Source organism: Acomys minous (assembly GCF_964271855.1).
Source record: "Acomys minous genome assembly, chromosome: 9".
NCBI lineage: Eukaryota > Metazoa > Chordata > Mammalia > Rodentia > Muridae > Acomys > Acomys minous.
The window spans coordinates 80734172-80789067 of NC_140490.1; the positions used below are offsets into that span (position 1 = coordinate 80734172).

Genomic DNA, 54896 nt, shown 5'->3' on the forward strand with positions numbered 1-54896 from the left:
AAAGCCCTCCAAAAGGAAACAAAGGCATGCTGAGCCACCTGTCCACAGGTAACAGGTAACTGCACGGGAACACACCTTAGACACAGGTAACCGTCGACGCTAAAGATGCACACTAGAGAGGTCTCCGCGGGTCTCACGTTTGCACACTTTTCTGGGGACTCGAAGCGGCCGTGGGTACCAGTGGGGCCCAGCCCAAAGGAGCTGATTGGTAGTAACCTAAATAAGTGGGCGCTGGATGAATGAATGAATGAATCAGTGAATGAATACGGTAGTTCCCAAAACCAGGAACTGGAAGGTCTCCGAGTGGGAGCCAGACTAGGGGCCCAGCATGATTCTGGGAGCTGAGATTACAGGGATCCAGTTTCCCCTCCTTGGGGTACACACGGGGACCGCCTTGCTTCTGGCTCAGCTGGTCTGTGGTCCAGCGGTCCCTGAGATGCATGTCCACCCCACCCCCCACACCCCCGATTGCGCACATTGAGGGAGGAAAGGCATGTTGGTTTCTCGGCTCTTTTTAATAACCTCCTTGCGTGAGTGGCTGACGCAGCAGGCTGTTCTGACGGGGATAGGAGGGCTGCGTGCAGGGAGCGAGGTGCAGAGGGGGTGGCCATGAGTCACCAGCTGCTGTCTAGGGGGAGGGGAGCGTTGAGTCTCTGAGGGGTCCTGGCATCCTTCTGCTCCAGACAGCTGGGTCACCCCGACCAACCTCATCTAAGGGCCAGTGAGTCTGGGGCTTGCAGCAGGTCCGGTTGTCTCAAACCTTAAAATCGCCAGACTGTACTCTTTCCAAGGGGCAGTGCCGAAGTGCGGGGGTTTCCATCACTGACTTCTGAGGAGATGTCTGCACGGTCTCGCTCCTCAGGAAGAAGATGCTGCAGTCAGGTCACTCCCATCTGACCCCTCAACACCAGAGTGAAAAGAGATGAGAGCTGTGGCCTGGTGGTGTCAGCTTCCATTATCTCTGCTACTTGGGAGGTGGGGCTACAGTTTCAAGGACAGATTGGAAAACTTAGGTTTGTCTCAAAAGAAAAGGATGGTTTAGTGGTTTAAAAAAAAAAAAAAAGCCCAAGCTGTTCTTGCAGAGCGACTGGGTTCAATTTCCAGTGTCCATATGGAGGTTCCTGGAGGCTCAATTTTCTTTCTTTTCTTTTTTTCTTTCTTTTTTTTTTTTTTTTTTTTTTTTTTTTTTTTTTTTTTTTTGGTTTTTTTGAGACAGGGTTTCTCTGTGTAGCCTTGGCTGTCCTGGACTCTCTTTGTAGACCAGGCTGGCTTTGAACTCACAGCGATCCGCCTGCCTCTGCCTCCCGAGTGCTGGGATTAAAGGCGTGCGCCACCACGCCCGGCTCAGGCTCAATTTTCTTAGCAAATATATTTTATTATGAACTTATTAACCCAGAGGACCTCACTTATAACCCAACTAACATAAAAGAAAGGAAAACTAAAGAATACAACAATGAAACTGTAAGGATATCACTTCTGAGGAACGATTCTGCTGGCGTAATCAGCAGGATTTCTTCGCCTGGAGCCTGGAGCCCCGAAGCCTTCCCTCAAGCGGTTCTCTCTAGGCGCTGTCTCGAAGTGGAGCGATGAACACGCAAAACTACCTGAAGTCTCCAAAGGCTCCATCTCCTGTTTTTGGCTCATTTTTATGCCTCCTCTTAGAATATGTTCAAAGATGTTTTTCAGCTGGTTAATAACCAATCACCCCCACACAGTGTTTCGACTGCTAAGGGGATAAACATCACAAGTCTTTTCTCATTCCCCTACTTGTGATCTAAACAAAAAACATGTTTATCTCTCCTTCAGGTTCCCAACTCTGTCTTCCGGCCTCCCTCTGCACAAGGTAGACACCGGGTTCACAGACATCCAGGCAAAACAACAGTACACATGAAATTAGTATGTGGGGGTTTTGTCTCACATATATGATTTTTCTATCTTTTTTTTTTTTTTAGATTTATTTTATTATTATGTATACATCGTCGTCTGCTTGTTTACCTGCAGGTCAGAAGAGGGCACCAGGTTACATTATAGATGGTTGTGAGCCACCATGTGGGTGCTGGGAATTGAACTCAGGACCTTTGGAAGAGCAGGTGCTGCTCTTAACGACTGAGCCATCTCTCCAGCCCCCATATATGATTTTTCAAGACAGGGTTTCTCTGTGTAGCCCTGGCTGCCCTGGAACTCCCTCTGTCGACCAGGCTGGCCTCGAACTCACAGAGATCCACCTGCTTCTGACTCTTGAGTGCTCAGATTAAAGAAGTGCCACCACTGACCGCCCGGCTAGTCCGTCACTAGAGTCCCTCAGCAAGGGGCTAGAGGGCATGGCTAAGAGACAGAACCCCTCCTAGGCATGCTTGGGACCCTGGGTGCTATCCTAGTCTGTGTAGAAGACGCAGGTGCATGTTCTGCCAGCTGTGTGCTGTGGCGATGCTCACCTGGATGGAGGTGAGTGGAAATCAGGATCCAAATGGCAGTTAATTTACAGAGCAGGCTGAGATTTGTAGGCAGGCTGAGTTGGGTGCAGGTGATGTGCTGCAGCAAATCTGGAGGAGGAGGAGGAGGAGGGAACACTAGCACTGTGGCTGAAATACTAATGCTGAACTTATGGAGTGCCCAGGAGTCTTGGGGTCCAGAGACTTGTTAGGCCTCAGTTGTACTGGGAGGTTCCTTTTTTGTTTGTTTGGGGGTATTTTTTGTTGTTCTTGTTTTGTTTGTTTTTCGAGACAGGGTTTCTCTGTGTAGCCCTGACTGTCCTGGACTCACTCTGTAGACCAGGCTGGCCTCGAACTCACAGAGTTCCACCTGCCTCTGCCTCCCGAGTGCTGAAATTAAAAGTGCGCGCCACCACCTACTGGGAGGTTCTTTTGGACTAGGGCAGTTCGGGTAGATTTGGGTTCGTGGGCCCAGCAAGATGACTCAGTGGATAAAGGTGCTTGCCGCTTGCAGCTACTCCCCCTCAGGACCTAGAATGATGGAAGAAGAGATTCCAGAAAACTGTCTTCTGGCTTCCACACACGCGCCTCAGCTAAATAAACGTAAAATAAATAAATAAAAAGACTGGAGAAGTGTGAAGTCGATCAGTTAAGGTTCGAGCCTTATTTGGGAGCCCCACTGAGGTAGCGAGAGCTCTTTAAAAGCAGAAGCCTGAAGCTCTTTGTTCCCCCGTCGCAGGCCAGCCGGGCGGGGGAAGCGCAGAAGTGGGTCAGCTCCGCGCCCCCCCCCACACTCCCCAGCCCCCCCCCCCAGGGCGGGAGCATGCGGCCTGGGCACGTCGCATCAGCCAATCACAACGCCCAGCGCCTCCGCGCGGGCCGGGACGAAGCTAGCAGAGCCCCGCCCCTCCGCCGAGGCGCCGCTGCCGAGTCTGAGGCGCCGGATTGGCCATCGCGGCGTGGTGGGCGGGTCCGGGGGCGTGGCCCCGGGAGCGGGGTATATCAGGCGGGACTCCGGCGCGCCCCCTCGCACTCGCGCGTTAGGAGGCTTGGGTGTGTGTGGCGCGCTGTCTTCCCGCCCGCGTCAGGGACCTGCCCGGCTCAGCGGTGAGGGCCCTGGCGGCACCGGCTCTGAGGGGCCCGGGGCGGCGGGCGGCCTGTGGCTCCCGGGCGAGGCGGAGCCGCAGCGGCACGCCCCTGGGGCTTGGGGGCGGGCCCGGGTTGGAGTCCGCCCCGCCGGCGGCGAGGCGGGCGGCGGGACAGCGGGACCTCACACTTCCCGGTGGGTGTCCTCCACCGCGCGTCACCCCCGGGCCGGTGCCGACTTTAGTGGTGGGCTTTTTTTTTTTTTTTTTTTTTTTTTGTAAAATGGCGGCCGCGAGACTCTGAACAGCCTCGCCGGCGAAATGGCGGGACTGCCGAGTGCCCGGATGGAATGGCGCAGGGTGCGTGCGTGGCGCATGCGCTGCTCCGGGGGCGGGGCGCGCCTAGCTCCGGAGTCCTGTTGTCCGCAGCTGTGGAGCTGTGTCCCGTGTGACCCTTAACTACAGCTGCCAGTACCTCGGTTTTCTCTTCCCTTGTGATTCCAGTGGGAAGAAAGCACATGTAGTTTTGAGTATTGCGCTTTTTGCCCCCCAAGTTTGTTTGTGTGTCCCACCCTCACCCCCACCCCAGGTATAAAGGTCCAGTAATAGTATAGTGCACTTGTTTTCCAAGTGGTTGGGTCCTGGTTGTCCTCAGCCAATAATGACTTTGTTTAAGTGCCACGCCCCTTTCGATAGCCACGCCTCCTGGGCCAACCTCCTAGTCCACCATGCGGAAAGCATTTCTCTAGCCCTTAGTGGTTGAATGAACTGTGGCCCCAGGTTGCATCCCGGAAGTGTCACACCTCCCTGACAGCACCCTAAAGGTGTATTTTAGTGATGACGCTTCTCTGGTCCAACAACTTCTAGCTAGTAAGGGTAGGGAGTTTGTGTCCACAACCACACACACACCCTCTTGCAAAGTGAAGAAGCTTCCAGCATGCCATTCTGGCTGGGTGATCACACCTTGGCATCCTTTTGGTCAGCTATAATGAAGGGCCACTGTAGGAGAGGGACTGGAGTTCATTTGTATTAAGGCCTAGAACCGTCCTTAAGGTTAGCTTCATCTATAGGACACAGTCTTACATGTGGGTTTGCGATGATAAAGCAGAAAAGACTTGGCTGTGTTTATTTTTGAGACACTATGTAGCCCAGGATGGTATGGAACTTTCTGGGAGGTTGTTGATGGTTTTGGACTTAGGGTCCTTGTTCCTCCAGATCCCAAAGGCCACAGTGTTTGTTTTGAAACACTGCTCCACAGTGTCCTTTGTCTCCATCTTCCTGCCTCAGTGTGAAACACCGCTTGTGGCTCAGGTTTCCCAGGAAGGCAGGCAGTGGGTCACTTTTATACAAAAGTAGGGAGGGAGGAGAAGAGGCAGGAAACTCCTTAAAGCTTTCAGTGGCCTGCCTCACCCCAGCACTTCCAAGGCCACCGTGGGCTATAAAGGGAGGCCATCCTCAACGTTTGTAAAGGCTAAGAGTGTGCTCTCTGGTTTCCATTTCCAGAGTGGGGAGGCTGTGAAGGCAAGGCAAACATCTGTGGTGTGCACGGGCTGCCATGGCGTCAGATGAAGGCAAGCTTTTTGTGGGAGGGCTGAGCTTCGACACCAACGAGCAGGCACTGGAGCAGGTCTTCTCCAAGTACGGGCAGATCTCTGAAGGTGAGGCCTGGGCAGGGAGCACCATTCTCGCTTTCTGCTCTGGGGGCACACTGGCACAACTAATGCCTCTCTCCTGCAGTGGTGGTGGTAAAGGACAGAGAGACCCAGCGCTCCCGAGGCTTTGGGTTTGTCACCTTTGAGAACATTGATGACGCTAAGGACGCCATGATGGCTATGAATGGGAAGGTGAGAATCAGGTCAGCCAGTTTGGGTCGCACAGGTCTACGGTAGAACGCGGCACTACTGACCCTCTCTGTGCCCCACAGTCTGTGGATGGGCGGCAGATCCGAGTTGACCAGGCGGGCAAGTCTTCTGACAACCGGTCCCGAGGATACCGGGGTGCCTCTGCTGGAGGCCGGGGCTTCTTCCGTGGGGGACGCAGTCGGGGCCGTGGGTTCTCCAGAGGTGAGTGCTGGGAGGAGGGCTTGGGCTGCTGGGGCGCGACTGCTGCAGGGGTGGGGGACTCACTGACTCTGTTCTCTGTGCTGTCTACAGGAGGCGGGGACCGAGGCTATGGAGGTGGCCGCTTTGAGTCCCGGAGCGGGGGTTACGGGGGCTCCAGAGACTACTACGCCAGGTGAGCCAGATGGGAACCCTGGGGAAGTTGGGCCTCGGCGGGACCAGCTGGGCCCAGGCTGTGAGAAGAGGGAGGGCGCAGCAGCAGAAAGGGTGAGCTGGCGCAGGTGGGGTTGTTTGCTCTGTGCTGAGCACCCAGCTGGCACTAGGACGTCATGTACAGGGCGGGCAGCCCCCACACTGCACCCACTCTTGCCAGCGGCACCTGGCGTAGTGCTGAGCCCGGGCGCCACTACACCTGGGGCCTTCAGTGTCGATGTGTGTCCTTCCACAGTCGGAGTCAGGGCGGCAGCTATGGCTATCGGAGCTCCGGCGGGTCCTACAGAGACAGCTATGACAGTTACGGTAAGTCAGGCTCCGAGGATGCGCCCAGCGGCGTGCGGCTGGGCTGGTGAACCCTGTGTCCTCAGAGCATCTCAGGCCGCTCAGCCTGCGGCACAGCTCCCCGGCCTGCCCCACGAACAGGGCAGTGCATGGAGCCCTGCGCGGCAGAGCGCACGCCCCAGGCCTTCACACTGTCCCGCTTCTGTCCTCAGCTACACACAACGAGTAAAAGCCCTCCGCGTCCAGATCGTCCTTCCATGGCTGTAATTAAGATGGGGGAGCTTCGCTGAACGTTGTGTAGTGAGCACCTTGTTCCCACTTTTGTAGTCCTTGCAGTTCTGACCCATTGCAGCCTGCTTCTGACCCGAGATGGCCTCGTGACTAGACTTCTTTTTATGAAGCGCTGTCTGTTTTTAAGCGTTCTAAAAACGTTTTGGAAAGCACTTCAGATTTTACTGTTTACCATGAGCCATGGGGTTTTTGTTTTTTTTTCTAAATTGTCGGGTTGTGTGGGTTTTGGTTACTTGTTTTTGTTTTTTGTTTTTGTTTTTTCTGTGGCCGCCGTGAAGTGTGGCGCCCACCCCTCCTGAGATGAAATGGACTTGATTGGAGCGAGCCATGGCTCCCCAGCTCCCAGCGCCACTGTGGGGCGCAGCAGGGCCCACCCACGGAGCAGGCAGAGGCCGTGGGGACGCGCAGCAGTCCGGGAGGCTGTGGAAGTGTTTATTTATATTGTCCTTTTTTACTGAAGACATGCATACTCCATCGATGTTGTATTCACAGTGGCTGAGGAATTCTTGTACGCAGTTTCTTTGGCTTCACGAAGCCGATTAAAAGACCGTGTGAAATGAACCTCGCTCTGACCATTTCCCTTTCATTGCCGACACACTGAGCTGCGGCTCCGTGGCCAGCAGAGCAGCTAGGAAGGCAGGGCAGTGCGGGAGGCAGGGCATGGGCAGTGCCGAGGGGCAGCGGGCGGCTGCGCCCCCTCCCCCGGCCCCAGGCATTCTCTGCTAGCCTCCGAAGCCGCAGCCCTCGGGGACAGACGCGAGCCAGACCCTGCGCGACTCCCGCTGCTCCCCGCTAGCTCTGTGCAGCTGGCTGTGCCTCGAGGTAACACTTCGCTCGTGTTGCATCCCTCCGGTTTATAGCTCACTTGGACGGACGCGTAGGCCTGGGTTGACCTCGGCGCCCTGAAGCCAGGCTGGCCCCTCCGTCCAGCCTTCCCGCGGCCAGCGGGCGCCCTGCCTTGTTTTTGTTCCCTGCTCGCAGGCTGGTCCTCCAGCTGCGCCGGCCGCGTCTCTAGTTTTTACCCAGAGCCTGGGCAGCTGCAGAAGGGCGCTGACACCCTAGGCCGCGGCCGCCTCGGGACGATCCACGTGGGCGCCGCGAGGGTGGGCGCGGGGAGGCGGGAGGGCGCCGCAGGCCCACGGGGATGCTAGGGTCACGCTCCTCTGTTTGGCAGGATGAAGGGGAGCCAGCCTGAGGCATGGACAGATGGCTGTGGCCGCAACTCCGCTTCTGGGTTCCGCAGGCGGAGGACCAGGCACTGCACACAGTTGCCGGTGAGTGCGTGGGGTCCGGGGATGCCCCAGGAGCTGGACTGTGCTTTCCCTGACCCCTCATCTCCTTCCTCTTCCTTCCAGACAACTCCTGAGCTGCCACCCGCTCCCCCACCCGGACGGCTTCCCGCAGGAGCAGAAAACGAAGCTGGGCGGGCGCGGCCGCTGGGGCGGGACGTTGAGGGGATGGGGGCGGGTCGTGAATAAAGGCTGTGACCCCAACCTCGGCTGTGTGGCTTGGGTCTGAGATGCGGCTCGGGCGCCGCGGGGAGGAGCCTTAGCACCCACCTACCTCCACACTCAGGCACTAGGATGAGCAACCCGGGCGTGGCGCAGGGCATTGTGGGCGGGGCGGGGCCGGGCCGTGTGCACTTCCGCCTCGGCTCGGGCATGGCGCCGCGTGTGATGCTGCTCCCGCCGCCGCCGCTGCTGCTGCTGCTGCTGCTCCCGTGCGCCACCCCGGGATCCGCTGAGAACTCCAGCCGGCCGGCCGCGCCTTATAACTACACAAGCGAGGGGCTCCCGCACACGGGCTCCCCGCTGCTCCGCTTGTTCTACGTAGTCACCGGGCTCTGCGGCCTGATCTCGCTTTACTTCCTCATCCGGGCTTTTAGGTGCGTTGGCGGGTCCAATCGGCATCCTGTGAGTCACTGTGGGAGGGAGCGGGAGGGCACGTGACCGGGGCGTCAGGCCCAGCTCTTGCTTCTGACTGGCGGGGAGTGGGCAGCAGCCTCGGTGTGGCCGTCCTCATACCTCGGCCTCCCGGCGCTGTGCTGACAGCTGTGCGGAAAATCGGTCTGGATCGCAAGAACCGCAAAGCTGCTTCCTTGGCTGAGGCTCGTGTATAAACATGCACACAGCGCGGCGTGCGTGGCCAGACACGCCTGTTACCTCAACACTTGAGGAGTGGAGGCAGGAGGATCCCTTAACATCTGAAGACACCGACTCAAAACAAAAAGTCTTCCGCCTTCCATTTTATTCCTACCCGCTGTGCTTAAACACAAAGTGGCGATCCAACAGCGTCCGCGCACCTGCCTCCATGGCTTTCACCGTGCTCAGAGTTGCTCTTGTAGCTCTTTGGGCTCTTTTGGTTTGGGCTTTGGAGACAGGGTCTCTGTGTAGCCCTGGCTGTCCAGGACTCGCTTTGTAGACCAGGCTGGCCTCGAACTCACAGCGATCCTCCTACCTCTGCCTCCTGAGTGCTGGGATTAAAGGTGTGCACCACCACCACCTGGCGCATTCATATTGGGCTCTGTCAGCTGCGGGGGCGAGGGGCAGGGGGAGGTGCGCAGGGAAGGAGAGGAGCCTGGGCCTCATGGGCTGGATGTCACACCGGTGCCCAAGTCGCCTCTGAGGGTGTTTGTGCCCTGCAGGCTCAAGAAGCCACAGCGAAAGAGGTATGGACTGCTGGCCAACACCGAGGAGCACGAGGACATGGACTCTCTGGACAGTGAGGAAGAGACTGTCTTTGAAACCAGGAATCTGAGATGGTAGGCAGGACTTCATCATTGAGGGATGAGCGAGAGGCCGTGTTCTAAATGGGGTTAGGGTCTAGCTCAGAGGCAGCGCCCTCGCCCGGGAGCGTGCTGAGGACAGTAAGGCTGCACTGAGCATAAACAAGTGATCCCCCACAGGCTTCTGAGCAGGGCTTAGTGTCCTGTTTCGGTAGACTGGTGTAGAGCCAGGACCCCCATGGGCACTACATCTGGCTTTCCAAGGCCCCTGAAGGAGGCAGACACCAGCTTAGGCATTTTCTGTGATCTCTTCCACCCACCCTGATGGGCCTGGAAGGGGACCTTCCGCAGGCTGGGCTGGAAAGGGGCCCCATCCGGCCATCGTCCCTCAGTTCCATGGCTTGTCCTGTTCTTCCCCCATGCAGATGTCGAGGTGGGGATGGCAAGCTACAAGGACAAGAACGGACCCGTAATTCTGCGGGCTCTGATGTCAGCCTTCCTGGAGGGAGCCTGCACTGCCCCCCGGGAGGCTCCATGGACCAGGTCAGCCCACAGACTTGAGGCCCCCACGACTGGGCTGATTTGCGCTGCTCTGTCACCCTGCCTCCCAGAAAGGACAAGGCCGCCCTACGACGAGACTTGCTGGAGCCTATGGACCCTGGGACCTCTGTGTGCACCTTCCTGCTGCTTTGGGGACAATAAATGAAGCTGTGGCTTTGTAGCTTACCTGAAACGTCCCCATCGATGCCACACCCGGGTGTCATCCTGGTTGCCTAGGACAAGGCCCTTCCTGTTGACGTCACCGTCCCTGGAGAGACCTACCTAGTCATTCCTCAGACTTGTCCCAAGGGTCCAGCTGTGACACCCTGGCTCAGGGTATTGGCACCTATGGCAGCCTTTCCCAGGAGCCATAGCATTAGCTAGTCACCTCCCTCTGGCCTTAGACTTGGAGAGGGACAGGGATACCGAAGTCACTTGCAGCCTGAGGTCACAGCCTGGGTTTAAGTCCACTCTGCCTGGTCATAACAAGAAGCTGCCACCAGGTGGCAGCCACATGCCACCTTGCCTACCAGGACCCCACCAGTTACACTGGGAATAGGGCTCCAGCTCTCTCTTGGTCCTCTGCAGAACCCTCGGACCTGAGTGTCCTGTGGCTGGCCTGAGCTTGTCCAGCACCTGCGCCATGGCTACCCAGTCAGTCCTCAGCCTCCTGAAGCCCCACTGACACTGCAGCTGGGCTGAGCTGGGTCCCCGAGGCTATTTCTGCCTTGTAGGAGTGCTGATGCCAGGCTGAGTGTCCACTCTCTCCATCCTGTAGTGTGGATGAGAGCCTGGCCACAGCCCGCCCATCTCCTGTGGCGCCTGGGTCCCTGCTCAGCCTGGGCTGCTCCCCACAGGAAGTCTCTGTGGTTTGCACCCCCAGCTTACACCCAGGGGAACCCAGAGTTCCTGAGTCACAGCTCTGGGCCCTGTCGGTCACTCTCCGTCTTTGTTTTATGCCTACTAGGTGGCCCTGGTTCCTGAACCCCGAAATTCTGTGATCTGCACCCCTGGTCCCACAGCTCAGCCATTGCTGGAGCTTCAAAAGGCATGGTGATTAGTCTAATGAGGTCAGGAGAGACCCCAGCCCCCGCCTCAGCCTCCGCTTGCAGGGAGGGTGGCCCCACCACCATCCGCCTGTCAGCAGTCACTGCACCCCGGCATTAGCACGGATAATTGGCAGTTCCGTCAAGGTTAATGCACTATTAGCCGGTGCTCTGCACAGCTGAAAGCCAGGAGAGCGGCTGTCAGGCAAGATGGAAGGCCTTGGGGCCTGGCCAGCCTGCAAGTGCACGCCTGGGGCGGCTCCCAGCACCACGTACACACACACACACACACACACACACACACACACACACACACACACACACGGGGGGGGGGGGCAGGCAGGGGCTTGAGCTCCAAACCCTGTCGCCACCTGCACCCATCCTAAATCTGAGCCCTGGGCTGGCAGAGAAGCTCAGCAGGTAACGCTGCCAGCTGCCAAAGCCCAAGTTTGATTCTAGGAAACCCACATGGTGGAAAGAGAGAGCTAACTCCTGTAGCTTGTCTCCTGACTGCCACACCATAATATACACAAAATAAAAGACAAAACTGTGTTCTCTCCTCCTGTTCCACCTCCTGGGTGTGGGCAAACCAGGCCTCTCGGTGGGGGACCCCATCCTAGCTAACCCTCAGCTGCTCAACCGGGGACACAGGGACAGGTGCATGTCACGGACCAATACCATCTCCCTGGGAAGTCAGAGTTAACAGCTGTGACCCACTTGCATGGCGCTCCCCCAGGGGACAGTAGGCCAGGGTGTCCTGAGATCCTCTGTAGGGCTCTGGTTGGCACCAGCCTCTGCCATAGGTGCCTGTGCGGGCATTGGAGTTGTAGTGACGCAGGCATGGCTGTGTGCTGGGACTCCCGACGGGTCTCACTGGGGGAAGATGGGCTTGGGGCCACAGCCCGGGCCTGGCCTGCACCTCGTGCGTGAAGGCACGAGATGATGTGGGATGGAGAAGTGACAGGAAGAGAATGAGGGGGGTGGGAGCGAGGACGAGGGGAGGGGAGATGAGAGCAGGAGGGAGGGTGGGTAGGTCTGTGAAGAGGAAGAGGAGAAAGGGATGAAGGAGGGAGGGAGGAGCCCCTCTGAGCTTGTGCTTGCCGTTAACCCAAAGACTATTATTTCTTTGGGCCCTGATGGGTGCCTATTGCTGGGCTTGAGGGCAAGCACCTGCCCTGTCCTTACTCTGCAGTTGGCCAGCTACACAGGCCACCCACCCCCATCTGCCCAACCCTGCCTCAGCTCAGGTGGGCAATTTGGTACAATTTATTCTGTAATGAGAAATTCCTCTCTGCATATTTTTAGCCTCCTGCCTGGCAAAGTGGCCTTTGATGGTTGTGGGGCCGCCAGACACTGAGATCGGGAGCCTGAGGCCTTGCCTTGGGTGCCAGAGGGACAGATAGATGGTGAGCCATCGGTGGCCAGCCAGGGTGGATGGGACTAGGCTGGAGGTAGGGTTGCGTCAGGGCCACTAAACACCCTCGCAGAGTGGACCAGATCATAAGGTGGACCATGGCTTGAGCACACAGCCCCAGGAGACAGATGAGGGACCCCGGTAACCTGGGACAGATCTCAGCCAAGAGGTATCTAAAGCCACCTCTGACCCTGGTAACCCCTGACCTTTCCCGATGCTCCGCCTCATAGTAGGCCCCAGACCTCTGACTGTCTCCAAGGCAGAGAGTCTGGTGTCTCGTGACCACTGACCTCATGGGCTGGGGCAGGCTGCCTGGGGAGGGGACAGGGGCTCCTATGTTCCCTGTCACTGTCGTGGCCAGGCAGAGTTCCCTCACGAGGCCTCTTCTCGTCTGTGCGTCCTCAGGAGCGGCAGGCGGGCTGGGGAGGTAGAGTGGGGGACAGCCGCCTTTGTTCCTGTCCCCGCTCCGGATCTGACCTTGAGACAACAGCCGAGAACAGAAGGCAGAGCTTTCTGCTCAGATCCACTGGCGGCAGGCGGCTCTCAACTCGGTGGCCCCAGCATGCAAATGAGGCCTGGGGATGTGGCCTCCTTGCTAGGTGTCCTTGTGACTGGTCCTGGTGAGTTAGAACCTAACAGATCCAGTCTGCGAGATGGGACTTCCATCTCGGCCACCCTCCCGTTCCAAAGTGAGCACAGGGCGGCCTCCAGCGCTCAGCGTTAGGGCAGGGCAGAATGCTTAGGCACCGTGGGCCCATGTGCTGTGCCCTCCTGGGGGTGCCACCAGGGCCTGCCCACCTGCCCTGGAGATCCCAGAACACCCTCCACAGACAAGCTCAGGTCCCTGAGCAAAGCCTGTCGTGAGTGAGGCATGGAACAACAGGTCTACAGAAACCAAAAGTATTTCAGTGGTCAGATGGAGGGGTTGGAGGGGGTGGGGGGAAGGGAACACTTCCAGATCTGGGTGAAATCTCATCCCTGCCCTGACGTGTGTGTGTGTGTGTGTGTGTGTGTGTGTGTGTGTGTGTGTTATAAGGCTGGGAACTTGTCACCAAAGGCCACATATCTGAGTCCTACACCATTCTGGCCTCATTGGTACCATCTTCAGTTTCTGACAGTCCGTGGGATGACAGAGGGCCACGCTAGAATCCAAATGTTCTGGAGTCCCCACCCTCCCAGCACTAGACCCAGCAAATGAAAAACAGACAAAAAAGAAAAACCCCCTCCAGTGCACACAGCTCCAAGTCGTCGTCCCGTGTCCCGTCCTGTCCCCGCCCCCCCCCCCCCCCCCCCCCCGCCCAGCATCCCTTCACCTGTGGGGGATGTGGTGAAGGTCCCCAGGGTTCTGGAAGTGACTCACAGGGGCCTCAGGGATCAAAAGGATGGGAAGCTAGGCAAAGGTGACATGGAACTTTAGTGGGCTTTTTTTGTTTCCTGATATAGAGTCTCATGTAGCCCAGGATGGCCTCCAACTCCCTTTGTAGCTGAGGATGACCTTGAGTGTCTGATCCTCCTGCCTCGGCCTCCTGAGTGTTGGGAGGACAGGTGTGTACCACTACAGCTGGCCTATGACTTCTGACTTCTTTGGTTTTGGGGACAAAGTCTCCCTCTGTAGTAGCCTAGGCTGGCCTGGAACTTGCGTCAATCCTCCTGCCTCAGCCTCCTGAGTGCTGAGGTACCAGGCCGGGTACAGACCAGCCCTTAGCTGTAATCCACACAGGGCGGGGCCGCAGAGGGTCCAGCAGTAACGCTCTGGGGGCTTCACGTCCCCGATGCGGGTGGCTGGGGCGGGACCCTGGGGATCCGTGGTAGAGTCTGCGCGAGGCTGGCCGGGGCGGGGCCCAGCTGAGGCTTGGAGGGTCCGGGGCGCGGCGGGAGGGGGCGCCCGCGACCCTCCAAGACGCTCCAGCGGGGACAAAGGCGAGGGAGCCCCCGCGCCCGGGGAACCCGGGAGAGCTCCTTGCGCAGTGCACGGCCCCGGCCTCTGTCCCGCGCCACGGCTACCGCCGCCGCCGCCGCCGCCTGGTTTCTCGGCGCCCGCGGTCTCCGGCGGGGGCCGCGCGCAGAGGCGGGGCGGCGGGATCTCCAAGCGCGCGGCGCTCCGCCCGCTCGGCGGCGGAGGCGGAGGCGGAGACGGCGGGGCCAGGCGGCGGCTGGAGAGACAGCGAGCGAGCGCGGCGGCAGCACCGGGGCCATGGCGCCCGCGCAGCGCCCGCTGCTGCCGCTGCTGCTGCTGCTGCTGCCGCTGCGTGCGCGCAACGAGGACCCGGCCCGCGCCAACGCTGACCGTTACGCAGTCTACTGGAACCGCAGCAACCCCAGGTGAGCTCGGCGGGGGAGGACCCCCGGGGTCCCCAAGAGGCCCCAGCCCTGGGGATTGCAGCGCACGGACCTACCCATGAAGTTCAGGGGTGCCTAGTATTCCCTCCAGGGCTCCTGGACTTTGGGGGAAGCCCTGCGCACCCTCAGACGCTGGAGTTCCTTCGCTGGACTTGCACGGGGACACCCTTGAACCCCTGGCCTCTTGGAAGAGGAAGCACCCTGGAGGGCTGAGGATTTGGCAAAGATCCCTGGGGACCTCCCTTACAACCCGGAGAGTCCCCGGACATGGCTCTTTTGGGGGAAGGTTCGAAGCATCCTGTCTGTGGGTCGCCAGATGAACTTGGGGGAAGTTGCAACGTCCCTTCCGTACCCCAGCGTTCACTCCAAGGGGTGCTCCAATCCCCCAGACACTTTAGAGGGACAGAGGGGATCCCAGGCGCCGGAATAAGTGGAGGTCAGCTTGAGGGGGTGCAACCCAAGCAAATCGTTTTCCACCTTCCTTTTAGCTACTGGGGAAACTGAGGTGCAGGAAGGGAGCGAGGAGGGGCTGCCTCAAGGTCATGGCCAGAGAACTGGAGCTGGGGCTGGAGACCCTGGCGGGGGGCGAGGGCCCAGCCTGCCACACCCAGCAGAGGTACCCTGCCTGTCCCGCGGCACCCTGTGAGTCGGACCCTGCTAGGCTCTGGGTACAGTCGAGGGACACAGCAGAAGCCACTGTTCCAGGCTGAGTGAGAAAAGTTTGAATGCCACTGACCACCTTCCGAGCGGCATGGAACCTTCTGGGTCACTGAAGGGTCTCAGGGGTGGGTGCACGCCGGAGGGTTTCCTGGGAGACTACTTAGGGGTTTCCGAGACTTAGGAGCTGTCTAGGCGGAGAGTCCCCATGTGTCCCAGGCTGGCCAGTGGGGAACCAAGCCGGCAGCACCGGCCAAGCTGCCTTCCTCATCCACCAGAGAAAGTTGCATAAACGCTGGTCTTTGAGGCAAGCTGTGAGACACCGGCCACCAGTGTCTCCGTGGGGTGGGGATGGGGGGGAGCTGTCTGAATGTCCCATGCCATCCAGGCAGAGCTGTGGGGTCAGGTCCCCTTGGGCCGAGGGACCCCAGGGCCTTTCAGCGACCTGGTAGGGGACCCCAGTTCAGTGGGTCTCCCCACACCCCCACCCCCACCCCCGCGCCCACCCGCCCGCCAGCCCGCCGCTCTGCTGGTCACATGTGGGTTTCATTAAGACCCAGTGGCCGAGAAGGGAACCTGGTGAGCTGCGCTTCCACGGCCTAAGTTTTCTGGTTTTTAGCTTGCGGAGTCTCTGTCCCCAGCGTGGCCTGTCCTTTGTCTGGAAGAACACAGGATGGAGAGAAAGTGGGGAAGAAGGGAAGGGGTCATGGCCGCCCGGAGTGTCCTCGCTTGCAGTGGGGACCCAGAACTTCAGGCTGGAACCCTGGGTTGGGAAGGAAGGAGGTATCCCCTGCCACCACCGGGGTCCAGCTCAGCCTGGCCACCTCCTGTTGCTGTGTTGGGACAGGCTGCCTGGGAGGCCGGCTGGCCAGGCGGGTAGCAGAACCATTCCCTATAGGTGTGTGTGTGGGTGTGTGGGTGTGTGGGTGTGTGGGTGTGTGTCTCCTGGGGTCCCTGTCGTTTCCTTGGGTCCCTTTCTGTGGGTGACCCTGCTAGGTACCCCACAATGGGACCTGAGGACAAATGACCACCATGCCCCAGAAGGCCGTCTCCGGGTGGGATTGAGCCTTGTCATTGACAAGAGGTCTCGGCTGCTGTCGTGGGGGAGGGTGCCTTAAGATTTAGTGGGTGCTCATGGGTAGGTGATACAGGGAGGACTTCAGGCTGGTATCCAACAGGACCTAGTATGGGGGTGCAGTGTGGGGTGCTGGGCAGGATCGGCCATCCCAGCCTGGTGTGAAGAAGGGGATGAAATGAAACAGGGGCGATGAGGGGGGAATGCTGGGGCCCACTGAGTGTGGGTCACACACGAGTCGGGGAAGGGTGGACTTGTTCCACACTCACCCATGTCCATGTCAGAGGGGACCCATACACACCTGGCCAGCCACACCTGCTTATGTGAAGGTTTCCCATGGCAGTGGCTCAGCAGAGAAGGGCAGACATCCGCAACGGGCCTTATGGATGGAGCCCTGCAGCCACCTGCCCAGGCACCCCTGAAAGCCTCTATCCAGGTCTGTCTGACCAGCCCACCCTGCCAGGCACCCTGCCCTGTGCTCTAGGGGGGGGGGTCTCTAGACGTATTCCCAGTTCTCTCCTGCTCACCAGGGCCGACCAGGACACCCCCAACCCCGGCATTGACTGCCCAGGCATTCTGTGGTCTAGCTGCGGCTTGTGTGGGTTTGGGCCACAGCTCATGCGCTGTGTTCATGGAGTCTGCAGCGGCCTGCGGCTACATGGTGTCATCCACAACTCTGGGGGACCCAGGCTGTGAGTCTGCATGGAGCTGGCTGCCGCAGAGTGTATGTGACACAGTGGCCCAAGCTGGTGTGTGTGTGTGTGTGTGTGTGTGTGTGTGTGTGTGTGTACGAGTGCTCGTGTGCAAGAGAGCATGTGCACAGATTAGAGAAGGTAGCAGGGTGCACACGCAGATCTGCATGTGACACGCATGTGTGAGTCTATGTCAGGGCGTGAGTCGCATGGTGTGTGTTCATGGCTGTGTGCTGTGTGTGCCAAGGGCTGGATTGGAGACATCTCTGCAGCCCTGGGGCCCACAGTGTGGCCCGGCAGCCACAGGGCCATCTACAGAAGTGGCCTCACCAGTGTCCACTCTCCCCCACAGACAGGTCATGAGCATCCAAAGCAGACATCACATGAGATGCCCGTTGTCTCTGGGTGTCGCTCACCTGGGAGCCATTGCTGAGCCTGGCCAGGCTCTGGGAGTAGGGCATCGTGGTGGTCCCCTGGCAGGTGACCCCCATGGGGGCAGTAATTTCGTCACCCATCAAAACACCCGGCTCCTTCTCTGCCTCTGCCGGTCTCATGCCGGTGCCTGGCCACGTGCTTGTCTTTGTGTTTGGCAAGAGACTGTCTTCAAGATTAGGGGTGCTCGGAGTGCCAGGCAAGGGCCGGAGGATTTGGGTTCTGAGGACTTGGTGGTTGGCAGACCTCAGGGGAGTGGGGAGACTGCTGAGAGCCTGTGTGGACCAGATGAATGAGAGACGATCAACGTGTTCAGAGGGAAACTGAGGCCGCTCCCAGGGACAAGATGATATATGCCTTTGGTAGTGGGCGAGGCAGAAGGGGCCATCTGCCTACTGGGCAGGATGCTGAGGCAGGAGGATTGCTGTAAGTTCCAGGTCAGCCTGAGCTACATGAGACCCTGCTTCAAGAGAAAGACAGACAGACAGATGGATAATAGGTGGATCGTAAGGCCCAGGGCTGGACTCAGTGAGAAGAGCACTCACAGTCTGCAGGAAGCCCTGGGCTCGCTACCCCTAGTCCTGGCACCACATAAAACAGGCAAGGTGAGGAAGACCTGTCATACAGATGCTGGGGAAGAGGAGGCTGGAGGTTCAGGAGTTCAGGGTCATCCTCAGCCATGATGTTAGAGGCTAGCCTGGGCTACGTGAGACCCAAGCCCACCCCTTACTCTTATTTCTTGTCCTCATTTGGACATGACCTGAAGTCTCTCTTACAGGCCACACGTGAGCTGTCACTGGCCTCCAGCACCCAGCACCCTGTCCTTGAGGGTCTGCAGGGTACCTCATGGGTCCTTCTGTCATGTCCCCTATGCGCAAGATACAAGGTCTGGCATCGCCCAATATGGCTAATAAAATCAATCTTTGTTGCTGGGCGTGGTGGCGCACGCCTGCAATCCCAGCACTCGGGAGGCAGAGGCAGGTATATCTCTGTGAGTTCGAGGCCAGCCTGGTCTACAAAGTGAGTCCAGGACAGCCAGGGCCACACAGAGAAACCCTGTCTCGAAAAACCAAAACTAAAACCAACCAACCAAACAAAAGGATCTCCCTCCCTGTGTGGAACACTGGCCGAGCATGCTCCCCCTGGGCCTCGGGACCCTGTGCGACTCTTGTCAGCCCTCCTGGGTCCCAGAGAGAGAAAACGGCAAGATGGTGGGGTAGGATTGCATCAGGAGTGGAGCCCAGAGACCACGGCAAGAATTCTGAAGGCAGTCACTAACCCCTTAAGTGAGAATTTATCTCCATCTTCTGGCTTCTCTGAGGCATCAAGCAAAGGGAGGGCCCAGGCTTTGTCTGGCTTCCACGGAGGTTGTTTTATGGGTGGTTCCCCCGCCTTCTCCAACATCCTTACTGGCAAAGGTGGGGTACTGGCTCCTGGATCACGCACCAACTTAGAAGCAGGAATACCGACACAGCAAGGCTGCTGCGATTTCAGAGCCAAAGAGAAAGAAAAACAAAGTGGCCTACCTAACCCGCCACTGTCGGGTGGAGTCGGGGCGCCTCGGGCTCCTCGCCTCACTTGGAACTATTCCCTGGTAATCCCAAAGGCTCCAACCCTTGGCTTTTTATGAAATTCTCTTGTTCAAACAGCAAGCATGGATTGAGCACCACTGTATACAGGGTCTGGCTTGGCCACAGTTACAGGAAACAACTGTGGATAATGGTGCAATCTGTGTGTGCGTGTGTGTGCATGTGCGCGCACATGTGTGCACAAGTGCCTGTGCGTGTATGTGTATGTGCATGTGTGATATGTGTGTGCACGTGTGCATGTGTGTGTGCGTGTGTGTGCGCATGTGATATGTGTGCGCACGTGTGCATGTGTGTGTGCGTGTGTGTGTGTGTGTGTGTGTGTGCATGTGTGATATGTGCGCGCGCGTGCGTGTGCATGTGTGCGTGCGTGGAGCGTGGCATCCTGAGGTGAAGGCAGCACTGTGGAATTGGCTGGGTAGGAGACACATGGTCCCGAGAAGTCCCGGCCTGGAGATCGTGGGCTCTGGTGAGGCGCCAAGAAAAGATGAACAGCATTGTGCCTCCGGGTTCGGGGGTCTGATGTATATTCAGAAAAGCTGGCTGTGGATTTGGGGATACTGTGAGCCTGGAAGATCTTTGCCATGGTCTATGGAACCCCAGTATCTGTAATTCTGTCTGTCTGGCAGGGGGACAGGTAAGAGGGTAAGAGGGCTTGCTGTGCAAGCATGAAGACCCAAGTTCAAATCCCCAGTGCCCAGTAAGAAGCTGGGTGTGGCTCCGTGTACCTGCATGTGCAGACAGGCAGGCACTCATGCACACACAGCGTAGGACTGAGTCTGGGGAGACAGCTCAGTGGGTAAAGTGAGTACCTGACAAGCATAAGGACCCGAGTTCGATCCCAGTGCCCACACAAGGCATGTGCTGCAGTGTGAACCAGCTGCTCACCGTCAGCCTCCCCGAGCTGAGGTGGGGGGAACAGGTCAGCCTCACATGCCTGCAGTGGTGGCCACGCAGCACACTCGAGGACAGGATGTGGCTGAACTGGCAGGCCAGGGACACATCCTCTTGGAACTGGTCAAGGTGCACTGTGCTGTCCCTTACCCGTAGTCACGGCTGGGGACACACCCACCCCTCCCCCCAGGCCTGAGGGGATCTGACTAGCCCATGGCTGAGCCACAGTCCAGCCAGCACCCTGCTTGCCTGCACTCACACCTTATGGGCTGTGTACCAGGAAGCTCCCGAGCCCTTTGCAGGGCGCCAGGCCTCAGTTTCCCCGGCTGTCCGGGGAGGTAAAGAAGCCTCAGGCAGCCCCCTCCCACTCCCAGCTACCAGGCTTTTATATGCTAATAAAGGTTCTCACAGGCCCCCCCTCTGCCGCCCTCGGCCTGCGTTTACATGACAGGGACCCGGGGGACACTCTGAGAGATCTGAGGGTTCCTGCTGCCGTAGCCTGAGGCGGAGATGGTGAGGGAACTGCAGTCCAACCCCGCAGGCCGACCTCCGTCCTCTAAGAGGAGGCTGGGTCAGGCCTGTCCCCCAAGAGGATAGCAGGCTGGGGGACAGCAGGCTGAGGCTGAAGGGAGGACTGAGGTGCGGGGGTGGGGGTGAGGGGGGTGCTGCAGTGGCCGTAACCCAGGGACACTCCCCCTCCCCTCCGAGCGAGATCCTGCCCTGCTCTTGTGTCATCCCCAAAGGCAGGAGGATGAGGAGTTCAAGGTCAACCTCGGCTACTTATGGAGTTCAAAGCCAGCCTGGGTTTCAAGAGATTCTGTCAAACACACACACACACACACACACACACACACACACACACACACACACACAGCACAGAGAAGGCAAGAAACTCCAGAGTCACACAGCAAGGAAAGTTGCCTTGAACCCTAACTGCCTCCAAGATGCTTGGACCCCCGTGGGAGGCCAAGGGTTAGGGTGCGGTGTCCTCTGAGCTCTGCCTCCTTGCAGGGAAACTGAGGCACGGCGCCCGGCAGGGATGGTGTGGTAGGGAGCCACATCAGGCCTGCCTCACACTGACCGCTCCCCTGCAGGTTTCAGCTGGGCGCTGTGGGTGACGACGGCGGCGGCGGCTACACGGTGGAGGTGAGCATCAACGATTACCTGGACATCTACTGCCCGCACTACGGGGCGCCGCTGCCCCCCGCCGAGCGCATGGAGCGGTACATCCTGTACATGGTGAACGGCGAGGGCCACGCGTCCTGCGACCACCGGCAGCGAGGCTTCAAGCGCTGGGAATGCAACCGGCCCGCAGCGCCTGGGGGGCCCCTCAAGTTCTCAGAGAAATTTCAACTCTTCACCCCCTTTTCCTTGGGCTTTGAGTTCCGGCCCGGCCATGAGTACTACTACATCTGTGAGTAGCCAAGGCTAACCCCCTTATAAAGTGGGGGGGTGGAACTGGAGCAGAATCTCCCTGGCTCTTGTCCACCCCGTGTCCCAGGGTGAGATGGGGGGAATCCACATTTCTGAGTGTCTCTCAGGAAAGCCCAGTGGGGAACGGGGTCTCGGAAGCCCCCTGGGTTGTTAGCAGATCTTGTACCGCCACCCAGCTTTCAAATTAAACCTCCCAAAGTCCGGTTCCTTCCTCCTCTTCCTCCTCTTAATTCAAGGAAGAATCTGGTGGGGAAAGGCAGACGGTGTTTAAAATGAAATCCTGGAATATGAGGGGGGAAAATGAAAAAAAAATTTTTTTTGGCAGGATAGGAATCCCTGAAAGATTGTAACAATTCCTTCCTGCTCCGTGATGATTGTTGTTTTTATTATCCGCTTTTTAATCTTCCAGTCCCAGCATGGGGTAGGGGCAGGTGAGGGTGGCCAACAGGCCGTGAGGTGGTGTCCCCGCACCAGGGGTGTGTCCCCTGGGCTACAGGTCTCCAGTCCCAGCTGCCAAGGAGCCACCATCCTGCGGCCTCGACCTTGAACTCCCAACACTCACCTGGCAGTTGGAATCAGAGGCTGTTGTTTTCTGGGTCTCTCACTGAACCTGGAGTGAACCCCAGTCATCCCCCTGCCTCTGCCTCCTCAGCTCTGTGATCATGATTGCATGGGCTGCCAGCTTCTCAGGTGCCTGCTGGGATCTGAACTTCCGGCCCCAGAGCTGATGGCCGCTTCTGCTGAGCCACCTCCTCAGCTCTTTGTTTTATTTTTATTTTGCTTAAAATTTCACCCTAGGGTGACTGTGGTGGCTTATTCCTTTAATCCCAGTACTTGGGAGGCAGAGGCAGGGGATCTCTCTGAGTTTCTTTCTTTCTTTCTTTCTTTTTCTTTTGAGACAGAGTCTCTCTGTATAGCCCTGGCTGTCCTAGACTCACTCTGTAGACCAGGCTGGCCTCGAACTCACAAACATCCGCCTGCCTCTGCCTCCCGAGTGCTGGGATGAAAGGCGTGCGCCGCCACATAGAGTTCTAGGACAGCCAGGGATGCATAAAGAGATCCTGTCTCAAATCAATAACTAAGTAAGCAAATACATAAATCTCACCCCCGTCCTGCCCTGGCTTGAAGCTGCTTGGGCCGAGAGACCTAACTCAGCCCTTGGAATCAGGCTTGGATGGAGGACGCATCAAAGCGATTCCTGGAGAAACATAGGGCATTGTGTCTGGGGGTTTTGACGTATGCCTAGGAGTTTTATGGGTCTGGGGGTGAGGTCAGCAGTGTGAAGAAGGGAGCATACAGCCCCCCCAGGATGTTGCCTTTTTTTCCCAGCTGCCACACCCCCCAACCTCGTGGACCGGCCCTGCCTGCGGCTGAAAGTTTTCGTGCGTCCAACCAGTAAGTGTCTTTTAGGGGCTTGGTAAGGACCCTTGTCCCCTCACTCAGCCTCTCACCCCATGAGCACTCCACAGATCCGGGGCTTGGGGAATCCCGTCATGCCCCAAGCCTGCTGGCTGACAGCCCTGTCGCCCTGTGTCCCCACAGATGAGACCCTGTATGAGTCCCCTGAGCCCATCTTTACCAGTAACAGCTCCTGCAGCGGCCTGGCAGGCTGCCGCCTCTTCCTCACCACCGTCCCTGTGCTGTGGACCCTCCTGGGCTCCTAGTGTCAGTCAGGCCGGATGACACCAGCCCCACCGGGACCTCTTGACCGTGGCCCTCTGACCCACCATGGCCACCTCCGAGACAAAATCCTTGCTGCTTCTCTTTCATGGTGCTGTCCTGCCGGAGGAGGCTGTCCTCCAACCCGTCCCCGGGAGGTGACGCGGGGGTCCCCGAGGCTGAGCCACTTGCTCCAGGGCTGCCAGGGAAGCCCACCACGGGCCACCCAGTGTTGTCTCCTTTCAGTCAGAAAGACTTATGGTTTTTCTTTTAATTTAATTTATTCCCTGCTACTGCTGGTGACGCTGGGACGGGAACAAGCCAGAGGGGCGAGGTGGAGCCATCTCTGGCCTCCTGTGAGGCGTAGACAGGGGGATCACCAGCCATTTCCTTCTTCTGTGTCCCCGTTGTTTGGGTCCCAGATAGAGCCCACCCTGGACTTGCCTCGGGTTCCTCCGGCCAGGCAAGCCTGAGCCAGAAACGGTGCACGGTGCCAGCCCCTCGCTGGGGCTCAGGGGGCCTCACCCCCCCTTCTAGCCACTGTCGGGCGCCACCCCCCCCATCATCTCAGAAAACCCTTCAGCCCTTGTGATCCACCTGGCACCACCCCCTCCTCTCCCCCCCTCCAACCAGGCACAACCGTCTCCAGGCCTGGAAAGACGTTTTTATTTCTGTATATAGAAACCAGCAAGTGTATACTGTGAGTTATTTTAATGTATTCTTAAGGACAGAATGGAAATTCTTTTTAAAACATTTTTTTTCCAGACCCTTCAATTCAAGGGGACTTTTATTTTGGTGGGGGGAGTTGGGGGTGGACTTTTTAGGATAGAAGCAACACTTTGCAATAAACTCAATTTTTTTTTGTCCGTTGGAGCCCTCCCCCTTGATCATGTGACCTAGTAATGTTTGTAAGAAAAAGAAAAAAGGAAAAAAAAAGGGGGGGGGGACGGGACGGGACTGAAAAGGAAGGGGAGCTACCTACCAAAAATACAGAAAGAGCAAAGGACCGAGTGAAGCTGGCCACACACGTTTATACGGATTTCGGATTTCTACCCACCTTTCCTCACTCTGTGTTTTATAATATTCTAAATAAATATATATTGTGGATGGCCGCCACGGAGACGGGTGGCTGGGGCCTTTTATAGGGGTGGGGGACGGGTGGCCCGGGCCCCCTCATCTCTATCAGCTTTGAAGTCTGTATTTTTTTATAATAAAATGGACAAACTGTAAGGTGTGGGTCTCTCTGTGTGTTAGATTTTGGACAGAGTTGGGAGGTTGTGAGGAGTCCCTTGGTTGGGGGTCAGGCCCGGCTGCTCCCTGGCTGCTCTCAGGGTACCGGGGGAGGGGATGCGGGGGGGGGGGGCTCTGCAGGTAAGGAGATGGCAAAGCCGGGTCTGTCACCGGCACCTTGGTGGCCTCTGAGGGGCGGAGGCGGCTGAGGCAGCCCAGGCCAGCAGTGGTGCTCGCCGGCAAACAAAGGACAGACACCCGAGGTCGCCCCTCTGACCTTTTGCACGCGGACCACCACACGCGAGCACACGGTGAACGAGCCTTTCTGTGACTCAGTTTCCCCCCACCCCCTAACCCCCGCCCACCGGACTCCTGGGGTTCCTCAGCAGAGACCTACTCGGGGGTGACCCGACGGCGGGTCGCTGCTCGCCTGCCTGCGTGTGTCACCCGCAGCGCTCGCGCACAATCAGCGGAGGCGGCGACGCTCCGGGCCCTGCAACGGGGGCCGCCTCCTAATGAGGCCGCGGGGCCGCACAAAGGGCCTTGTGTCCGCCGCCCCGCGCGGCCCAGGAAGGCGGACCGACCGACGGCGGGCTGGCCCGGAGGAGGCCCCGCCGCACCGGGCATGAGCCCGAGCCTCAGAGCGGCTCCCACACCACAAACCCCGCGCCGGCCACACGGGCCAGGGCCAGCCTGGGCTACAGTGTGAGACCCTGGAGATGGCGAGGAGAGACGGGGCTCGGCGGGGAAAGAGCCCAAGTCCAGGCACCGCCAAAGCCCCCTGCGGCCACGCGCGTGTAGGACCGACCCCGCGCGGGGAGCCCGGGGCAGGTGCTGGTGTCTGAGGCCGGGGACTCACGGACTTTGGCCTACCTAGCCCTTCAAGCCGCCCCCCCGCCCAGGGGCCGTCCCCACCATGCACCCCTGCATCCCCCGCACCCCTGCACCCCACCCAGCGGAGCCGCGGCGGCATCGGTATGCTGGTCCTGCGTCTTTGTCTTTTGCACCTGAAGCTTCCACAGAGAAGCAATCTCTCTCCCGCAGCCCTTTACTGCCGCCTCGGTAGCCGCGTGGACAGGGGGTGGCGGCGGGGGACCGCAAGACTCCAGGTCCCCCCGGGACCCTGGTGATGGCTCTGGTCCCTCAGCTATCCCACGTCTCAGCATCAGAAGGCGATGTCCACCCCTCTCCTAGACCCCCGGGCCTCAAGCAGAAGCCACGCCCTCCTTTCTTTCTTTCTTTCTTTCTTTCTTTCTTTCTTTCTTTCTTTCTTTCGTTTCTTCCCTCTTCTTTGTGTGTCTGTGTGAGACAAGGTCTCAGGTACCCCAGGCTGTCCTTGTTATGTAGCCCAGGGTGACCTTGAACTCCAGATCCTGCTTTCATCACCAGAGTGCTAGGGGAGCAGCTGCGTGCCACGCCCCGCGTGGATTCTTTTCTTTTATATAACAATTCTCCTTTGTCTGGGCCTTTCATCCTTAGACCCTCTGCCCTGAAGGTTAGCGTCCAGGGCTGTCTTAATTCCTCCTTGTCTCTGCCGCCAGGAATGCTCTTGGTCCACAGTGGGCACTCAATCAGTGTCCATTGACTGGATGAATGAATAAACGCTGTACATATTTATGTAGATGAAGCTGCATGATCAAAAAGAAAGAAAAAGGAAAGTCAAATACAAGTTGCACTAGGAAGGCTGAGGCAGGGGGATTGTGAGCTTGAGGCCAGCCTTGCCTATATAGCAAGAGCCCATTTAAAAAAAAAATTATCTGGGCCATGGTGGCACACGCCTTTAACCCGAGCCCTTGGGAGGCAGAGGCAGGCGGATCGCTGTGAGTTCGAGGCCAGCCTGGTCTACAAACTGAGTTCAGGACAGCCAAGGCTACACAGAGAGACCCTGTCTTGAAAAACAAAACAATCTAGCCAAGGGACAGCACATCCTCCACAGCTGTGTGGAGAGCCGGGACTGACTGAAGTGAACTCTGGTGCCCCATATTTGACCACATCCCCCTTGGTGGGGAGCCCTGGTGGCACTCAGAGGAAGGGGAAGCAGGCTACCCGGATGAGACTTGATAGGCTGTGACCATATGGTGGGGGAGGAGGTCCCCTTCTGTCACAGGCCTAGGGGAGGGGAATAGGGTAAAAGAGAGAGGGAGTGGGGAACAGGAAGATACAAGTGAGGGGATAACAATTGAGATGTAATTGAACAAATTAATTAAATAAAAAAAGAATAAGAAAACAAAACAACAGCCAAAAACCCTTTACACTAAAAAAAATAAAAAATAAAAATAAAAAAGTTAAATGAATAAATAAAACATTTTATCAAGGTCAGAGGCCTCTCTGTGTGCACCCAATGAGTGCCTGCTATGTACAGACATGGGGGTGGGGGGGCTCCTCCATCTTGGTGTCTGATGGCCTTCCAGGTTCCTGGAATGGAGCTACAGGGGCCACCCAGAAGCAACCTGGAGCCACCAGGAAACCATGAAACAGGACAGATGGGCACAACCATCCCGCGTGGTTGTAGGGACACCCACAGACCTGGGGCCTCAACCCTGCGATCCTCGATCGATCCTCGGTGTCCCCTCGAGGGGGTGCGGGTCTCAGGTTGGGCTGGATCAAAATCATTAAGGGTGGGGGCGTGGCCTAGTGGGCGGGGCCGGGGTGAGAAGGGAGTGACCAGTGAAGGAAGGAACATAAAACAGGTGCGGGTTAGGATGGGCGTGGTCTAGGAAGGGTGGGGTCAGTCACCTCCTGAGCCTTCTGCAAGGTGCAGGAGGGGTGCTGCACCCCCAACCCTGGGTGGATACAGTTTCTGGGGCTCCCCCTCCCAGCCACAGAAGACTTAGGCAGCTGTTTCTGTTCTTTTTGAGGCCAGGACGGCCGGTGGTGGGGTATTGGGAGGACTCAGGTTGGAAACCAAGCTGCTCCAGGGTCCTGCAGGTCTGGGACCCCTCTGGCTGCATAAGGTCGGAGTCTCTGTCCCAGGCTCCCCCACCTCCACCCCAACTCTTTCTGGCACACAGACCAGGTCTGAGAGAGAGAGAGGGAACACACCTGGGTCCCCTAGGGAGTATACTAAGCCCACAGATGACAAATGGGGGCTCAGAAGCCCAGGAGGGGATGTCCAGTCGGCCTTGTATGCAGTGACCAACTGGAGGATGGTGGGGCAGGGGAGATGACGCCCCCCCCGGCCTGGTCAGAGGGAGCAACTGAGGCTTCCCTTGGGCCCCACATAGGATAAGACTAGGGTCATGGGGCTGTATAGAGAGGACTCTGGGGTGGATGAGGCTGGGGTACCCCCATGGGTGGTCCCCACTGTCTTTTCTCCATCTTTGCATTGAGGGAGCTAAGCCTCTACTCCAGTCCTGCTCCCACAGTGGGCTTGACTCCTGGGGATAAGAGAATCTCCCAGCATTCTTTTAGTCCCAGCACTTGGGAGGCAGAGACAGGCCGATTGCTGTGAGTTTGAGGCCAGCCTGGCTTACAAAGCGAGTTCCAAGACAGCCAAGGCTACACAGAGAGCCTTGTCTTGAAAAACCAAACCAAGCTGGAGAGATGGCTCAGCGGTAAAGAGCACTGATTGCTCTTCCAGAGGTCCTGAGTTCAATTCCCAGCAACCACATGGTGGCTCATAACCATCTATAATGTGATCTGATGGTCTTTTCAGCACTGTATACATAATATAATAAATAAATATTTTAAAAAACCAACCAAACCAAAACAGAATAAAACCCAAAACGATGTATACTTCCTCATGCTCCGTGGACTCAGCCTCTTCTCCCGGGGAAAGAGATGGCTGCTTGTCCTGCCAGGCCTCAGTTTCCCCATCTATACCACAGGATAGGCCTACTCTACAGTTGTCTGAGGAGGAAGACCTCATCTGCAGCGAATCCAGACACTCCGGAGCGAGAGCCTCCTGGTGCTCCTAGCAGGGTTGCAGGCTGTGTTTCTCTCTGTGTTGGTCCCACCCCTGGCTCTGTCACCTTGCCCCCAGCCCTGTGTTAGTGATAGTCCCCACACAGTGGGGCCACATTGGTGGCATTTGTCATGCAGGAACAGGACTGTGGCCCAGCAGATGTGTGTGGCTACAAGGGGAAAGTGAGGGACACAGATGTTTGGTGGCACCCAGGCAGGGAAGGTACCTTGAGGGACTACTTAAGCTCGGCTTCCCACACCTTCCTTACCACCCAGTCCCTGCCAGTTGAACACCTCTGTTTTGTTTGTCAGCACGGTGGCTGAGGACATGGCCGGAAGAGGATTCTTTTGGGGGCTGAGTGGCATAGCCAGGCCTCGGCCTGGGAGTCCTGTGCCTCACAGCTGCCCTCCAGGAATACATGCTGGGTGTCTAAAGGAGACTTATGGGTGGACTCCAACTCAAGTGCTCGCCCTCGGTGGGGCATGGCTGGAGGGGCTGGCCATATTTCCCAGTCTTCCGTTCTGTTGGAGGACCAAGGACAGGGCTGCTAGCCGGCAAGGCCTCTCTCTCTCTCTCTCTCTCTCTCTCTCTCTCTCTCTCGGAAGAGGCAGGCAGCGGGAGACTCCACGGGAGCCACTGGTGCTGGCTGGCAAATCTTTAAATTAAAATACATATATACACCGGATAAATAACCCAGGCCCGTATCCTGGTGACAGGCAGAATTAAGTTGCCTGGTTGGGGACCCGGCAGTGAAGACCAGGACAGCAGGCGAGGACAGGGAGCTGTAACCCACTCTCACAGCCGCCCCCCCAACACTGCCACCCTCCCCACACACGTCCCCACAGGGGGACAGATGCCAAGGGACTGGAGGGAGAGCGGGATTCCTGAGTTCAGGATCCTGGGCCCCAAGTTCTCTCCAAGGAAGGGGGCATTAGGCAGGTCAGCAGCCCTCAGGAGATGTTGCTTGCACAGACCCGAGGAGGCCCCCAAGGGGCCCACACACAACTGCGGGGTCCTCCCAGCTCCAGAGCCCACGGAGAGGGGCGGAGGGCGGGAGGGGATTTTTCAATTAGGAGTCAGCTAATCGCCGGAGAGGGCCGCTCTGGGCCCAGCGGATCGTTTCTGAAAGCCGTGTACAATGCAAATGGCCCGGACAATCCCGGGATTATGCCATTGGGAGGGAACCCAAGGTGCGGGCTGGCTGGGGGATTAGCAGATCGGAGGGGAGGGGGGCATTGGGGGAGCTTTGAGCAGAGCGGTCCCCGGAGATTCATTTCTCTCATTGAATTTTATAGCTGGGGAAACTGAGGCCCAGAGTGTAGGCAGCCAGGGGCTGGTTTCTGTTGCCGGGCCCGTCCCTCGGTTTCCAGAAAGATAGTTTTGTCAAGGGGTGGATCTGGCAGCCCAGGACACGGAGCATTCAAGGAAAGCCATCCAGACCAGCAAGGAGGAGTCTACAGAGCAGCAGGGGCCCCCAGAGAACTCAGGGTCCCTGCACCCCAGTTGTGTCCATGCGGCCTATCATTGTGTGTGCCTGTTTCCTCGAGTTACCCTTGCTCTTTCCTGATAGTGACTGTGTAAAAGCTCTTCCTGCTTGCTAGGTCAGGTGCTGAGTTTGCTAACTGAAAAGGGATGGCTGTTTGTCCCAGGGTCCCCGTGGGAGGCCTGGCAGATGAGTAATGGCTGTAGGGGTGCCTTTTTCCCAAAGCCATGGGGGGGATGGGCAGAGCCTGGATAGAGGAGTTCACAGGGAGTGGCGGGAGGGAGGAGCCTTCCAAGGGTGCTTGGTGTGTGGGGGGCGTCTCTTCATTTTACTTTATTATTTTGTTGTGGCTTGGTTTGGTTGGTTTGTTTTGAGAAAGGGTCTTGTGTAGCCCAGGCTGGCCTCGAACTCACTACGTACGGAAAGGTGAGCTTGAACTCTCTCCCGCCTCTGCCTCCCAAGTCTGGCTTGCGGACTCAGAGATTCTTGCCTTGCGGTGCAGGCTGAGTTACAGCTTTCTTCATTCACTGGCTTGTTTGTTGAGACAAGGTCTCGCTCTGCAGTCCAGGCTAGCCTGAAGCTCACAGCCATGCCCCTGTCTCCGCGCCGAAATGACAGGTGTGTATTACCATGCCCCGCTTTCTCCTATCGAGGTTGCTGGAGGGCTTTTGATGTCTAAAATGGCTCTGGCATTTCTCCCAGAATCCTCCGACCTCAAAGCCTTTGGGGATGGGGGTCTGTGTCCCACACTTTCCTCTCCCCCATCCATGAAGTCACCTACCCCGTTCCCTGGGGTCCCTACCTCACTGAGCACATAGGGACATGGAAGGGGTAGCCCTCCAGGGATGCTCAGGGGCTGCTGGGGAGGCAGCTGGGGAAACTGAGGCCAGCTGATTAGGCCTGTATCTCCTTGCTGTTTGTGGGGCCTCTCTTCTGGCCCGGGGCCCAGACACCTGCAGCCCAGATGTAGAGAAAATGAACAGGGGGTGAGTGATTGCCAGCACTCAGCCAGGCCCCGTGGGAGGATGTCTCAGGTGGGCCCGTGGCACCATGGGTAACCTCAGACTCCAGGCCTAGGGAGGCCCCGTGGTGACTCAGTTTCCTTACCCTCACCACCACGACTGTAAACGCCGTTCCCAGCACATGGTGGGGGTGGAGGGAGACTTCAGGGTGTCCGGGGGTTCAGGGCTCCCCTACCTCCCCACCCCCAGCTGTCAATCAGGCCCACCGGGCCCCCTTCAAGTCGTCACGGCCCAGCAGTGGCCCAGGGAGGGATTATTCTGGCCTGTCCAGGGTGGACTCAAGTGGAACAGACGCTGACGAGCGGAACGCGCCCCCGCGGGCCGCTCTGCCCGCCTTTGTCCACTGGCTGGAACGGCCGCCACCTCCCGCCTGAGCCTGGGCGCATTGTGCGGCTGGGTCCCCGGTCTGTCCCTGGGCCTGGCCGCTGGGCAGCGCCCCCCCCCGCTCCAGCCCCCCCCTGCCTCGGTTTCCCCACCTGTAAAGTTGACGCCCCTTCGGTCCCTCTTCCTGAGTCGTCAGAGGGGGCAATGTGGGTCACGTGGGCAGAGGAGCCTTCGGGAGAGGAAACTGTGGGAATGTCCCAGGGAGCCCAGGCATCCCCGGGGCGCGCGCGCACCGAGCGTCCTCGCTCCCTCGGCTTGGCTTTTTGTTCAGGAAATTCGTGATGGCAGGGAGAACCGATCCCCTCACCGTCTGAATGGAGCCGAGGCAAATGCTGTTGACCCCTGACCCTGGCCCCCTAATCCCAGAGTCGAAACTGTCCCCCAAGAGGGGTCCCAGGAGATGATCTGGGGCTCGACCCTCGGCCCAGGCACCGAGGGGAGGCTTCCGGGTCAGGGTCTGCTGGTCTCCAGAGGAACATGGCTGCTGCCCCTTGGCCACGTGCCTGGTCACCAGGGCTCGGAGGCCACTGCGGGGAAACTGAGGTATAGAGGACAGGCAAACTTGCATGAGGCCCATATGCTGCAGTCCAGCACAGAGGCTGCTGTTTGAGAGCTGTGTGACCGCGCCCACACGGTTTGCCCTAGGATACAGAAAGGGCTTTCCACCCTGACCGCTGTCATGGCCTCAGAGCAGGAGGGAGGACCCAGCGCTTCAGAGCACTTGCTGCTCTCTCAGAGGACCCGGTTCAGTTCCAGCTGTTGCCAGGCAGCTCACAACCCTTAGAGCAGTTCAGGGGATGGGACGGCCTCCGCGGGCCTCCGCGGGCCTCCGCGGGCCTCCGCAGGCCTCCATGGTCTGGTGGCGCAAGCCTTTTAGTACCAGGCCAGCCTGGTCTACAAAGTGAGTTCAGGACAGCCAGGGCTACATAGAGAAACCCTGTCTTGAAAAACAAACAAACAAACAAACAAACAACAACAACAACCCCCCCCCAAAACACACAAAACAAAACAAAACCCCAACAACAACAAAGGGCTGGAGAGATGGCTCAGTGGTTAAGGGCACTGGCTACCCTTCCAGAGGGCCTGGGTTCAATTCTCAGCACCCACATGGCAGCTCACATCTGTCTGTGACACCCTCACACAGATACACATGTAGGCAAATCGCCAATGCACATACAATAAATACATGCTAGCCGGGCAGTGGCGGCACACGCCTTTAATCCCAGCACTCGGGAGGCAGAGGCAGGTGGATCACTGTGAGTTCGAGGCCAGCCTGGTCTACAAAGTGAGTCCAGGACAGCCAGGGCTACACAGAGAGACCCTGTCTCAAAAAACAAAACAAAACAAAAAAGCTATATTAAAAAAATAACAACAACAGAAATAATTTCTTTAAGCTGTGGAGTGAGTGAGTGTTGGGGGGGGTGTCCCCTCCCTTCTGCAGCGGACACCCTGCTCTCTGCCCTCCGGGCCCTCCCAGACCTCTGTCGGCAGCTCCCTCCACCCACCCGGCCCCTGCCTCGCATACACTAAGTGCTCCTGCACCACAGGCGGGCCGGTGTTCCATGCTCTGGTGCCCCTGTGCTCCCCGGCGAGCTCATGTCTGTTCCACCCTGCCGAGCTGTTCCCCACGATCAATTTCAATTTGGCCTGGTCTCTGCTTTGAAGCCGGACCCTTCCCTGGAGGTTAAGAGAGGGGGAGGTGGGTTTCTGCTTTTCCACACAGTGGGGCAGGAAGCTCTGCTGTTGCCGAGCCCCTGCTCCAAGCCTCAGTTTCCCTGGGTGGAGAAGGAAGGAGGTGGGGACGGACAGTCTCAGAGCCAGATTTGCTGTCACTCAATCTCTTTTTTTTGGTTTTTCGAGACAGGGTCTCTCTGTGTTAGCCTTGGCTATCCTAGACTCACTTTGTAGACCAGGCTGGCCTCGAACTCACAGCGATCCGCCCGCCTCTGCCTCCCGAGTGCTGGGATTAAAGGCGTGCGCCACCACCTCCCGGCTTCGACCTCTCATCTTGCTGGGTCCACACAACTACCTGCTTGTTTATACCCATTTTACAAAGAAGGGAAACTAAGGCCACAGAGGAAATCTGTCCCTGGAAAAGGTCACAGAGCCCGGAGGCCAGTGCCTCCAGTTTCCCAGGCAGGAGTCTGAAAGGAAAGTGGGACCAAGCAGGTGTCTCTCTCCTGGCCTGCGTGTGGCCCAAAGCTCCAGTGGCCACTAGGTGGAGCGAGGAGGCCAACGGAGGGAGACCCAGCAGTGGCGGAGTGGCCGGGCTCAGGAGCCTCAGGAGCAGTAGCCCTGCGGCCAGCGCTGGCCTCGGGCTTCCAGGGGACCGCTATTTGTCAGCCTTTGCCTGGCGAAGAGGCTTGGCCATTGCTGAGCACAGCAGACAGGGCCAATATCCATGTGGCTGAGCCGGTGTGGATGGGGAAACTGAGGCTGGGTTCAGTGGGGAGTGTGGAATGGAAGAGGCAATTCTGCCTTCACAGCCCGAGGGGAGACCAAGGCCGTGGGTACTTCCCTCGGCACCCGTCCATTTGGGCAACATTTATTTGGCACCATCTATATGCTCCTCTTAGCAACATGGCTGACAGAAACACGTTTTCCAGACCTCTCTCAGCTGTGGGAGCTGTCTTTTTATCTCTCAATACATTTGGGGAAGAGAGAAAGGGGGAGGGGGGCCATCAGAAGGGAACTTCAGGGTCTCCTGTGTAATTAGCACTTGGTGGGCCCTCCCCTTCTGTGCTAGCAGCTTGGCTCCAGTATAATTAGCACCCCTGGGTCCCTCTCAATGCGATGCTCACTAGGCTTCCCTGCCCTGTGTTAGCACATGTGGGTTCCCCTCTGTCACGGGCACATGGGGGCTTCCTAGCCCTGTCAATGCCTAGGGGTTCCCCTCTGTGTAATTAGCACATGGATTTCCCTTGTCCCTAATGGGTACCTCTGGGTGCCCACGGGGTGCCAGCACCCCCGAATCCTGGCCTTCCTACCCCAGACCTGCCCTGGCTTTTACCCAGGTGTCTTCCCCCCGCGTCATCCTAGCCTATTCTGTCCTTTCCGGAGCGACGTCCCAGAGTGTGCACGGAATAACACGGTATGTGTGTTCCTTCTGCCTGTGTGCCTACGTGCACACACGTGGAGGCCAGAGGACAGCCTGGTCTCCTCATGGGTTGTCCCCCCAGGCGGACGCAGCCTGGGTCAGGGAGCAAAGGCGTCCATCCTCCTCCAGCGGGCTGCTTTCTGTGCACACTGTAATAGGATTGCGACTTTTGAAGTGAATAGGAAACGAGAGCGAGAGAGGGCCCCCACTTGGAGGATCCGGGGCGTAGAGACGGACGTGGAGGGCTTAGGGGGCCTTTGTGAGCTAGGCTGGGCTCCTTCCAGCCTCGGGCTGCCATGATGAAAGAACCATGAAATCTGTGGTGTCAGGGCAGCCCCTGCCTGAGACGGGGGCTGACTTTAGGAAAAGAAAGGGGGAAATTGCAGAGCACTTACATGTGTGTGCATCTGTGTGTGTCACTGAGCCCTGGCCCAGGGCAGGGAGGCTCCCAGCGGGGAGCCTGCTCAGAGGAACAGCGCCCCACAAGCCCCTGCAGGCCCCAGAGCCTCGAGCAGCAACTAGGGATTTGGGTTTTGCTAGGTGCGATGTTTGGGGGTCAGCCCATGCTGCCCATGCCTTCCATATCACTCACTAGGAGAAGAATGTTCTAGAGGAGACAGAACACGGGACAGGAGGGAATGTGTGTTTGCTCATTTTAGGGCCAAATGTATCTTGTCTTTAAAGACTTATCTTTTTTTTTTTTTTTTTTTGGTTTTTTGAGACAGGGTTTCTCTGTGTAGCCCTGGCTGTCCTGGACTCCCTTTGTAGACCAGGCTGGCCTCGAACTCACAGCAATCCGCCTGCCTCTCGAGTGCTGTGGCTATGTTTTACATGTGCAGATGTCCACTTGTGTGTATATAGAGATCAGTGTCCTCCCTGGTTCTCTGTGTCACAGTGTCTCCTCCTGAGCCCGGCAAACACGAGTCCTCCTGGACCTCAGCGTGTCTCGCTCTCCCCGTGCTGGGGACTTGAACTGATGCCCTCCTGCCTACATCGGCAGCCAGCATTCCCACCGAGCCGTCTCCAAGCCTCCAAGCACGCGTTTCTGTTAATGAATTTCTTTACATTTCCGAGTCATGCTTCTGTCACCAGGGACGTGGCCTGGGCTTCCCAATCCTTAGCCACTGGCCGGGACCCTAGTGCCAGCCTGCGTGACATTCCCGTCCTGCAGTGGGAGTGAGATGCAGGAGAAATGACGTCCTGCAGCCTCCAGGACCTCAGTCTGTTGTCATTGATGTCTTACTTGGGTCCCTGGATCCTGTCCAGGCCAGTGGCTCGCTGACTCATGTCCCCACACTTTGGTGGCCAGAACTCACTATAAGAAAGATCCCCAGCAGCGACACACTTGCTACCGTGTCTTCATTTTCCTTCGCTTTCCTGATACATTACCTCACGATGTACTCCAGGCAAGCCCAGAACTTGAAGCCATCCCCCTGCCTCAGCCTTTCGAGTGCTGGAATTACAGCAAGCCAAGCCACCACACCAAGTTATTTAGCATCTTTCTTTTCTTTTTCTTTTCTTTTCTTTTCTTCTCTTTTCTTCTTCTCTCTCTCTCTCTCTCTCTCTCTCTCTCTCTCTCTCTCTCTCTGAGACAGGGTCTCTCTGTGTAGCTCTGGCTGTCCTGGACTTGCTCTGTAGACCAGGCTGGCCTCGAACTCACAGTGATCCTCCTGCCTCTGCCTCCCGAGTGCTGGGATTAGAGGTGTGCGCCACCACCGCCCGGTTAGCAGCTTCCTTTTCTTCCTCTTCTTCTTCTTCTTCTCCTCCTCCTCCTTCTCCTTCTTCTTTTGGTTTTCCAAGACAGGGTTTCTCTGTGTAACAGCTCTAACTGTCCTGGAACTCCCTCTGTAGACCAGGCTGGCCTCGAACTCAAGCGATTTGCCTGCCTCTGCCTCCTGAGTGCTGGGATTACAGGTGTGCACCACCACGACCGGCCCTGAGTTCTTTTCTTCATTTAAAAATACATTTGTGGGGGCTGGAGAGATGGCTCAGAGGTTAAGAGCACTGGCTGCTCTTCCAGAGGTCCTGAGTTCAATTCCCAGCAACCACATGGTGGCTCACAACCATCTGTAATGGGATCTGTCACCCTCTTCTGTGCAGGTGTACAAGCAGGCAGAGCACTGTATACATAATAAATAAATAAATCTTTTTAAAAAATACATTTGTGCCATGCAGTGATGGTATATGCCTGTACTCCCAGCACTTGGGAGGCAGAGGCAGGTAGATCTCTGTGAGTTCAAGGCCAACCTGGTCTACAGAGCAAGTTCCAGGACAGGGAGACACACAGACACACAGAGAAACCCTGTCTTGGAAAAAAAAAAAAAGATATAAAGAAAGAAAGAAGGCCGGGCAGTGGTGGCGCACGCCTTTAATCCCAGCACTCGGGAGGCAGAGGCAGGTGGATCGCTGTGAGTTCAAGGCCAGCCTGGTCTACAAAGCGGGTCCAGGACAGCCAAGCCTACACAGAGAAACCCTGTCTCGAAAAACCAAAAAGAAAAAAAAAAAAAAAAGAAAAGAAAAGAAAAGAAAAAGAAAGAAAGAAAGAAAATAGATACAACCCACTATAAACTGAGGTGTGAACTTTGCCTCAATCCAAGATTACATGGAAAATTTTGTCTTTCTTTTATTTAGTAACTACCAAAATCCAGACCTTGCACAGGCTCTCATTCCTTAGTGCAGAAGGCAGGTGCGTCTGGCCGAGGCCTGCCAGGAGAGCCAGGGTTCCCGTCAGTGTCAGCCTCTCGGTCTACCCATCCTCTCCCACGTGTCCAAGTCTGAGGTGTCTGGGAGGCAGAGGGATTGCCAGGAGAAGCTGAGTCCCCCCCCAGACCCTGCTCCCCCTCACAGTGTCAGCTTCCCCCAAGGTGTCGGTCCTGGCCCGACCTGCTAACTGTTCCCGTTTCCCAAACCAACACACCGAGGCTCACGGTAATCAGGATGGGACAGCCGACCTGACCCAGATAGCCTCTCTGAATGCTGTATCTCCTCCAGGATCCCCCCACAAAAACAATCAAAGGACCTAAGGTCCTCTTCCCGCTCTCGGTGGCCCCCTGAGCACCCCACCCAGGCCATCTTCCCAGGGGAAGTTGAGACCATCTCCTCCTTAAATCTCCATTTTTTTTTTAAAGCTACCTGTCGCCTTGGCAACAGTCTGGGACTGACCTTTGTGCAGGAAAAAAAAAAGGTGACCTTCCCTCCCCCCACTCCACACACCCCCCCACCCACCCCCATCCCCCCCACCCCGTCCAGCCCGCAGCCACATCCCCTCCCTGAGCTGAGCGCCCCCTCCCCTCAGTTTAAAAGCTGCTGTCTAAACAATGCATTAAGGATTTCAGGGGGCCAGGCGCGGTGGTGGCGCACGCCTTTTAATCCCAGCACTCCGGAGGCAGAGGCAGGCAGATCGCTGTGAGTTCGAGGCTAGCCTGGTCTACAAAGCGAGTCCAGGACAGCCAAGGCTAACACAGAGAGACCTTGTTCCGAAAAACCAAAAAATAAAAAATAAAAAATAAAGGGATTTCGGAGCCGCCTCACACACAGGGAGAATTTCCATGCCCAAGTCCGCTCCTGAACTTGAAACATCAAATGAGGAGAAAGAGGTGACAAAGTGAATCGCAAGCCAGACACCCACAGCCCGGGCCTGGGAACCCACAGGCAGCGGCATTCCCATCCCAGCTCTGTGTCCATGGAGACCGGAGCCCTAGCCTCAGTTTCTCCAATCTGTTAAGTGGGCCCAGAGGAGGAGCCCATCACCACCAAGGGCTTAGGGATGGCTGGGAGGGAGAGTGTAGGTTGCGGGGGATGACACAGCTGCCTCACAGGTGTGGAGGGGACTCAACCAGGTGTAGGGCAGCCAGCTACACTCCACCTGGCTCCGCTGCACACCTGCAGCACGGTCAAGCAGAGATGGGCTAGTGTGGGCTTTCTCCACACCCAAGCCCAAGGCCCAAGGCTCAGCACACTCCTGTCCAGGCCTGACAGTGACAGGCAGGAGGGTCAGGAGTTCAAGGCCATCCTCAGCTGGACAGCAAAGTGGAGGTGAGGCTGAGCTGTGCGAGACCCTGTAGAAAGAAGGCAGCCAGGGAAGGGAGGAAGTGTAAGCACAGAAAACAAGTGATGCCTGTGCTCGGGAACTTGCAGTAAGTGAGCTGTCTGTCCATCCGGATTTTTTTGTTTGTTTGTTTGTTTATTTTTTGTTTTTGTTTTTTGTTGTTGTTGTTGTTTTTCAAGACAGGGTCTCTCTGTGTAGCTTTGGCTGTCCTGGACTCACTTTTGTAGACCAGGCTGGCCTCGAACTCACAGCGATCCACCTGCCTCTGCTTTCCTGAGTGCTGAGATTACAGGTGTGTGCCACTATACCCGGCTATGACTTCTTAACTCTTTTTCTTTTTTCTTTTTTTTTTTCCGAGACAGGGTTTCTCTGTGTAGCCTTGACTGTCCTGGACTCACTGTGTAGACCAGGCTGGCTCGAACTCACAGTGATCCGCCTGCCTCTGCCTCCCGAGTGCTGGGATTAAAGGCGCCACCACCGCCCGCCACATTCACACGTTCCAGTGTTCAGAATATGGATGGGTCCTGTTAGAGCATCCAGCGCCACCACAGCCGTCAGTGGAGCATCCTGAGGGCAGCCTCCTGATCAGGGCCTGAGCTGAGCCCTACTGGGGGCCTGTGACACCTGGGAAGGGTTGAGTACTCACAGCCAGTCCTCACTGACCCGGAAACACAAGGCTGAGTGGCTCCTGGGTCAGGTCCTGACCTGTAATATGTCTGGCCCACTTACAGACTGATTAAGTCAGATGCAGGGGCACCCACAGACGGTCAGCACAGCCATGGAGATGGGGGGCAGATCAATCAATCACAGGGCACCGTATATCTTGCCCTACGTCTGTCTGCATTGCCTCTCTCTTTCTCTCCCTCCCTCTCTCTCTCCCTCCCTCCCTCCCTCCCTCCCTGCCCTCCCCCCCCCTCTCATTAGTTTATAGAGACAGGGTTTCTCTGTGTAGCCTTGGCTGTCCTAAAGCCGCTTTGTAGACCAGGCTGGCTTTGAACTCACAGTGATCCACCTGCCTCTGCCTCCCAAGTGCTGGGATTAAAGGTGTGCGCCACCATGCCCGGTTTCTATTTCTCTTTGCTTCTCTGCCTTTATCTGTGTCTCTACCTCCGTGTCTTTGTCTCTGCCCACCCCATCTCTGTGTCCCTGTCTCTCTACTTGCTATGAGACCACAGCTCCATGGCCCCCAGTTTTCTAGCTCCTGCCCCTGGATGGCAGCCTCCCTGGGCAGCATCCTGTGTGAGGACTGAGCACCCGGGCTGGAAGGCAGAGCGTGGGGGGGGGGCCTGGAAACAGCCCCCACTGGCATCAGATCTTCTGGGGGCAGTGTCACAGTCATTTGCTGCCAGAGGTGGGCCCCAGGAGGATGCTGGAACCAAACTCATTCTTCTGCGAAAGAAACAAGTGCTCTTCAAGCCGGGCGTGGTGGCGCACACCTTTAATCCCAGCACTCGGGAGGCAGAGGCAGGCGGATCGTGGTGAGTTCGAGGGTTCGAGGCCAGCCTGGTCTACAAAGTGAGTCCAGAGCAGCCAAGGCTACACAGAGAAACCCTGTCTTGAAAACCAAACAAACCAAGAAGAAGGAGGAGGAGGAGGAGGAGGAAAGAAAAGGAACAGGTGGCTGGGCGTGGTGGTGCACACTTTTAATCCCAGCACTCAGGAGGCAGAGGCAGGCGGAGCGCTGTGAGTTCAAGGCCAACCTGGTCTACAAAGCGAGTCCAGGACAGCCAAGGCTAACACAGAGAAACCCTGTCTTGAAAAACCCAAAAAAAAAAGAAAAAAAAACAAGAAAAAAGAAAAGGAACAGGTGCTCTGGATTGCTTGCTAAGCCATCACTCGAGCCCCAGGACACACATAAAATAAATAAATAAACGTGTGCAGCGGAGCTGGTGTAGGTACACGCTGGTCTCAAAACAATCACTTAACACTTAACAGCCTCTCGAGTGCTGGGATTAAAGGCATGCACCATCACAGCCCAGCCTTGAATTGTCATCTGATTTGAGAGACCCAAAGGTCCCATGACATTTTAAGCCAAATAATAAAAACTGGTCAGTTTGAGGGTTTTGTGTTTCCAGGGAGTTGTAGTGAGTTTCTGTCTGTCCATCACCGGCTGTTTGAACTGTTGTGGTCTCTGTTTCCCACCCGGGGCCCTGTGTCTCCTTTTTGCAGACTTTGCTGGTCCCATTTGGGGGACAGTAAGAGAGCAGTTTGGGGCTGGAGAGATGGCTCGGCGGTTAAGAGCACTGTCTGCTCTTCCAAAGGTCCCGGGTTCAATTCCCAGCACCCACATGGCAGCTCACAACTGTCTGTAACTCCAAGATTTGACACCCTCACACCAATGCACATAAATTTAAAAATTAAATGAAATTAAAAAAAAAAAAGAGAGAGAGCAGTCTGGGAGGTTTTCTTCCACGTGTGTTTTAGGGCTGGTAGAAACTTCCAGGTCCCAGACTGACCCTGTCTGGCTTTGGGAAACTCTTCCCCCAAAGTCCCCAAGTAGATGTCTGTGGGGTGAGGTGGCCCCAGGAGCCAGGGAGGGCCCAGGGCAGGCCAAGAGGACATGGGGAAGGAGCTTACAAAAGACCCCTTGAGTTTTTCTATGGATTTGGATTCCCCCTCCCAAATCAGACTGCCACGGCTGCAGACAGCCTTGGACTCTCAGGCTGGGTGCACAATGTCGCCTGTCGACCCGAGTTTTCTGCCATCCCTGCCTCTGTAGTCCTCGTCTGTCCCCGAGGCAGCCATGGAAACTAGGGTTGACCCTCCTCCAGGCATCCTGTCTTTGTTGGGGTTTTGTGTCCCCGTTGGGAGACAGTTGGGTATGATTTTTTTTTTCCTACCCTCCCATCTCCCACAAGGCCAGGGTGACAGCTCTCAGCGGGGAGCAGTCACGCTCCACCCGGGTGTGTCTGAAGGCCAGAGGACTCGATGGGGCAAGGACGGTGTAGTGAGGTCCCTCAGACTCTTGCAAAGTCACCCCATCCTTTCCTGCTCAAGAAGAAATGGGCCCAGGCCCCCTGTGTCCTCTGAGCTGTGACCAGGAAGTTGAACTGCTGTTTAAGATCGAGTTTCACAGTACAGACCAGGCTGCGCTGGCTTTTCTCCTGCCTCTGCCTCCCCAGTGCTGGGATTAAGAGCAAGCGATGGCTGGCTGGTGTCAGTGACCTGCTGTCAAATGACAGTGACCTGGCCAATGGGAAATTTATTATTACCAAATACAGAGGAGAGCAGGGAATGTGTCATATGCATATGAAAATTCTTTAGTGTGTGTGTGTGTGTGTGTGTGTGTGTGTGTGTGTGTGTGTGTGTGTGTCTTTGTCCGTAGAGGGACGAAAAATGAGGTTGGCTCCCTGGAGCTGGAGTTACACGTGGTTGTGAGCTGTGAGTGCTGGGAATTGAACTCTGACCTTCTGAAAGAGCAGCGAGTGTTCTTAACCGCTGAGTTATCTCTCATTATTTTTTTGAATAACTATAATAGAGCTGGGCAGTGTTGGCGCACACTTGGAAGCAGAGGCCAGCGGATCTCTGAGTTCGTGGCCAGCCTGGTCTACAAAGTGAGCCCAGGACAGCCAAGGATACACAGAGAAACCCTATCTTGAAAAACCGTAAATAAAAATAAATAAATAATCAAATAAATCAATAAACATTTAATAAAACGAGGAGCTCTCTGCTCACTTAGAGCTCTCTGTAGAAGCGTCTGGGGCTTGTCCAGTGTTCCCTCAGAACCAGAGCTGTGCGTGGTTCCAGGTCTGCACCGTGTTTACGTACGTTTCCACCCTCCGAGGTGTGGACTGTGGGGAACACGCCACTCCGCACACTGCACACGCAAGCCTAGGCCTCCCTGTTAAAAACCGGTAATGGTTCCGGGGGAGCCAGGCTCCATGAATAAAACACAAGGCTTGCAGTCAGCTCTCCTCTCCCACGGCGAATGCATAATCAGGCCCCAGGCAGGGAGATGGATGGGGCCCCCGGAGCAGAGCGCCCCAGCCGCGATCAATGAGCCGTTGCTCATCAGCTAATTGCTGGGGTGCATCAGGCTGGGATGACCCACTCGTGATGGGCATTACGTACCTGGTGGCCCAGGAAGGCCTCTGGAGGTCCTGGCTGCTTCCCCGCGGGACCCATCAGTTATGTCACGCAGGTTCAGGCAGAGATCGGATGTCTGGGTGGTGCGCTCCTACCCACCTGGCTGGAGCATCCCACCTGGCTGGAGCATCCCACCTGGCTGGAGCATCCCACCTGGCTGGAGCATCCCTCTGGTCCCCAGGAGTTCGTACCACTGTCCTGGCAGGACCTGACAACACCTGGCAGGTATCCTTCATTCCCTTAAAGCCCAGAGAGACGCTGAGGGCGCTGGTGGGGGCTGCCTTCTCCCTACTGTGTGTCGAGGTGACAGACATTGACAGATGTGTTGGGAAAGGTGTGTGCCACCATGCCCGGCCTTGGTATTTTTTGGACTACTCTAATTTAGTCTGTGCGCGGAGGTCGGAGGATAACCTGAGGGAGGGCAGTCTCTCCTCCCACCGTGTGGGCCTGGGACCCAACACAGGTCACCAGGCTTGGGGCCAACAGCTCTGACCAACTGAGCATCAAATGCAGGGGCTTCCAGCAGCCTCCCTCCCCTGCCTCCCCCTCCCCCTTCCTCCCTTCCCTGCCTCCCCCCTCCCTTCTTTCTCCCATTTATTCTTCACACTTAGTTTTTTTTGTTTTTTTTTTGAGACAGGGTTTCTCTGCGTAGCCCTGGCTGTCCTAGACTCACTTTGTAGACCAGGCTGGCCTCAAACTCACAGCGATCCGCCTGCCTCTGCCTCCCGAGTGCTGGGATTAAAGGCGCCACCACGCCCACAGGGATTCCTATATCCCATGGTGTCCTTGAATTCTCTTTGTAGCCAAGGACAAGCTTTAAATTCTGTCCTCCTGTCTCCACCTCCCGAGGGGTAGGGAACTAGGCTGTCCTGGTCGCAGGGACTTTTAACCCTGGCATTGGTTTAACCCGGGCTGCAGGCCAGGCTCCGGCAGGCCAGGCGGGGAGGAAGGGCTCCCACCTCCCCGGGGGTTCTGCAAGATTTTCTCACACCGCCAGGGAACCTGCTTCCCCAAACAGAGCTTGACTCAAACCTGTCATTTGCTGGGAAGCAGCGGGAACGGAATTGCTTTCAGAATGAAGTTTGGGTCAGCGTGCGTGGGGGACAGGCACGTGCAGGGACTGACTGGGGTGGGGGGGGGTAGTGTGTTGCCATGGATACAGAAGGTGCTGGGACTCACCTCACAGGCCCTACACTGTCACCTAGGCCTGGCCAATGGCAGGAGCCAGACAGACACAGTGGGGGTAGAAGGGAACTTTTAGATGTTTGGACAGTGAAGTGATTTTAATTTTCTTTTCCCTTTTTTTTTTGTTTGTTTTTTCGAGACAGGGTTTTTCTGTGTAGCCTTGACTGTCCTGGACTCACTTTGTAGACCAGGCTGGCCTTGAACTCACAGAGATCCTCCTGCCTCTGCCTCCCAAGTGCTGGGATTAAAGGTGTGCCCTATCGCTGCCTGGCTTGTTTGTTTTCTTCAAGATACGATTTCTCTGTGCAGCCCGAGCTGTCCTGGATTCCCTCTGTAGATCAGGCTGTCCTTCATGACTATGCTTGGCCTTGTTTTCTTTCTTCCTTTTTTTTTTTCAAGGCAGAGTCTCTCTGTGTAGCCCTGGCTGTCCTGGACTTGCTGTGTAGACCAGGCTGGCCTCGAACTCACAGCAATCCACCTGCCTCTGCCTCCCGAGTGCTGGGATTAAAGGCATGCGCCACCACTGCCCAGCTGAAAGACCCTGTTTCTTTTCTTTTTTTTTTTTTTAACGATTTTTTTCTTTATTTATTATGTATACAGTGTTTTGCCTGCATGTACGCTCGTATGCCAGAAGACGTTACCAGCTCTCATTATAGATGGTTGTGAGCCACATGTGGTTGCTGGGAATTGAACTCAGGACCTTTGGAAAAGCAGCCAGTGCTCTTAACCACTGAGCCATCTCTCCAGCCCAAGACCCTGTTTCAAAACCCACCCCCCTCAAAAAAAAAAGAAAGTGTGGAGCTATCAAATAGCAGAGCAAAGGGGAAGCGGGACAGAAAAGCAAACAAGTGTTTACAAATCATTTATAGCTGTCTTGTATTTAAAAAAAAAAAAAAAAGGAGAGGACAAAATCTGCTGCTCAGAATCTTTGTCTTGGGAAGACAGGATACAGGGAAAGGTGCACCTGGGGTGCTGATCTCCTTACCAGGTGCAGAACCGCAGCAACCCCTAGATGTTGGTTTCATACACCATGGGGACAGAGGTGGGAGGGGCTGCCCAGCAAATAACACCCTTGCTGACAGCACCGTGGGGAGACTCCGTTCCTTTTGCTCTCAACATTGAATCCTGTTAAGACCTTTGCTGCCTCTCCAGTTCAGCTGCCTAGCTCAAAGAATGGGTCCGCGTCCCTCACAGGGGGATTCTAGGCGGGGCTCCACTCCTGACCACGCCCCCAGCTCCTCATTCTAGGCGGGGCTCCACCCCGACCACGCCCCCAGCCCCTCATTCTAGGCGGGGCTCCACCCCGACCACGCCCCCAGCCCCTCACTGGGGGATTCTAGGCAGGGCTCCACAGAAAGTTCCAGACCGTTCTGGGCATCCCAGTGAAAGACTGTGTTGCTTGGTCGTGAAGCCTTTTGAACACTGTACATTCAAAGTAGACAAAAAAACAATCAGAAAGTAGAAAAATCCTATTATGTCTACTGTGTTTTCTTATAGAATCCAAGCGGGATTTGGGGTGACTGGGAATTTTGGGTCCTCCAAGCTGATGCTGTCATGGAAGGGTAACTTGGAGCTTTTTGGGAAGGCAGGAGGAAGAGGCAGCTAAGAGGGGGGAGGGGCACCTGGATGGAGCGTCCTACAAGTGAGGAACCCTGCGAGCTGGTGCGGTAGGGGACCTTGAAGGAAACACACGACAGTGGATGAGGAACTCTCAGGAAGAACAAGGCGGCAGGGAAAAAAAAAATGAAAAACAAATCCTAGCCGGAGAGGGTTTTTGTGTTTTTTTGAAATGTAAATGACACTCCCAGAATTGCCTAATAGTTAAAATGAAAGACTTAAAAAAAATATAAATCAAAGGCAAAAGGGATGGAAAGTGGATGGGGCCTAATCCTTGACTGTGCTGGGGCGGCTTGCCTCGCCGCTGAGGCTGGGGACCAGGCTGGGCTCTTCTCTGAGAGAGGACGCTGCAAGAATCACAGAGTCACCGCAGCCTTCAAAGACAGCCTTGGTGGCCAGGGTCACTTTCTGAGCGTCCGTCTCGTCCCCAACCCTCAGTCCCCCTCTGATCCTCCTGGCGCTCAGCTGCGGGTGAGGAAGCACCCCACACTGGGGTGGGGGGATGCTTGGCTCATGGGGGTGTGCTTTTCAAAGGCCTTTGTTAGAAACACTGCCGTAGTTAGTACAGGTGCATTGCAAACACCCACTAGGATGGGCGAAAACAAAGGTATTTGTCTACATTTCTGTTGTCCACATATGTAATTTGTTTTCTTCAGACAGGGTAGTGTAGCCCAGGCTGGCCTAGACCCTGCTATTTAGCAGAGGCTGGCCCGGAAACTCATGGTTCTCCTGCCCCCACCTCTGGAATGGCATTCCCCCACGGAGACACAGAGCCACGCCCCGCGTTGCCCCAGCCCAGGCCCCCAGGGCCACCAAACACAGGCTATTGACAGAAAGCTTACTCCTCCTCTGTCCCTGCTGTAGTGGCTGACTTCTGTCACCTGTGGCTTGGGGACATCCGGAGCCTTCTCACCAGGCTTCAGGACACCGCGCTGTCTCTCTCAGGCGGCAGGCAGCCTCAGCTGCCATGTAAAGGTCCAGGGCTTCAGGGTGACAGCGGGTAGCCATGCCGCCTTCGGTACACTAGGGATAATTACCACAATAGATGGATGAGCAAGGGGCATCAAGGACAAGGCAGGCTCTCTGTGTGGGAAAGTTTGGAGGGTAAGGTGAGCTGGTGGTCCTGAGGGTGCAAGGAGGAAGTGCCTGCAGTGGGTTCCCGGGAGGAGTTCAGCGGAGGATGGATCTCTGGGCTGGTGACAGCTGACCCGACGCTGGACTCTGGGAGCTGATGGGAACTGGGTGGAAGGGATTCTGGGAGAGGCTGTGGGTGGGTAGAGAACAGAGCAGCCACTTTGATCTGAAATACTGACCTGAAATACTGTGGGATCTTGCTTCAGCAAGTTAGGCAAGAGTTCTGGAGGGCTAGAGAGGTGACTCAGAGATTAGGAGCACCGACTGCTCTTCCAGAGGTCCTGAGTTCAATTCCCAGCAACCACATGGTGGCTCACAACCATCTATAATGAGATCTGGTACCCTCTTCTGGTGTACAGGCAGAACACTGTATACATAATAAATAAATAAAATCTTAGCTGGGCATGCTGGTGCATACCTTTAATCCCAGCACTCTGGAGGCAGAGGCAGGCTGATCACTGTGAGTTCAAGGCCAGCCTGGTTGACAAAGCAAGTCTAGGACAGCCAAGGCTACGCACAGAAACCCTGTCTTGAAAAAATATTCCTGCTGACCATGCCTCCAGCTTCTCACTAGGGGTTCTAACCAGGGGCTGCATTTCTGCACCTTGCCCCTCCTCCCTGACATTAATGGGTTAAATTGTGTCCTCAAAAAGACATATCCAAAATTAGATGTGGTGGCACCTGTCTTTAATCCCAGCACTGGGGAGGTCAAGGCAAGGGGGTTTCTGTGAGTTTGAGGCCATAGTTGATGGAGAATTCCAGGCTAGCCAAGGCTACATAGTGAGAAAACAAAAAAGAAGTAGATATTTGCCCAGAACCTGTGACTTTGTTTTCTTTTTATTACGTGTGTGTGTGTGTGTGTGTGTGTGTGTGTGTGTGTAGGACACATGCATGGCACAGCATTCCTGTGGAGGCCAGAGACCTATTTGCAGAAACTTTCTTCTTCAGCTATGTGGGTCCCTAAGTTTGGCTGAACCTCCTCCACCCACTGAACTATCCTGCCAGTCCTGGATGTGACTGTATTTAGTGTGATGGTCAGGGTTCTCTAAGACTGAATCTCTCCACATTTATAGAAAGGAGATTGATTGATTGATTGATTGATTGATTTTGGTTTTTTTTCGAGACAGAGTTTCTCTGTGTAGCCTTGGCTGTCCTAGACTCACTTTGTAGTCCAGGCTGGCCTCGAACTCACAGCGATCCACCTGCCTCTGCCTCCCGAGTGCTGGGATTAAAGGTGTGTATAGAAAGGAGATTTATTAAAATCTCCTTAGGCTGTGGTCCAGCTAGTCCAACAATGGCTGCCTATGAATGGAGGGTCCAAGAGTCCAGAAGGTGCTCAGTCTCAGCTGGCCTTCAGTCTCAGCTGGCCTTCAGTCTATGCTGGCCCCCTGAGGAAGTGGTCTCTGTGCCAGTGGAGGAGTGCAGCCAACAAGCAGGCAACAGATTATTGGAGGTTGGTCTGGTGCTGCTAATGTATTTAATTCTTTTTTAAAAAAATATGTATGTATTTATTAGTATGTATACAGTGCTTTGCCTGTCATACATCTGCAGGCCAGAAGAGGGCATCAGATCACATTATAGATGGTTGTGAGCCACCATGTGGTTGCTGGGAATTGAACTCAGGACCCCTGGAAGAACAGACAGTTCTCTTAACCGCTGAGCCATCTCTCCAGCCCAAATGTATTTAATTCTTAATTACTGCCCTCCCCCCAAGATCTGGTCACATCCCAGGTGAGCACATTCTCACACATACACCAAGTGATGCTGTGTTACTTCGCTCCCCAGTTATCCCCGATTGGTTAATAAAGCTGCTGACAGCCTATGCAGGGCAGGAGAGAGGTGGACCGGGCTTAGGTTCCCAGCCTAGGGCTCTGAGAGAGACCACGCAGTGGGAGGGAGGACTTGTGAGGGAGGAGAGGAAGCTGGAAAGGAAGTCACCTGGGGACGAATGGACCTTGAGCACACGCCACGAGGACAGACGTGTAGCTGGGAGACAGCAAAGTAGCTTCGAGGGTTGATATCTGTCCAGTCTAATGTTTATAAAATAAAGTATAGTCTCCCTGTGTCAACTGTTCAGGAACCAGCCTGCGTAGAGGAGCCTTTAAGGGTCTCATATCCCCTTCTACACGGAAGAGGGAAGCTGCCTTCTCCCGTGTCCATGTCTGGGCTTCCAGCAGACAGCGTGGCCCAGGCTAGAGGTGGAATTCCCCAGCTCAAAAGATCTGGACTAAAGGTCTGCTCACAGCGACCTGCGCCCGAAGCCCCCTCATGTCACCCTGACGCTAATCTACAGTGTGAGAGGCTACACTCTAGACAAAGAGGCCGTGTTTAAAATGGTCGTCTCTACAAAGTTATGATGGCTATGTCTGGGGTTAACAAAAACTCTTCCCGGGGCTGGAGAGATGGCTCAGTGGTTGGGAGTGCTGACTGTTCTTCCAGAGGACTGGGGTTCAATTCCCAGCACTCACATGGCAGCTCATGACTGTTGGTAACTCCAAAAGCTGACACTCACAGACATACAGGCAAAGCACCAATGCACATAAAATAAAAATAAATAAATTATATATACATGCATATATAATATATTATATATGTCTCTCTCTCTCTCTCTCTCTCTCTCTCTCTATATATATATATATATATATATATATATATATATATTTAAATTTAAATATAGTTCCTCATGTTGTGGAGAACCCCAACCAAAAAATATTTCTGGTTGGGCGTGGTGGCGCACGCCTTTAATCCCAGCACTCGGGAGGCAGAGGCAGACGGATCTCTGTGAGTTCGAGGCCAGCCTGGTCTACAAAGTGAGTCCAGGACAGCCAGGGCTATGCAGAGAAACTCTGTCTCGGAAAACCAAAATAAATAAATTTCTGTTGCCAATTCATAACTGTGACTTTGGGGAGTGGTACTGTAGGGATTTCTCTGAGGCCAAGGCCAGATCAAAGCCACCACTGCTGCCACCACAATGGAGCTAGCCCTGAGCCTGACACTCCGAGGCAAGCCATGGTGCCCTGCCTCAAGCCTTGGCCTGGGGCAGCTCTGGACTGCCAGCACTGTGATAGTCCATCCCCGAGCTGTAGCAGGTCACCTCCAAGCTATGGTGGCCTGCTGTTGTCCACTGTGCCCCCACTGTCCACTGTGCTCTTGAGGATCAGGCCACTGACATTTAAAGTGGCTCAATGCCAGTCCTCCTTCCTGCCCCCCGGGGCTTTGGAGACCATAGACAAAATGGCAGAAGCTGTCCATGGTGACCACTCACTCCTGCCTCAGCCGACTGTTACATCTCTCCTGTCACCTCCATGGGAGCTGTCCATGGTAACTATCCCTGCTTGCCCACCCCCCACCCCCCACTGATGTCTGAAAACGGGACACCCTTCATGTGAGCTGCCCAAGGTGAGGGAACCCTTTCCTGCTTCAGCCAACTGCCTTCACAATGGACTCTTTGTAAATTTTGGACGGGTTGTAAACTTTATTAACCCCCGAAGGCAGAAAAGTGGCCGGACCTCTGCCTGAGAAAACTCCAGCAGCCCAGCTACCCACCCCCCCAAGACCTCTGTGACTGCCGTCTCCAGCCCCTCAGTAGGACTTGTCTGAGATTATGCTAATTTGGGATGAGAAGTCTGGACAAAAACCCACGAATTCCCGAGCTTCCAAGGCTCCTCAGGTCTTCTGGGCTTGGGGCGACCCTTCCCCCGGGAAGCTTCATGGTCTCTCTTGAGGAGGCTTCTCTCAGCTCTGAGGTTCTTGGTCTCCCGTGCCTCAGGACACCCCTGGAACACTGTCCCACCTCAGGGCTTCCCAGCCTCTGGAGCTATGAACACCCTTGCACCAGAGTACCAGGAGGCAGGCCACCCGAACAACACCATTTTTGAGACAGGGTTTCTCAGTGTAGCCCTGGCTGTCCTGGACTCGCTTTGTAGACCAGGCTGGCCTCGAACCACCTGCGTCTGGCTTCCTGAGTGCTGGGGTTACAGGCATGTGCCACCGCACCCCGCTATGACTGTGATTTTACTACTGTTTTAAATCATCATGTAAATGTTTTCCTGTGGTTTCCGGTGACCCCCGTGAAAAGGTCATTCAACTCCCAAAGGGGTCACGCCCCACCGGTTGAGAGCTGTAGACTCTGGTTTTTTTTTTTTTTTGGTTTTTTTTTTTCCCCCCGAGACAAGGTCTCTCTGTTGTAGCCTTGGCTGTCCTGGAACTCAGTTTGTAGACCAGGCTGGCCTCGAACTCACAGCGATCCACCTGCCTCTGCCTCCCAAGTGCTGGGATTACAGGCGTGGGCCACCACACCCGGCTGTAGACTCTGTTTTTTAACAATTAAACTTTATTATACAACCCAACTAGTTTACACAAGAGGGAAAAAAGGTTAAAGGGAAAAAAGAGTGAACCTTCCGGTATCCGTTTCACGGGCTGGGTCCCTAGATGTCTCTGGCCTGTTTGCTGATCTTCTTTTTGATTTACGTGCGTTCAAGCCTGGTTTCAACCTGTTCATGTTCTCTCCTCTCTGCCTGCCTGTCTTACATATAAAAGACGGTCTCCCTCTCCCATTGAGGGTCGATTAGAAAAACAATAGTCCAGGTGGGGTCCCCAGGTCGGCTTCCTGAATTCCAGGCCCAGGACGGCTCCACCCAGTCTATCTCAGGGTATCCAAGGTGTGTCCAAGGGCAAAGCCCGCCAAGACGCTTTCACCTGTGACAAAGCTTACAGTCTTTCCCACAGAGAACCACTGCTCTAACTCCTCAGACACGGTTAACATTAGGGTTCTTCTAGTCAACAAGCATTCCTCGGGGTTCTCTCTCTCCATGGAGAAGTGCTGGATGTGGGGACCCCACCCAGTGGGCGTGATGCTTGTGTACCCCTTATTTCTGCATCACGGGATGGTCATTGTGTGCAGTGCTGAGCAATCCTGTTGCTTCCAGGGAGCCTGCGGGGGCGGGGCAAAGGCGCTCTTAGCCCACAGCTGTTCTTGAAGGCAGGGGTGATCTGCCTCTGCTCCCCGGACAGCTCTGGGAAGCCACAGTGTGGGTGTCCACCAAGGACCTCAGCAGAGTAGACGTACACACAGCGCCTCCTGGGGGGTGGGGGTGGGGTAAAGAGCTCCCTTAATCAGGAAGGGGTCTTACTGGAGGTGACTCTTCCACCAAAGGATGTGGGGTGAGGCCTGGCACGTGTGGCTGCACAGTGGCGAAGCTCCTGGTACCGAGTTAGTAGGGGCTGATGGCTCTGCTGAGCACCCCACAGGGCACAAGGTACCTCACCCCAGGCCTTCCTGGATACTTTTATAGACTAGTTATGGATTCCCAATATATAGGCATTATTATTACTAACCAATTAGTTTATCTGAGACAGGATTACCTGTCAGGAACTCACTTTGTAGACCAGGCCCCACAGGTTGAGAGCTGTAGACTCTGTTTTTGTTTTTTTTTTTTTTCGAGACAAGGTCTCTCTGTTGTAGCCTTGGCTGTCCTGGAACTCAGTTTGTAGACCAGGCTGGCCTCGAACTCACAGCGATCCACCTGCCTCTGCCTCCCAAGTGCTGGGATTACAGGCGTGGGCCACCACACCCGGCTGTAGACTCTGTTTTTTAACAATTAAACTTTATTATACAACCCAACTAGTTTACACAAGAGGGAAAAAAGGTTAAAGGGAAAAAAGAGTGAACCTTCCGGCCTCGAACTCAGAGATCCACTGGCCCCTGCCTCCCGAGTGCTGGGGTGAAAGGCGTGCGCCACCACACTGTGCTGAAACACTGCATCCTGCCCTTGGCTGTGGGTGGACACAGGTGTAAGGCTGCCACTGAGGAGCGAGCAGGGGAGGGGACAGGGCTGGACTTCCTGCCAGAGGCCGAGGAGGACCTGGAGGAGGAAGAAGGGGATTGAGCCATGGGCAGAGGGGCAGGAGAGAGGAGCTGAGCAGGGAAAGCAACAAAGTGCAGGTATCTTGGAGATTTGGTAAAGAGGAAACCAGATTTTTTATAGGGTTAATGAACCGGGCATGGTGGAGCACGCCTTTAATCCCAGCACTCCTCGGGAGGCAGAGGCAGGCAGATCTCTGTGAGTTCGAGGCCAGCCTGGTCTACACAGTAAGACCCAGTGTCAGAATTAGCAACTCCCCCATCCACCCACACCCACACTGTCCCTAAGAGCTGTGCGCAGTGGCGCGTCCTGGCATCCCAGGCCTGCTGAAGCAGGAGGCTCAGCAGATCAAGACTCAACGAGGCTACGCGAGACCGTGTCTCAAGAAATAGAGTGGCCACGCACCCACAAAACAAAGGGCAGGAGCTGGGGCTCAGTGGGCAGAGCACTGCTGGACTAGCATGCTCAGAGCCCCGGGTTCCATCCTTGTCTCCAGGGAACGTAGGCATAGTGGCACATGGCTGTTACCTCCACACCCAAGAGGGGAAGGCCACAGCAGTGGGAGTCTACATGACACCCCGAGGTCTGCTCAGAACCCCCGGAATATATCTGTGTGTTTTAATAACTTGCTTGGTACTCCTGGAGTGAGTCGTGGGCTCAGGACTTTGGACAACCACCTTGGTACACTTTTCCTCTGTGGGAGACATACCCGTGGGTGTCAGCCCCGGGCTGGCTCTGGCAGGGCCCCCCCACCCTGAATCCCATCTGTCTCTGCCTCCTTTCTGAACTGATCCAGCTCAGAAAAGGTCTCACCGTCCCCACATCGCAGCCCCAGGGCCTGAGACTGCTACGCTGAAGGTGGTGTGACACCCCATCTGTCTCTGGCTCTTGATCTCCAGGCCTGCCTCTCCGAGCTCTGCTAGCTCTGTGTCAGGCGCCCTGTGTTCTCCTGTGGAGGAGGCTGGCGGTGTCTTTGCTGGTCCTTTTCATCTCCTGTCTTCCGGGTCTCGTTTGCCACCCCGAGGATTAATTAAGGCATTTTCCTAAACAAGCCGGGTTGCAGTCTCAGAAAATGAATCCTGAAGCCAGCTGGTAAAATTAATTCCCTCTCTATCTTCTTTTTTTTTTTTCCCCTCTCTATCTTCTATCATACCAGAGTGAGTGACGCTTGGGGGAGCAGCAGGCCGGGGTCCCCAAATGATGACACCGTAGGCTGGCGGTGAAGTCCAGTCTTATATGAAGCACTGCCCGTCAGTGCGGCTAGGCCAGCCAAGGTGGGGAACAGGCACCTCTAAGGCTCAGTGGCCAAGGACAACTAAGGGATTTATTTATTTACTTATCTATTTATTGTTTTTCAAGACAGGGTTTTGCTGCGTGTAGCCCTGACTGTCCTGGACTCGCTTTGTAGACCAGGCTGGCCTTGAACCCAGAGATCCACCTGCCTCTGCCTCCCCAGTGCTGGGATTAAAGGCGTGTACCACCATGTTTGGCCTATTGTTGTTGTTGTTATTATTATTATAATTATTATAATTATATTATTATTTATTAAGTTTTGTTCTGAGACAGAGTCTCTATTAGCCCAAGCTGGCTTCAAATTTACTATGGAGCAAATTTGCTATGTTCAAGGGATAACCTGGAGCTCCTGAACCTCCCACATGGGAGGACAGCATGCTGGAAGGCCGTGCATAGGCTCCTTTCCAGGCCGCGATACTGTGTGGCTGGTCCTTGCCCACACAGTTTTGGCCACTGATCTTTCTTTCCACAGGGAGAATCTCAGGGAGTGAGCATTTCTCAGCCACAGAGGCTTAAGCTGAAGCTGGCGTTTGCCCGAGTAAGTCAATATGCAGGAAGCACCGGTCTGTGCTGTGCACATGCGAACATACGTCCACGCACATGGAGGTCAGAGGTCAGTCTCCAGCCTCATTCATTCCTCATGTGCTCGCCACCTCTTTTTTTTGTTGTTGTTTTGGTTTGGTTTTTGGGTTTTGGTTTTTGAAGACAAGGTCTCTCTGTGTTACCCTTGGCTGTCCTGGACTCCCTTTGTAGACCAGGCTGGCCTCAAACTTACAGTGATCCTCCTGCCGCTGCCTCCCTAGTGCTGGGATTAAAGGCGTGTGCCACCATGCCTGGCCTGCCACCTCGTTTTTTTTTAAAGACAGGGTCTCCCACCAGGTGGTGGCGGCCTGCACCTTTAATCCCAGCACTCAGGAGGCAGAGGCAGGTGGATCGCTGTGAGTTCGAGGCCAACCTGGTCTACAAAGTGAGTCCAGGACAGCCAAGGCTACACAGAGAAACCCTGTCTCGAAAAACCAAAAAACCAAAAAACCAAAACCAAAACAAAACAAACAAAGACAAGGTCTCCCACTCAGTGCTGGCCAGCCAGCTCCAGGCATCTCCTCCTCCTCCTCCTCCTCCTCGGTCTTTCTGGAGATGGGATTAGAGGCACACACCATCACATCTGACTGTTTGCATGCGCTCCAGGGGTCAGAATCAGGTCCTCACGTTCTCATAGCTAGCACTCTCCCTCCCAAGCCACACCCACACCCCACACCCCCAGCCCCTGCCTCTCTGACAAGAGGTGAGAAGTGTATTACACAGAGCAGCGAACCATGCACACATAGCTAGTCCGGCAAATGTCCAAGTGTGCATGTTCCGAAAGATTACGCCAGAACATCAAATCCCTTCTGAACTGACACAGCACCTGTACTCCCAACATCCAAGACCCTAATTAGGCCATAAGGGGACTTCAGTGAGAACCTGGGCTGCTCCCCGACCTTGCTGACAGAGATGCAACACTCGCCTGCACTGCCCTCTGTCCCTGCCCAAGTTTTAAAGATGTCCAGTACAGATGTGCGTGAGGCAGCAGCCCTGATGTGGGAGATTCAGCTTGCGGGGGGTGGGGGAGGGAAGGATGGTCACTGGTTGTCAGGGAGCCTTCAGAGGACCCTCAACAGGAAAAGACATAGGAAACAGCATTAGGAA

General features: G+C 56.0%; 3 protein-coding genes across 3 annotated transcripts; all 3 read left to right on the forward strand.

Moving 5' to 3' along the window:
• Positions 1 to 3388: 3388 nt before the first annotated feature.
• Positions 3389 to 6927, forward strand: CIRBP (cold inducible RNA binding protein). Its single transcript, XM_084795624.1, has 7 exons — positions 3389 to 3539; positions 5021 to 5175; positions 5255 to 5361; positions 5442 to 5580; positions 5671 to 5752; positions 6026 to 6096; positions 6288 to 6927. Exons 2-7 carry the CDS (start codon positions 5073 to 5075, stop codon positions 6302 to 6304), a joined length of 519 nt encoding a protein of 172 aa, XP_084651750.1. The 5' UTR covers positions 3389 to 3539; positions 5021 to 5072; the 3' UTR covers positions 6305 to 6927.
• A 138-nt stretch (positions 6928 to 7065) lies between these two features.
• FAM174C (family with sequence similarity 174 member C) lies at positions 7066 to 11236 on the forward strand. Its single transcript, XM_084795631.1, has 4 exons — positions 7066 to 7640; positions 7722 to 8251; positions 9011 to 9127; positions 9517 to 11236. Coding segments are annotated over exons 2-4 (420 nt in total). The 5' UTR covers positions 7066 to 7640; positions 7722 to 7949; the 3' UTR covers positions 9518 to 11236.
• A 2794-nt stretch (positions 11237 to 14030) lies between these two features.
• EFNA2 (ephrin A2) lies at positions 14031 to 24090 on the forward strand. Its single transcript, XM_084795617.1, has 4 exons — positions 14031 to 14413; positions 20862 to 21181; positions 22531 to 22596; positions 22744 to 24090. The coding sequence occupies exons 1-4, from the start codon at positions 14286 to 14288 to the stop codon at positions 22863 to 22865; spliced, it is 636 nt and encodes a 211-aa protein (XP_084651743.1). The 5' UTR covers positions 14031 to 14285; the 3' UTR covers positions 22866 to 24090.
• Positions 24091 to 54896: the final 30806 nt, after the last annotated feature.

Excerpts from the sequence above, each read along its gene's own strand:
- CIRBP (XM_084795624.1), top strand. The coding sequence starts at position 5,073 with ATGGCGTCAGATGAAGGCAAGCTTTTTGTGGGAGGGCTGAGCTTCGAC. Across the intron at positions 5,176-5,254 it reads GTACGGGCAGATCTCTGAAG|TGGTGGTGGTAAAGGACAGA; the intron begins GTGAGGCCTGGG and ends TCTCTCCTGCAG. Across the intron at positions 5,581-5,670 it reads GGGCCGTGGGTTCTCCAGAG|GAGGCGGGGACCGAGGCTAT; the intron begins GTGAGTGCTGGG and ends TGCTGTCTACAG.
- FAM174C (XM_084795631.1), top strand. The coding sequence starts at position 7,950 with ATGAGCAACCCGGGCGTGGCGCAGGGCATTGTGGGCGGGGCGGGGCCG. Across the intron at positions 8,252-9,010 it reads TTCCTCATCCGGGCTTTTAG|GCTCAAGAAGCCACAGCGAA; the intron begins GTGCGTTGGCGG and ends TGTGCCCTGCAG.
- EFNA2 (XM_084795617.1), top strand. The coding sequence starts at position 14,286 with ATGGCGCCCGCGCAGCGCCCGCTGCTGCCGCTGCTGCTGCTGCTGCTG. Across the intron at positions 14,414-20,861 it reads TGGAACCGCAGCAACCCCAG|GTTTCAGCTGGGCGCTGTGG; the intron begins GTGAGCTCGGCG and ends GCTCCCCTGCAG. Across the intron at positions 22,597-22,743 it reads AGTTTTCGTGCGTCCAACCA|ATGAGACCCTGTATGAGTCC; the intron begins GTAAGTGTCTTT and ends GTGTCCCCACAG.